This window comes from Pseudophryne corroboree, chromosome 10, assembly GCF_028390025.1.
Source record: "Pseudophryne corroboree isolate aPseCor3 chromosome 10, aPseCor3.hap2, whole genome shotgun sequence".
Taxonomy (NCBI): domain Eukaryota; kingdom Metazoa; phylum Chordata; class Amphibia; order Anura; family Myobatrachidae; genus Pseudophryne; species Pseudophryne corroboree.
In genome coordinates, this window is record NC_086453.1 from 207,893,548 (window position 1) to 207,965,636 (window position 72,089).

At 45.6% G+C, this 72,089-nt stretch overlaps 1 protein-coding gene across 1 annotated transcript; it reads right to left on the reverse strand.

The window, feature by feature from the left end:
* Positions 1 to 29,642: 29,642 nt before the first annotated feature.
* Positions 29,643 to 41,003, reverse strand: TMEM52 (transmembrane protein 52). The gene is made up of 5 exons (XM_063943051.1): positions 40,805 to 41,003; positions 40,080 to 40,123; positions 39,932 to 39,976; positions 33,605 to 33,774; positions 29,643 to 31,229 (listed from the first exon to the last, which is right to left on the reverse strand). The coding sequence occupies exons 1-5, from the start codon at positions 40,865 to 40,867 to the stop codon at positions 30,922 to 30,924; spliced, it is 630 nt and encodes a 209-aa protein (XP_063799121.1). The 5' UTR covers positions 40,868 to 41,003; the 3' UTR covers positions 29,643 to 30,921.
* Between the last annotated feature and the right edge of the window lie 31,086 nt (positions 41,004 to 72,089).

Sequence of the window (72,089 nt, forward strand, 5' to 3'; positions counted from 1 at the left end):
GATGACTGTTATAACAACTCTAATGAATATGCTATATTGTAGTTAAATAGATACTAGAGTGTCCTTTTTAGAGACAATGTGTATCAATAGTTGCAATACTTTGCACGATCCACACAGGTATAGCTATTGGCTTTAAATGCCGGCGTCCCGGCCACAATAATTAGTTCAAAGTGAACTGGAGGTTTTATAATTACCGCCTGTAACTTTCACAATTGTGAATGAAGTCATCCCTCCTTTCCCGGTGGTGAGGCTATCACCACCCCGGGCGTGATGTGCCGTGTGTCCGTAAATGGATAGGAGTCGAGGGACTCACCGATCGCTCCCGCTGAGGTGATAGAGCCGTCTTCCCTCTCTTGGTGGTGAGGCAGTCACCGCCCCGGGTGATGTACTTCGAGGGTTCGTGAATGCAGCCCGCAAGAATCCTGCTGTCAGTAAACTGTGGCGTGATGGTATTCAGCAGACAGGCTGATGAGCGGGTAAATCAGTAAGCACCTTCCTGTATTGCCGCTGGCCATTTACCCGCTCGTTTACCCATTTACCCAGGGGCGGTACTGCCGCTGATGGTCAGGACGCGCTGTGTGCTTCCTGCTATCTCCGGCTACTGCACGGTCCCCATAGCAACGTGATGTCACTTCCGCACAGTGCTACACTTCTGCGTTGCGCGTGCGTTCCACGGCTTTTGGAACGCACAAGCACTTCCTGGTGTTCTATTTAGTACATTTTTACCATTTCTATTATAGTGTGGGTGGCGTTTTTGGTCTTGTTGGGTTCATTGGCAGATGCTAATACCTATCCTGCCAATGATTTTCACTTTCAGACGTGCTGTATTACAGATTTCTATCTGGCTCTATACAAAGAGTGACAGTGCGTGTGTCTTAGGTGTGCTCAATGAACAGGGGTATAAATAGCTCTGTATGTGAACTGGTTGGACATGCTGCTTGTGGTGTCCTGTTGCCTTGAATACTGTTTGGTGTCTTGACAAAGATCACTTGGATGTGATCGAAACGTCGACTTGATGATTTGAGAATTAAAACTACAGCTACTCTTTTTACAAAAAATTGGTGAGTGCCCTCCTTTACAAATGACTGTCTATTGGAATTAATTTTTCCTTGGAGTGGAGCACCATCTCATGTGGACTCTGATGGGCAGTTCAGTGCGGATATCTTCTCCCATATATATTGTGACAAGAACACTGGGATAGTGTTTGAGGGCAGGTATGTTTGTCCCAGGTTCTTGTCTTACATGTTTTAGAAAATGAAAACTTCTAGGAAAAATGCTTTTGTTTTGTCAGAACCTTTTCAGTTTGCTGTAAAAGCTGGGTAAAGGCTCTGAGAGAGAGATAAGGCGAGTTCTAGACATTGGGCCCAGTTCGGGTCTTTGGCCTCACAGAGGGCTAATCAGGGTTTCAGCTGTGTAAGAGTGTTATAGGGCTGCAAGCCTGATTAGTATGGGCAGACTGCCTGGGAAGACTGGAGGGATCTGTGTGAGAGAAACACGCTTCCGGATACAAGTGAGCTATACAGTGTTTACTGGAGAACCCTGTGTTTTTGTTTAGTGATAGTTAGGAACATCTTGTGTTTAGTTAGTGCCGGACAGGCAAGGTATTTTCTTTTGGTGTTTGTTTTATTTTCTGTTTCAATAAAACTGGCCGGGGCCAGTTGTACCAGAAACTGGACTTGTGTTGTTCCTCAGCTGCTGCGTGCTGCCATATTCCCCAGGAAGAGGCGCCTTGCACCCCTACAGTGTTACAACTTGGTGGAGAATGCGAGCAATGCTGCTCCGCGCATAAGTGAAAGCAGCAGCTTTATGAGGCCTGCAGAAAACGGTGGTTTATGCAGATACAGCCCAGTGTGAAGTTGCTGAGACTCACCCCGAGGGTTTGATATATGTCCTGGGTGAAAGCAGCTACAAAGCCGCCTGAAAAATCTGTCGACATGGAGGAACTGCTTAAAGCCCTGCTGCAAGCTACAGCGGCTCAGCAAGAGGCCAACAGACAGCAGCAGGTGGCTATGGAGGAAAATTGGAGACTACAGCAGGAGGCCAACAGACAGCAGCAGGTGGCAATGGAGGAAAATTGGAGGCAACAGCGTCAGGATAGAGAGGCCTTAGCAGAAGTGGTGCAGAGACTTGCAGCTCGGGTTGGAGATGTGGCCGTCAGTGCTCCGACCAGCTCTAGTTCTATACGGGCCAGTCACTTCCTGCAGAAAATGACAGAGGCTGATGATGTGGAGGCCTACCTGATCACGTTTGAAAGGACTGCCGAGCGTGAGAACTGGCCGAAAGCGCAGTGGGCCAGTCTGCTGGCACCTTTTTTGTCAGGTGAGCCCCAAAAAGCGTACTTTGATTTAAGCCCTGCTGAGGCCCGGGACTATGATAAACTAAAGACTGAGATCCTGACCCGCCTGGGAGTCATGCTGTCAGTACGAGCACAACGGGTGCACCGTTGGGTGTACGCCCTGGAGAAGCCTCCGCGCTCCCAGATGCACGACCTTATTCAGCTAACAAAAAAATGGCTACAGCCAGAGACATTAACCGGTCCCAAGATGGTTGAAAGAGTCGTCATGGACCGCTACTTGAGATCTTTGCCCATGGTTCTGCGCAAGTGGGTGAGCCATGGAAACCCGGGTACTGCTGACCAATTAGTGGACATGGTAGAGCGGTATTTGGCAGCAGAGGAACTACTGATGACCACCCAGCAACCCATAGATCCTCGACAGCGCCCTTCAGTAAAGACTGGTAAGACTGTTCCATGGGAAAACGTTGCTGGGCGGTTAAGAGAACGCAAGGCTGGAGAGACTGTAAACACTGGCCCTGGAGACAGGCCAATGGGGCTAGAACGGTCTATGTTGCCCAAACGGGTTGATAATCGTGTGGTTAAATGTTTTAGATGTGGTATGCCAGGTCATGTTATTGCCAATTGCCCAGTCATGCAAGAACCCATGCAATGTGATGCTGCCTTTGAATGTCGCAGAATGTCTTTCTTTGCTAGGTTAGCCTGTACTGTGGTACCTTCACCTGAGCTGGAAAAACAAATGTGTGATGTGTTCTTAGAGGGTAACCGGGTAGAGGCCTTGCTAGATTCAGGAAGTTTAGTTACCCTCGTGAAAGCTGGGTTAGTGAACCCCTTAAAGGTCCAGCAAATACCTATTGGGGTAACTTGCATACATGGGGATACCCAATATTATGTCACTGCTGAAGTGAATATAGAAACTTGTTGTGGGTCAGCAATGGTTAAAGTAGGACTGGTCCCCACCTTGGTGCATAAGGCCATAATAGGGAGGGATTTTCCTCATTTTTGGAAACTGTGGGAATCACGTTTATCAACAGATGTGAGAAGTGAAGAGCCAGTTGGTAATACCGGTGATTGTATGGATGTACGTGTGTCTTCGGAACTTTCTGACCCTTTGCCTTTTGCCAGTTTGGCTGGGGAAGGGACAGACGGGGAGTCCAGTGAGGACCCTCTTGCTGGGAACAGAGACATAGTGGTTAGAAACGAAAGCGTGCCTGACCTGGTGGTAAAAAAGGATCTGTTTGCATCTGAACAGTTAAAGGATCCTACCTTGATAAAGGCTAGAGAGAATGTTAAGATTGTTATTGGGGAGCCTGTGGTACCAGGTGACAGGGTTACGTATCCCCACATGGCCATCTGTAATGAGCTCTTGTACCACATTGTCAAAAAGGGTGAGGATGTGGTGGAACAGCTGGTAGTTCCCCAGCCTTATCGGAGAACGGTACTAGATTTAGCTCATAGTCACGTTACCGCAGGACATTTAGGGGCAGAAAAAACCACTGAAAGAGTTTTACAAAGGTTCTTTTGGCCAGGGGTTTATAAAGAAGTGTCTGAATATTGTTCTTCCTGTCCTGAATGCCAGTATCATGCCCCTAGACCCCATTTTAGGAGCCCACTAGTTCCCATGCCTATTATAGAGGTCCCGTTTGACAGAATAGCCATGGATCTCGTGGGGCCCTTGTTAAAGTCTGCTCGGGGCCATCAGTATATCCTGGTAATTATGGACTATGCCACTCGAAATCCTGAGGCTGTCCCTTTACGCACTATCACAACCAAGGCGATAGCTAGGGAGCTGGTGCAGGTATTTAGTAGAGTGGGAATACCAAAAGAAATTTTGACTGACCAAGGTACTCCATTTATGTCAAGGATCATGAAAGAATTGTGCAAATTATTTAAGGTCACTCACCTCAGGACGTCCATCTACCATCCCCAAACTGACGGGTTGGTGGAAAGGTTTAATAAAACATTAAAAAGTATGTTAAAAAAGGTTGTTGAGAGAGATGGGAAAAACTGGGATTGTTTGTTGCCCTACTTGTTAATGGCCATCAGAGAAGTTCCTCAGTCCTCTACGGGGTTTTCTCCATTTGATTTGTTGTATGGTAGGGCTGTTGGACATTGCCAAAGAGACGTGGGAAGGACAGCCCACTCCTTATAGGAGCGTTATTGAACATGTAACACAAATGCAGGATAGGATTGCAGCCGTGGTACCTGTTGTCAGAGAGCACATGGAACAGGCCCAAAGTGCTCAACAGAGGGTCTATAACCGGAGTGCCAAGATACGGGAATTTGCTCCTGGAGATAGAGTTCTTGTTTTGGTACCCACTGTGGAAAGCAAATTCCTAGCTAAATGGCAGGGTCCATTTGAGATTAGGGAAAAAGTGAATGAGGTTAATTACAAAGTATACCAGCCGGGAAAGAGAAAACCCGAACAGATCTACCATGTTAACTTAATCAAACCCTGGAAAGATAGGTTGTCTCTGTCAGCGGAGCCTTGCCCTTCGGTGTCTTCACCCCGGTTACTTCCTGCAGTGAAGGTGTCAGAGACATTATCAGCTGATCAGAACAATCAGGTTAAAGAATTTCTCATCCAAAATAGGGAGATATTTTCAGAGCTGTCTGGGCGAACGACCATAATAAAACATGACATTGTCACAGAACCAGGGGTCAGGGTTCATTTAAAGCCATATAGGATTCCTGAAGCTCAGCGAGAAGCTATTTCTAAAGAAGTTAAAACCATGTTAGAACTTGGAGTCATAGAGGAGTCTAACAGTGAGTGGTCCAGTCCCATAGTGCTCATCCCGAAGCCCGACGGTAGCATACGCTTCTGTAATGACTTTCGTAAGTTAAATGAGGTGTCCAAGTTTGACGCATACCCCATGCCCCAAGTAGATGAGCTTGTAGAAAGGCTGGGAACAGCCAGGTTTCTCACCACATTGGACCTGACCAAAGGTTACTGGCAAATACCTTTATCTGATAGCGCCAAAGAAAAAACAGCCTTCTCGGTTCCGGAGGGGCTGTACCAGTATAAGATGTTACCCTTTGGGTTGCATGGGGCTTCAGCAACCTTTGAACGGGCGATGGATAAAATTTTGAGGCCCCATAGAAAATATGCAGCTGCCTATTTGGATGATGTGGTAATTCATAGTACAGACTGGGGGTCCCATTTGGTTAAAGTACAAGCAGTACTGGACTCAATCAGAGAGGCAGGGTTAACTGCTAACCCAAAGAAGTGCTGCCTCGCAATGGAGGAGGTCAAATACTTGGGCTTCACCATAGGCAGAGGTCTGATTAGGCCCCAATTGAATAAAATTGATGCTATTCAAAACTGGCCTCGTCCAGTGATTAAAAAACAGGTAAGGGCTTTTTTGGGAATTACTGGGTACTATAGACGGTTTATTCCCAATTTTGCGACCACAGCGGTGCCGTTGTCAGACCTTACCAAAGGGAAGCAGTCAAATATGGTGAAATGGAACCCTGATGCAGAAAAAGCGTTCCAAGCGTTAAAAGTGGCTTTGTGTTCACAACCGGTGTTGATAACACCAGATTTTTCAAAAGAATTTGTGGTACAGACAGATGCCTCAGAGGTAGGGATAGGTGCTGTGCTGTCCCAGAAACCAGAGATGGGGACGAACACCCTATCATTTATTTGAGTAGGAAACTCAATGAGCATGAAAAAAGGTATGCCATTGTGGAAAAGGAGGTTTTGGCCATTAAGTGGGCACTAGATACCTTGAGATATTACCTCTTGGGTAGACAATTCAGACTAGTGACAGACCATGCCCCTTTAAAATGGATGTATGTAAATAGAGGCAAGAATGCTTGTGTAACTAGATGGTTTCTAGCGTTGCAGGACTTTAAGTTTACGGTCGAACATAGACCGGGAACACAATTGGCCAACGCAGATGCATTGTCTCGCATCTTCTGTTTGGGGGCTACAAGTGTTCCGGCCCCTAGGTCGAAACAGGGGAGGGGGATATGTGACAAGAACACTGGGATAGTGTTTGAGGGCAGGTATGTTTGTCCCAGGTTCTTGTCTTACATGTTTTAGAAAATGAAAACTTCTAGGAAAAATGCTTTTGTTTTGTCAGAACCTTTTCAGTTTGCTGTAAAAGCTGGGTAAAGGCTCTGAGAGAGAGATAAGGCGAGTTCTAGACATTGGGCCCAGTTCGGGTCTTTGGCCTCACAGAGGGCTAATCAGGGTTTCAGCTGTGTAAGAGTGTTATAGGGCTGCAAGCCTGATTAGTATGGGCAGACTGCCTGGGAAGACTGGAGGGATCTGTGTGAGAGAAACACGCTTCCGGATACAAGTGAGCTATACAGTGTTTACTGGAGAACCCTGTGTTTTTGTTTAGTGATAGTTAGGAACATCTTGTGTTTAGTTAGTGCCGGACAGGCAAGGTATTTTCTTTTGGTGTTTGTTTTATTTTCTGTTTCAATAAAACTGGCCGGGGCCAGTTGTACCAGAAACTGGACTTGTGTTGTTCCTCAGCTGCTGCGTGCTGCCATATTCCCCAGGAAGAGGCGCCTTGCACCCCTACAGTGTTACAACTTATGTATATATATATATATTAACTACTGCTAGTACACGCATGATAATATACACTATAGTCTTCTGCAGTATAAGGTTACATATGTATAATGTATAACTCAAGTCCACAGTCTGGAACCTGATCTCTAGAGGAGCCGGTGGGGCCCCCAGGCAGTGGGGCCAACAGGTGGTTTCCCCTGTACCCCTGTGGGCCAGTCCAACCCTACCTATATATAGGGCACCACCTTCCTCCATATACTGCTCCCACCATACACTGCAGACTGGCCCGGAGCTGTTTGTGGACTGGTGAGCTTACACATGCCAGTACTGGTGTATATGGTACAGGATCAATATAGCCTACCTACTACAGATATACAGCACCTTTGTATAGAAAAGGCTAACACTACACACACACTCACACACTCAGCATGACAGAGCCCCGGCTCCCAGCAGCAGGACTTTCAGAAATCTGGCAGTTCCTGTGTGAGTAGTGACTGCCTCCCCCCCCCCCCCCATAATGCCCCGATGTCCGTCATTTTGACAGGCTTTCAACTGGTTGACCTAACCAATCCATGGCACCCCTGCAAGTGTTCTGCAGCACCCCAGGGTACCTAGGCCCACAGTTTGAGAACCACTAGCCTAACCAAAACCCTCGCGGCAGCACCTACCTCTAATCCTCAGACTGTTGACATTTCACATTACAAAATTATGAACCTGTCAACAGTTTGAGGATTTTGACCTGGTGCCTGACAACAGTTTGAACATTATCGACATTGTGATGCCGACATAATGAATGTCAACATGGTTACTGTCGACCTTGTGACCTGGATACTATATATAAATATACACCCCCCCCTCCCTTACAAATCCTGCATTTGCCCCTGCACCCAGTCAAAAAAGTCAATAAGATTTGTTTGACATGACCTTCTCCCCCAGTAGATCTATGCTGTTTATGATTCTGTAATTGCTGGATTTAAGATATTCCACAACTCTTTCTTTTAATAGTGGCTATACTTCTAGGAAATGTTTCTAAACTATGGAGACCAAAAAAAATAAAAAATCGGAATTTTTGTCTATCTGTTCGTTCCAGCATCACGCATAAAGTAAGGGATGAATATGAATCGCATTTTCAATATTGTATAGCTTAATGACTAAGAAAGAAACTGAGGTAGTTATGTACAATCTCAATGGGGGTCATTCCGACTCGATCGCTCGCTGCAGTTTCTCGCAGCGCAATGATCGGGTCGAAAACTGCGCATGCACCGGCGCCTCAGTGTGTCGGCGCATTCCAGCCATCGTTGCCTAGCGATCGCCTCTGAGGCAGAGGCGGTCGCTGGGCGGGAGGGGGCTGGACGGCGGCGTTAAACTGCCGTTTAGGGGGTGCGTTCCGGCCAACGCAGGCATGGCCGGACCATTGGGGCGGCGGACCGCGGCGGCTGCGTGACGTGCGGGGGGACGCCCGGTACAGGGCTAGTCCGCCCCGCTTGTCAGTGCGAATGATCGTAGCTGTGCTAAATTTAGCACAGCTACGATCAACTCGGGATGACCCTCAATGTGACATCAGGAAGAGGAGCAGGAGCAATGAAGGAAAAACCAGATGCTTGACACTTGGTGCACTGAAAGTTGGTGTTCCGATCATGCTTCTACGGAACTTGACTACGCCCAAATTATGCAACGAAACCCGACTTTAAGTGCTCTGCAGAGGAACCTAATTGAGGCAGAAATTCTAATGGAATGTGGTGCAGGTGAAACTGTGTTTATCCCATGTATACCCCTCATCCCCAACAATTTAAATTTTCAATTCAAGCGCCTGCAGTTTCCTGTAAGTGACTGCTTCGCTATGACGATTAACAAGTTGCAGGGGCAAATGCTCAGGGCTGCAGGAGTAGATCTCAGGAACAGCTGCTTCTCCCATAGGCACCTTTACGTGGCTTGCTCATGAGTTAGTAACTTATTTTTGTTAATCTCTGAAGGAAAAACTGCAAATAATGTTTACAGAGAAATTTTGTGATCAGTGCATACAATAGAAAATATACATCACAATATTAGATGGCACTACTGTCTTTTTAAAATTTGTTCCACTGAGCATATACAGATATCTATGCGAGCAAAGCCGCGGACAAACACTAGTAAATATATAAAAGCACATTATTTCTATGAAGGCAATATCTATGTTTTTCACAAGATGGCGCCAAGGAACGCATTTGTAAACTGCTTCTCAGAAAGGTTACTTACCCGTATCTAATTACTGTTTGACATAGGCTACTCTTTTGCAGTATAGCACCTGTAAAAAGAAAGATGGGGGATTATACTTTTCTTTAGGTGGACACCAGGTATTTGTTTATAATAAGGCAACCTGAGATCTATAAGAGAAATAATGGAAACTGATACTTAACTAGCGCTTCTTAACTTCAGCTGATGCTTCTTACTCCACATGGCTCCGTTACTCACAATTGAGTGTCATATAAATAGAAAAAGGTGCATATAGTGAAGTACTATTTTAATAGTAAAACATATATAACACACAATTGATAAAATACAAATGGATAATCAGATATTGCACAAATCCCTTCAAGCAATAAGAGGACAGGCTAATTCAGAACTGTAATTCAGAACTGTGATTAAACAGTTCTGAAAGCGCATGGAAGTTGTAATAAGGGATTTCCGCATAGTCCCACCATGCAGGCATAAGCTCTTACTGGATACTGGTCCTTACGTCCATCCCCAGGCTTGTCAGGAAACAACCAACGCGTTTCTACCCCTAGCTGGGGTCTTTATCAAGGTATTTAAATCTGAATGCTTCCCTTCCTCCTCATACTGATATTTAAATGTCCAAACCACCAATGAAAGTCCGGTGCGCCCAGCTGGATCCTATACATAATTCCACACTTCTAGTTCCATGATCCTCTGCTGCAAGCGTCCATAGTAACTCCAATCATGATCGTGAAACATCGGGTAGGCGGGCTTGTTACCGTAACAACCCGCTCATCCGTGCAGGTTCCCTTCCAGCGCTACACAGCGCGACGTCACTTCTGGTCCTGTTACTATGGGAACCGATGTCTCAAGCGATCTGGACCACGGCGCCGTGTAGCACATCGCTGTGAATTTCTCTGTCCAAATAGCACACCCGCTAAACGGCACCCAATGATGCTAATAACTAAACTTCCAAAGATCGTGGTCTTATTATATATCAATTATGCTCGAATGGGATCCCACCTCAATCGATTTGTAACGTCACTTCCTGTGACATCATGTAAACAATGAATACAATGTCCCAGTGTCCATATTTCATAAAATATAATTTAATAATACAGAAAAATAGCGGTGAGTAAACAACAATAAAAACATAATTTAAAGACCTTATTTACACAATGAATGAATAAATAGAAATGTAAGTGTATAAAAACACACATAGCTATATCTGGTTAAAAATTTCAAAGAGGTTCCAAAATAGGCTGAATTATCAAGGACAGAATAAAATAACCCTAAAGAAACCATTTGACCTCGAAGTTGGAGTTATCCCTCCAGGCTTCAGAGTGCCAAATCCATAAATCAGCTGCATTTCTTTTTTTGCTAGTTGATTTGAGACATCTTTGCACCTCCAATTTCCTTTCACATGCTTTATCCCACAGAAATGTCTAATAGCTGAAGTATTACTGTGGTGTACAGTTCTGAAGAGTTCAGATAGTGCATGTGTACTTAAACCTTTCCTTATGTTCCTCAGGTGCTCGCCAATGCGGGTTTTTAATGTTCTAGACGTGCTGCCAATATAACAGAGGCCGCACGTGCATTCTATCGCATACACGACATTAGAAGAATTGCACGTAATAAATTTGGTCATTTTCCAGTCCCGTTTATTAATAGTAACCTCCGTAATTTTACTAGTCTCTGACTGGATTCCTCTGCAGCCCAGAGATCTATGTCTCAGACAGGTTTTCGAGAACAGTAAAATACAGGGAACACATGAAACATTCTTTTCCTTTCTTGCTGCAAACATCTAAGCTGGTGATTTCTACAATGTTAGATCTATTAACTAGTAAAATAGCATTATTGTGTTACACAACGATAAATGTTTATGTTGCTTTGTGTAAAGGAAAGAGACCACCACCCATTATTGGCCCTCATTCTGAGTTGTTCGCTCGCTAGCTGCTTTTAGCTGCATTGCACACGCTAGGCCGCCGCCCTCTGGGAGTGTATCTTAGTTTAGCAGAATAGCAAACAAAAGATTAGCAGAACTGCTACTAAATAATTTGCTGCAGCTTCTGAGTAGCTCCAGACCTACTCCTAGATTGCGATCACCTCAGTCCGTTTAGTTCCTGGTTTGACGTCACAAACACGCCCTGCGTTCGGCCAGCCACTCCCCCGTTTCTCCAGCCACTCCTGCGTTTTTACCTGGCACACCTGCGTTTTTTAGCACACTCCCTGAAAACGGACAGTTTCCGCCCAGAAACACCCACTTCCTGTCAATCGCACTACAATCACTCAAGCGATGAAAATACGTAGCTCGAGCTTGTGTTAATCTATAAAGTTTTGTGTGAAAGTACTTAGCGCACGCGCGAAGTACTTAGCGCATGCGCGCTGCGTACCATGCGCATGCACATTTTTGTCATTTTTTCACTTAATCGCTGCACTGCGAAAATCGGCAGCGAGCGAACAACTCGGAATGACCCCCATTGTCTCATGCAGCAGGACAGGTGGACACGCTCTTCATAGAATCAATCAGATATTTAAGACTGAAGAGGATAGCTAACAATTAGTGCCATTTTTTTGAAACTGTTTATTGTGAAGTTTTAGCAAAATACAAAATATAAACCAGCGGGGAGAAGAGGGGTAAAAGAGAAGGGTATAAAGGGAAAAAGGGAACAAGGGGAATCGAGGGAAGTGCAGCAGTAAACAATATAACAGTGTGAAAACACAATCGAGATACAATGACATCAGAACATCATAGTATAAACAAACAAAGACAGGCAGATCCAGCGGTCTTAATAACTCTGAGTACAATTAGTGGAGACAATGAAAAGTGGGAGACACCTCAGAAACGAGACATCAATCCAGTTTAATAGCCAAATGTCAGAGGAGGAGGGGCGCTATGATAAGCTACCCAGGGGGCCCAGGATTCAGTAAACGATGATCCCTTACATTCGACTATACTGGACAGGTACTCCATGTGATACGTTTCCCATATACAGCAGCAGTGGAAATAGCCGCCATAGAGGGAACAGTTTGGGATTTCCAATGGCGAGCAATTTTACATTTTGTAGCATTCGTAATATGCCAAATTAATTTCTGATAGGGTTTCGCTATCCCAGGAATAATCCGGGGAAATAAAAAATAAGAAGGGGAGAAAGGCATGTCAGCCTCAATAACTTGCAATATCAGTCTATGGACGGCTTTCCAGATCGGAACCAATTTAGGACAGTCCCAAAATATATGGAGCAGAGTGCCTCTCAATCCACAACCTCTCCAGCAAAGGTCAAAAGAGGCGGGAAATATCCGATTCCAACGTCCGAAAATTTTGAATGAGTTTTCTCTATGCCTAATCGAGGTGGCCGAGGAAACCAAATTCTGCCTTATCTGATCCCAAATATCAAGCCCCATTGGATCCTGTAAGTCAGTTTTCCAAGATATTTTGTGGAAAGCCAATGAGGGCAGGTTATAACTAAGGAAGAGACGATAAATTGTCGATATAACATCCTTTAGAGGAAGAGCAAAGGTAGCATAGGGATTCTATGGTGGTTTTTACTGTGGGTCCGCGTGAGTGGAGTTAGGCTAAATGAAAACTACGAAGCTGCAGGTATTGGAAAAAGCACTGAGTGGGTAGATTATATCTCTCCTTTAGATCTACAAATGACAGGAATGTATGCAAAGGAGCAATATCAGTTATGAACAAAAAATCTGTACAAGGCCAGGCTTTGAACGTGTGCCTGTCTCTACCCTCAGGAAAGGCCGGGTTGTCCCACAGAGGCAAGAGAGCGGGGGGGGGGGGACTAATTTATAAATTCTAGATAATCTATTCCATAATGATACGGTGAAGGCAATAGACGGGAAGGTAGACCAACCCAGAGGTCTCTGGTGACGGGGAATCCAGGGAAGAGAGGAAATAGAAAGCATGTGAACCACTTCCGTCTCTAATTGAACCCACCGATGTGCGGATGTATTTGAGTGCCATAGAACAGCTTGAGAAAGATGGGCCGCATAGAAATATAATTTAATATTTGGGACCCCCAACCCCCTTTCCTTGGATCCACTATATAGAGTCTTGAGACACACCCCAGGACGTTTACCTGATCAAAGAAAGCGTGAGACTTTTCTCTGCAAATTTAGGAAAATATGTGAAGGTATTATTACAGGGAGAGCTTGGAAGAAGTATAGAAGACGTTGTAAAATATTCATCTTTAATGCATTAGCTCAACCCGTCCATGAAATAAATTGGTCCGACCATTTATGTATATCCGCAGAAACAGTATTAATTAAGCTAGGATAAAAAGCTGCGTATAGCTGTGAATATTTCCTTGTTAGATAAATGCCAAGATATTTCAAACGGGACTTTTTCCAGTCAAATTGAAAGCTGTTTGTTAGGGAGATCTTTAAAGAGGACTCGAGGTGAAGGTCTATGACCTCAGTTTTAGAGGAATTAATTTTAAAATTCGATACAGACCCAAAATATAATTAGTGGCATTTTTTACTAGATGATGTATATGCTATGTTTTACATATGATATTTTAACTAAGAAAGTATCATATTTTTAAATCTATATTTGATGAATTGTGAATAATTTTAACTTTGTTGAACAGCGCCTCATGTGGGAAAACTGCTTTTCCAAGTTCTTTTCTTTGTAGAAACATAGTTATACTTATTTATGCCTCTTATAAAGCTGAAAAAATAAAAATAGGAATTTGATACCGATCGATAATTCCTTTTCTCGTAGTCCGTAGTGGATACTGGGGTCTGTACTTTAGTACCATGGGGTATAGATCGGGTCCACTGGAGCCTGGCACTTTAAAACCTTTAGTGTGTGTATGTATGTGCTGACTCCTACCCTCTATGCCCCTCCTACGAGACTCAGTCTTGAAAAACTGTGCCCGGGGAGACGGACATACCATGAGAGAAGGAATAAATTCAACAGCGGTGAGGCAACAAGCCAACAAACAACTATAACCAAAAAGGAGGGTGGTAACCAGACCAGAGGATAGCAACACCAACCCAACCAGGATAGCACAGCTATCCCAACAGAATAGGACCTCAACGGTGGACCAACCAAATACTTACGCAAGTAAGCAGGAATCGAAGCACTGAGGCGGGCGCCCAGTATCCACTACGGACTACGAGAAAAGGTAGGTAAGAATTACTATAGGTATCAAATTCCTATTTTCGCTAACATCCTAGTGGATACTGGGGTCTGTACTTTAGTACCATGGGGAAGTCCCAAAGCTCCCAAACGGGTGGCAGAGTGCTGAGACCCCTGTAAAACCACCTGACCAAACTGAAGGTCATCCTTGGCCAAGGTGTCGAACCGACAGAATTTCACAAAAGTTTTCGAACCATATTAAGTAGCAGCTCAGTACACCTGTAAGGCCAAGACACCCCAGGCAGCCGCCCAGGAAGAGCCCACAGACCTCTCAAGTGGGTCTGAATAGATGTCGGCAAAGGCAGAGCCGCTGAAGTATAGGCCTGTTGAATGGTCAACCTGAGCCAATGAGCAATTGATTGCTTGGAAGCCGGACAACCAATCTTTGTGGCATTATAGAGGACAAACAGCAAATCAGATTTCCGATGACGAGCCATCCTCTTGACATAAACCTTCAGAGCCCTCACTACATCTAAGGACTCTGGTCCAATGGAAGCGTTAGACAACACCGGAACCACAATGCGTTGATTGACATGAAAAACTGAAACCACTTTTGGCAAAAACTGAGGACGGGTTCTGAGTTCCTCCCTGTCTTCATGAAAAATAAAATAAGGGCTCTTACAGGATAAGGCCCCCAAATCAGGGACACGTCTGGCAGACGCCAATGCTAACAACATCACCGTCTTCCAGGTAAGAAATTTTAACTCCACCCTATGTAAGTCCGATTGAAGAAAGGACAGAGCCACGTTGAGATCCCACAGAGCCATGGAAGGTACAAAGGGTGGTTGCATATGAAGCACTTCTTTTAGGAAAGTTTGTACTTCCAGCAACATGGCAAGTTGTTTCTGGAAGAAAATAGAGAGTGTCGAAGTCTGGACTTTGATATAGCCTAAGCGTAGACCCATATCCACTCCCGCTTGTAGGAAAAGTAGAAAATGACCAATTCGAAATTCCACAGGAGACACTTTTCTACTTTCACAACAGGAAAAGAGATTTAACTATGGTAAGTCTACCATAAATCTCCTTTTCTGCGGCGGGGTACACTGTGTTCCACAGGGAATACATCGGGGATGTCCTAAAGCAGTTCCTCAAGGGAGGGGATGCACCTTAGCGAGTATGAGAACCCGGCGTCCAAAGGAAGCATCCTGGGAGGCGGAAGTATCAAAGGCATAGAACCTAATGAACGTGTTCACTGAGGACCACGTAGCCGCCTTGCACAATTGTTCTGCGGAAGCGCCACAGTGGGCCACCCAAGATGGTCCAACAGATCGAGTAGAATTGGGCCTTAATAGCAGCAGAAGCCGGGAGCCCGGCCTGCGCATAAGCTTGTGCAATCACCATTCTAATTCATCTGGCCAAGGTTTGCATATTCGCAGGTCAGCCATGTTTGTGGAAACCAAAAAGTACAAAAAGAGTATCTGACCTCCTGATAAAGGCAGTCCTCTCTACATAAACACGGAGAGCCCTTACCACATCCAAAGACTGCTTTTTGGAGGACAAGTCAGAAGAGATGAAGGCCGGAACCACAATCTCTTTGTTAAGGTGAAAAGATGACACCACCTTAGGCAAATAACCGGGATGAGTTCAAAGAACTGCGCGGTCACGATAAAATATCAAAAAGGGTGGACGACAGGACAAAGCGCCTAAGTCCGATACCCTTCTGGCAGAGGCAATAGCCAATAAGAAAAGGACCTTAGCCATAAGCCATTTAAGGTCCACTGACTCAAGAGGTTCAAATGGAGACTCTTGCAAGCATTTAGGTCAACAGACAGATCCCATGAAGCCACAGGAGGGACATAGGGAAGCTGACTCCACAGTATGAACGTCCGGTATAGACGCTATTTTTCTCTGAAACTAAACCGACAAGGCAGATATGTGAACCTTGAGGGAGGCCAGTCGAAGTCCTAAATCCAGGCCTTGTTGTAAAAAAGCCAGAAGTCTGGAAGTACTAAACTTGTAAGCATCGTAATTCTTAGCAGCACACCAGGTGAAGTAAGAATTCCAGACCCTATAATAAATCTGTGCAGAAGCCAGTTTGCGGGCCTTTAGCATAGTTTGTATAACCGCCTCGGCGATTCCTTTGGCCCTCAGGAGTGAAGCTTCAAGAGCCACGCCGTCAAATCCAGTCTGGCCAGGTCCGGGTAGACACAAGGGCCCTGAACAAGGAGGTCTGGGCGTTGAGGAAACAGAAGAGGACGATATATCGATAGACCCTGCAGGTCTGAGAACCAATGCCCTCTGGGCCACGCTGGAGCGACTAGAAGTAGTAGTCCTCCTTCTTGCTTGAATTTCCGTAGTACCCTGGGCAGGAGTGACACTGGAGGGAACACATAGGGCAGCCGAAAGTTCCATGGAATTGTCAGTGCGTCCATGAATGCTGCTTGAGGATCCCTTGTTTTTGATCCGAGAACCGTAACTTTGTGATTGTGTCGATACGCCATCAGTTCTACATCTGGTAGGCCCCACTTGTTCACTAGGAGTTGAAAGACTTCTGGATGAAGACTCCACTCTCCTGCATGCACAATCTGACGACTAAGGAAGTCCGCTTCCCAGTTGAGGACCCCCTGAATGAACACTGCCAATATTGCTGGCAGATGGCGTTCCACCCAACAAAGGATTTTTGACACTTCCATCATTGCCATGCGGCTTCGAGTGCCGCCTTGATGATTTATGTAAGCCACTGTGGTGACGTTATCTGATTGTACTTGAACGTGCCTGTTCTGTATCAGAGGCAGCGCAAGAGTCAAAGCATTGAACACTGCCCGCAATTCCAGAATGTTTATTGGGAGGAGAGATTCCTCCCTGGTCCACCGACCCTGGAGAGAGTGCTGCTCTAGCACCGCACCCCAACCCCTCAGACTGGCATCCGTAGTCAGGAGGACCCAGTTGGGAATCCAGAAGAGACGGCCCCTGCTCAACTGCTGGTCCTGTAGCCACCAGCTCAGTGACAGACGAACCTCTGGAGTTAAGGAAATCATTTGAGACCTGATTCAATGAGGCAGGCCATCCCACTTGGAAAGGATTAACCTTTGTACAGGGCGGGAATGAAATTGAGCGTACTCTACCATGTCGAATGCCAACACCATGAGGCCTAGTACTTGCATCGCCAAGTGTATCGACACTCTTGGGCAAGAGATGAAGTATCTTATCCTGTCCTGGAGTTTCAGGACTTTCTCTGGAGACAGAAACAGTCTTTGGCTGTGTGCGTCCAGCAGTGCCATGGAAGGATTAGTATTTGGGAGAAACACAGTCTTAGCAGCCCCTAAGTCAGTTACAATCTTATTCAGATCCTCCCCAAACAGGATGTCTGCCTTAAAAGCGAGTACCTCCAAAGTCTTTTTGGAGTCCAGGTCCACCTTCCATGACCTTAATCACAGAATTCGGCGAGCCAGGATGGACGTAGTCGACGCTTTGGCCCCCATTACACCTTCCTCAGAGGACGCCTCCTGAAAGTAGTGGGAGGCGGTGGCAATATGAGACAGACATTGTCTGGCAGTGTCTTATATATCCTGAGGCAGCTCTTCCTCTATTGCCTGAACCCATGCTTCAATTCCTTTTTGCGGCCCAGGAAGCTGCTATAGTGGGTCTATATACAGCACCTGTAGGGAGTAAATAGACTTCAGGCATCCATCGACATGCTTATCTGTCAGTTCCTTTAGTGAGGTGACAATGGTGACAGGCAGAGTAGATGACACCACAAGATGGGTGACATGGGAATCCACCGGCGGTGGATTTTTCCACTTGTTACACAACTCAGCAGAGAGAGGATAACGAGCTAGCATCTTTTTAGACAGGGAGAATTTCTTTCCTGGAGAAGACCAGGGTTTCTGACGTATGTCTACCAAATGGTCAGAATGTGGTAATACTATTTTAGTTACCTTCTGGCATTTAAATTTATCAGGCTTCTTAGACTCAGTAGTGGGATCTACATCATCATCGATTTGTAGAATCCACTAGGTCAAGGACATCAACTTGCATTGTAGTTTCCTCGTCAGACGCAACTGTATCATTGTCTGTATAGACTCAACAAACAAGGAGCGCTTATAAAATAACATATAATGCAATTTATTAAGAATATATATAAAATAGCAATAATTACTGCATAAACATTTGTACCAAAAAAACAATAAGAACAATCTAAGAATGCAGTGAATGAAGCATAATTCAGATGTAATATAAATGAATCTTAAATGAAATTAGTAGAGTTGAGGTCCCTATATTGATGGTATAAAGCTGGAAAATCCAGAATCAGTGGGAACGATTTTTTCCTAAAGCATAAAGTCCACAGCTGTAAATAGAGTGGAGTGGGGATGTTATGCTCACCCCTAATCAAAGATTTAGTTCTCACCCGCTGCAGGTAGTGACCGTAATTTCCCGTTGATAGTAGTGCAGACGTTTGAACTCCAAACAGCTGATCATTTCCCCCTCTGTAGGTATGGCAGGGGGGGAAAAAGGTGAGTCCACAATACCTAGTCTGCTGACAGGGCTTGTTGCAAAGCGACAGTCAGTTGTTAAATATTCCTAACGCAGCAGGCGGCTGGGGAAAGACGTGTCCACTTCAAATGATAATTGCTGCAGCCCTCAATGCATTTCTCTGCCACAGCAAATGGCAGTTTCTTCAGGAGGTGTATCAGTGTCTGACGGATCAGTATATTCCCCATCCTCATCAGAAGTATAATCTGAGATATTAGTGGATTGTGAGGAGGAGGCAGCCCGCTTTGATGACCCCTTGACCGCAGAGTGATGTGGGGTAGGTTTTTGTCTAACCAAAGGTTGATTCAATTGTTGAATTTGGGTAGAGAGAGTATCCGCCCAGGGCGGAATTACCATAGGGACAATATGTGGCTGCAATGGCACAGGAGGTCCCATAGGAGGAGTAAGGCGTGTCACAAGCATATTAAGCATGTTTGAGAACACCGCCTGATTGGCTACAGGAGCAGCGGGCTGACTGGGAGATGTATGGCACATACCGTATAACACAGACCATCCTTCAAAACTTCCCCGTCAGGAAAATCCTTGATGCATGCACTGCATGATGCAGGAGCGTCCACGGATTTCCTACCCTTTGTGGTAGACATTATAGTGAATGTAACCATAGAGCGTAACAGTACGATATAGCCAGACAAATATAATACCTGCAAATAAATCCCCTATTTATGTGTCAGAAAATGCAAACCACAAGCAGAGAATAAATGTGTTATGAGGTGACTGAAATTCTCAGTAAAATACACTTAACTGTAAATACTGCGCAGCACTATATAATAGACACTGACACACCTAGTCCCCTAGGGTACAGAACACAGTGATAGCTATAGCTTGTGATACACTGAAAGTGAAATTCACACAGCAGATACAGGCATACACACACAGTCAAAGTGACAGACAATAAAACTGCACTGGACTAGTATATATGTGTGTATATATATATATATATATATATATATATATATATATATATATCAGAATACTCATACACTCTATTCTGGTAGAGGTACACTCACTTGTTCTTAACTAAACGCTGTCTTAAAATGACATGTAGAATACTTCAGTGTCTGTAGAATCACAGCACTGATAAATCGGGCGGATTTACAGAGGAGACCTTGCCCAGCAGTCCCGGAGACCAGTCACAGCTACTGTGATAAGATGGCGCCCAAAGTCTCAGTCAGGGAGTGACGGAGAGTGTGAGGCAGCTCCAGGGCGGGAACACCAGTAGTAGATGGCGCCCTTAGCTGGGGGAGGGCTACAGGTCAAGCGCCTTATCCCCTATGCTGGTCCTCACCACCGGGTACCATGGAGCCTTATTAAAAATGGATAATGTATTATCCGACCTGTGCTCCCCTGCCCTGGTGGATACAGTGGGGTCCCTGCACGGCCACAGTGTCCATGCCAGCGTCGCAGTACATCTCCTTAGACTGCGACCAGAACGTGATTTTAATGGTGGGTCCCGCCAGGGGGGACCTCCTCCCCTCTCTTACCTACTCCCTTAGAAGAAGCCACGCAACCCAGGAGTGCATTTGCAGTGGTGTGCCTAGCAACCGGAGCGCCTCCGCCGCAAGTACCCGGGAACAGAGCCAGCAAGAATATTTGACGCCGCTGGGGAGGTGATGGAGCAGCAGCAATTGGTGCGGCACTCGGCGTCAAAAGAACTCACAGTAACCCGCTAGGTTGGATCTAACCTAGCGGGTTACTGTGTGTTCTTTTGACGCCGAGTGCCGCTCCAATTGCTTCCTATATTTATACATTGTTATATGTGAGGGCACCGTCACAGTTTGATTTTATGCAGTGCAGGTCCAATGCTGATATATATATATATATATATATATATATATATATACACACACATATGTGTGTGTGCGTGTGTACTGTATATATATATATACACTGCTCAAAAAAATAAAGGGAACACCAAAATAACACATCCTAGATCTGAATGAATGAAATATTCTTATTTAATACTTTGTTCTTTACATAGTTGAATATGCTGACAACAAAATCACACAAAAATTATCAATGGAAATCAAATTTATTAACCCATGGAGATCTGGATCTGGAGTCACACTCAAAATTAAAGGGGAAAAACACACTACAGGCTGATCCAACTTTGATGTAATGTCCTTAAAACAAGTCAAAATGAGACTCAGTAGTATGTATGGCCTCCACGTGCCTGTATGACCTCCCTACAACGCCTGGGCATGCTCCTGATGAGGTGGCGGATGGTCTCCTGAGGGATCTCCTCCCAGACCTGGACTAAAGCATCCGCCAGCTCCTGGACAGTCTGTGGTGCAACGTGGCGTTGGTGGATGGAGCGAGACATGATGTCCCAGATGTGCTCAATTGGATTCAGGTCTGGGGAACGGGCGGGCCAGTCCATAGCATCAATGCCTTAATCTTGCAGGAACTGCTGACACACTCCAGCCACATGAGGTCTAGCATTGTCTTGCATTAGGAGGAACCAAGGGCCAACCGCACCAACATATGGTCTCAAAAGGGGTCTGAGGATCTCATCTCGGTACCTAATGGCAGTCAGGCTACCTCTGGCGAGCACATGGAGTGCTGTGCGGCTCCCCAAAGAAATACCACCCCACACCATTACTGACCCACTGCCAAACCGGTCATGCTGGAGGATGTTACAGGCAGCAGAACGTTCTCCTTGGCGTCTCCAGACTCTGTCACATCTGTCACATGTGCTCAGTGAGAACCTGCTTTCATCTGTGAAGAGCACAGTGCGCCAGTGGGGAATCTGCCAATCTTGGTGTTCTCTGGCAAATGCCAAACGTCCTGCACGGTGTTGGGCTGTAAGCACAACCCCCACCTGTGGACGTCAAGCCCTCATACCACCCTCATGGAGTCTGTTTCTGATCGTTTGAGTAGACACATGTATATTTGTGGCTTGCTGGAGGTCATTTTGCAGGGCTCTGGCAGTGCTCCTCATGTTCCTCCTTGCACAAAGGCGGAGGTAGCGGTCCTGCTGCTGGGTTGTTGCCCTCCTACGGCCTCCTCCACGTCTCCTGATGTACTGGCCTGTCTCCTGGTAGCGCTTCCATGCTCTGGACACTACACTGACAGACACAGCAAACCTTCTTGCCACAGCTTGCATTAATGTGCCATCCTGGATGAGCTGCACTACCTTAGCCACTTGTGTGGGTTGTAGACTCTGTCTCATGCTACCACTAGAGTGAAAGCACCGCCAGCTTTCAAAAGTGACCAAAACATCAGCCAGAAAGCATAGGAGCTGAGAAGTGGTCTGTGGTCACCACCTACAGAACAACTCCTTTATTGGGGGTGTCTTGCTAATTGCCTATAATTTCCACCTGTTGTCTATTCCATTTGCACAACAGCATGTGAAATTGATTGTCAATCAGTGTTGCTTCCTAAGTGGACAGTTTGATTTCACAGAAGTGTGATTGACTTGGAGTTACATTGTGTTGTTTAAGTGTTCCCTTTATTTTTTTGAGCAGTGTATGTATGTGTATATATATATATATATATATATATATATATACACACATTACTGTTGGAAGGCACCACGGCAGGATACAGAGAGGATAATACCTCAGTCTCCACCCCCCTATGCTTGGCTCCACCCCTTTGGAAACCCCCCTTCACAAATGCTTTCCCTTCTTATTCTTTTTAGAACCCTTGGGATTAGCGGAAGAGGAAGGAACAGATACACAAACTGGTACGTCCAAGGTGTCGTCAGCGCATCCACTGCTACAGCCTGTGGATCCCTTGTTCTGGAACAGTAACAGTATAGCTTCTTGTTGAGACGAGAAGCCATCAGATTTATCTGCGGACAGCCCCACCAGTGACTTAACTGTTGAAACACCTAGATGGAGGTCATGTACGCTGAGGAAGTTTGCTTCCCAGCTGTCCACTCCTGGAATAAATATGGCTGATATGGCCCTTGCGTTGGCCTCCGCCCAGAAGAGGATTTTTGACACTTCTCGCATCGCCGCTCTGCTTCTTGTTCCTCCTTGTCGGTTTATGTATGCCGCTGTGGCGTTGTCCGATTGTGCCTGGATTGCCTGGTCCCTTCGGAGATGGGAAGCTTGCAGAAGGGCATTGTAAACTGCCCTGAGTTCCAGGATGTTTATTGGCAGAGTAGATTCCCGACGTGACCAGCCCGCCAACCCCTGAGGCTGGCATCGGTTGTCAGAAGAATCCACGAGTGGATATTGAAAGTCCTGCCTTCTACCAGGTGAGGAACTTGAAGCCACCATAATAGAGAAATCCGGGCTTTTGGAGATAAGGTCACTTCCTGATGCATGTGAAGGTGAGACCCTGATCATTTGTCCAGCAGATCCAGCTGAAATGGCCGGGCATGAAATCTGCCGTACTGAATCGCATCGTAAGCAGCCACCATCTTTCCCAGCAATTGGATACAAAGATGTATGGATACTCTGCGAGGATGGAGCACTGAACGGAGCATAGCCTGGATGGCCAAGGCCTTGTCCATCAAAAGCAACACCTTTTGAGACACCATATCCAGTATCATTCCCAGGAACTGAAGCCGTTGGGTCGGTTCAGATGAGATTTTTGAAAATTTTGGATCCACCCATGATCCGTAAGCAGGCGAGTCGTCAGATCGATGCTGTGTAACAGCCGCACCGTGGATACAGCCTTTATCAGAAGATCGTCCAAGTAGGGCACTATGTCTACTCCCATCATACACAGCTGCAGCATCATCCCCACCATGACCTTGGTGAAGACCCTCTGAGCGGGGGACAGGCCAAAGGGCAAGGCCTGAAACTGTAAATGGTCGTCCAACATGGTGAACCTGAGGTAAACCTGATGAGGGGGCCATATGGGAATATGTAGGTAAGTATCCTTAACATATAGAGATACCAGGAACTCCCCCTCCTCCAGACCGAACACCACTGCCAGCAGGGATTCCATCTTGAATTTAAACACCCGTAGATACAGGTTTAGAGATTTCAGGTTCAAGATGGCAGTGAGCGTTTATGTGAAATCAACAAATGGGGCTAAGAACCCTTTTTGGTATCTGCTGCTTTAGCCATACAATCAATAGACTGTTTCAAGACCTGTCTCTCCTTTTTAGCTGCAGCTAACTCTGAATTTACATTCTGAATCATGCTTTTAAAATTATCTAACCAGTCAGGTGCCTGTGAACTGTGTCCCAGAGGAGACAAGGAGCACTGTTCACAGATGAGAGACCCCGCTGATGAAGGGGTAGAGTTACAAGCAGTACACATAACCATGTCCACAGACATCCTTAAATACTGTAAAACAGCGCAGCTCACTGTACAACACCCCAACACAGACCCCAGAGAACCCCTGGAGTGACACAAAGGAGTGGAGACGAGCACCCCCACGCAGCAGCACAGTGTGTGAAATAATATGAATGAACCTGATAAAACATGCAGCGGCGCTACCGCTGTATTGCTACCCCCCTTGCTATGACCCCCTGGTACCAGTGCACAGTCTAACAGCGTGGGTCCCTGGAGGAGCAGCTTGCATGCAGCCTTGATGATCCGCAGCAGCAGGAAATGGCACCTTCCTGCCTCTGGTCCTGCTCCAGGAAGCCCCGTCCCTTGCAATGGCGCACGGCCCCTCACAATCTTATACCGGCCATGAGGGAGATTCACAAATATATCAGTACAGACAAGCCCTTAGGGGCAGTAAGCACTGTGGGGAATGAGCCCTAAGCCAGTTATGTCAACGGCGGGCACCGCAGCTCATGGCCCATGACCACTGCGCAACCTGCCGCCAAACTGCACCGGGGACCCGCTAACTGGGACCCCGGTGTTAACACTCACCGCACCTGCAATCTTCAGCATCTGTTAGAGGGTGGCGGCTTGCTGCTGGCGTGAGCACACATACTAACGATGTGTGATCAGTACCTCAGGAGCTCAGTGTGCTGTCAGCTGGGATTACGAACCATTAACCATCAGGAGGTTTGTTCGGTCTCCCCTCTAAGTCCCACGAAGCAGGTAGCCAACCAACCAAGGAGGTTGCCACAAGAACTACCCGAAAAACAATAAACTAAAACAAAATTAAAGGAAACTCTCTGGAGCTCCAGAGAAATGCACCCAGCTCTTTGGGCACATTTTTCTAAATGGAGTTTGGTAGGAGGGGCATAGAGGGGAGGAGCCAGCACACACATACACACACTAAAGGTTTTAAAGTGCCAGGCTCCAGTGGACCCGATCTATAACCCATGGTACTAAAGTACAGACCCCAGTATCCACTAGGACATTAGAGAAAACAGACTTTAAAGAGCAGGTGGCTAAGAAGTATGGAGATCTACAACTGTATTAATGCACATTTCCAAAATAATATACACCAATTATGGTTGGCATTACTACCTCACAGACCTGAGGTCATGTTTCCCTATTCCTGGACAAGGCCCTGTCTGAATGGAGTTTGTATTTTCCACATGTTTGTTTTTTTCCCACACTGCAAAAACATTCTGGTAGGTTGTATTTTGTAACATGCTGGTAGGTTATTTCAGCTTCTGACAAAAATTTAACCCATGTGTCCTTGTTATAGGGAATATAGATTGTAAGCTCTATTGGGGCAGCCATGAAATATTCTCTGTAAAGTGCTGCAGAATAAGAATGCTCTATTTAAATAACAATAAATAATGAACATGGTAGTAATAATTTGTTGTGAATGATAACAATTGTTGCGTATGATGAAGGATGCTCCAGAAAATCAGCTCCCAACTGTCATTTTTCAAACATGACAATTAGGAGCTGATTTGCTGGAGCACCACTTATCATACGCAACGAGTTTTATCATTCGTTGATAAATGAGGCCCTATATGTGAAAATTAAACCAGGATGGTCAAAAACACATCTGAAATCACCAACTGCTAAACAGAACAAATAGGTTCCAGATATTGTACTGCAGGCAACCAAGAACATGTATATAGGATATGTGCAAACTGCATATGCACATAAAAAGAAATGCATCTTACCACATATACACAGGCAGATGGGAGACATGAGCGTTTCTGGACAGCTATCATGCACAGCCGATTCATCTTATGGGTGTAACTTTAGAGTGTCATGGCATGTGTGCACAGGTGGGATGCCTGTTTCAGGGAGAGCTTTTGCACATAGCATGGCATGGGTGCAAGTGCCAACACCAATTACAGCTGTTGACAGTAGGAAGCCCAATCATATGCATGAATCTGGACAGATGGATATAACAGACAGGCAGATACTCAGATGGCCGTAAGATAACAAGCAGACTACAGTGGCTGTAGACGCACATGACTCAGTATCGGGCCCATGGCATATAGGGGTAAATGCAGAATATTTAAGAGGGAAGGGTTCATATGGTTGATTTAATGTGCTCTACTGTATTTTAATCAAATGAAATAAAGGTAACTTTTTATAATCTTATATGATGCACTAAAGGGGGGGGGGGGGGGATTCATCCAGCAGCCCTGTAAAATGGAGATGTGGGTCGGGAACATGATGGAACACTGAGGCTGAAAAGTAGAAAATATGGTTAAATCTGCAGTCCGTTGGTTTCGTCCAATCACAACGCAAGCAGAAATGTCACGTGTGCAGAGCTTTTCTTCACTTTAACAACTGCTTATCTGCTTTGGTTCAAACAGTGTTCATACTGACACGTCAAGATCTGTCCAGTTTGACCATGCACGCAGGTTGAATACAAATGGGAAACAATGTGTTCCTGCACACAGTCATGGTGTACATTTTTTTCATGAATCCAAAATTGGCAAGGCAATACATTCCAAACAGACTGTATTAGGAATTGCTGCTTACTTAGGTTTATACAGGGACTTTTTTTTTTTTTTTACCAAATAAGACTAAAACTACTCAATTGTCTTATTAAATTGAATCGTACACTGGCACCTTAAATAGTACCAGACGTATGCACAGACTGTGGGTCAAACCAATATTTAGTGTACCAATTGAGTGCCATCACCAACATATGAGGTACACAGTACCTCAGTGACAGCACAATTTCCTAATGCATGACAGGCCACGTTACCAGATTAGTGTAGTAAGGGGGTAATTCAGAGTTGATTGCAGCAGGAACTTTGTTAGCAGTTGGGCAAAACCATGTGCACTGCAGGGGAGGCAGATGTAACATGTGCAGAGAGAGTTAGATTTGGGTGTGGTGTGTTCAATCTGCAATCTAAATTGCAGTGTAAAAATAAAGCAGCCAGTATTTACCCTGCACAGAAACAAAATAACCCACCCAATTTAATGGACATCACTGCACGATATGAACGATCTTGTTCATTAATGAACGAGATAACGTTCATATCGTGCAGTGTGGAGGCACCAGCGATGAACGATGCGCGGCCCCATGCTCGTTCATCGCTGGTGCCCAGTCGGCTGTGCATGCAGGCCAATATGGACGATCCGTCCATATTTGCCTGCAGTTCTATGGAGCCGGGTGACGGGGGGAGTGAAGTAACTTCACTCCCCCCCGTCACCGGGTCGCCCGTCAGCCACATCGGCGGTCTGGCAGCTCGGCAGCACATCACCGAGTCTGTAGGGCCCATTACTCTCTCTGCACATGTTATATCGGCCTCCCCTGCAGTGCACATGGTTTTGCCCAACTGCTAACAAAGTTCCTGCTGCGATCAACTCAGAATTACCCCCTAAAAGTCTACAACTGTGTGTAATCAAATACATTTCAACTCGGCTTTATTTATTTTAAATGGAGGTTCTGTACAGAATGGTCTTAATATTTAAAAAAACAAATAAAAATCCCAGCCACACAGCACTGCCCCTTAGGGTGAGAAAAAAAAAAAAAAAAAAGTGTACACCAGAAGAGACAATTTGTAGGTTTGCCTAAATGTTACTCCTTTAATCATAACTAAACAGGCAATAGCATCTAAAAGCTAGGTGCAAACTACAATATATTGGCCAATCTTACAATCTGTGACGGGTCACAATGACCATTGTATTCTGTGTACTACCAAATCTACAGAAATCATTGTTTGATGATTTGTGTGGTCGCATCGCCCCATCACACGTGCTGCACATCAGATGCGACAATGCCACAGAAGGTCGTGTTGTTACATTAAGCATGTAAAAGATATAACGAGTCATCGTAAACCAGACCGTGTAGTGTGTACTGTGATATATATCGATAAATCATAAAAGACACATTGCAGAGTCAGCACATTGTTCAGGTGTGTACCTAGATTTACACATAACCCACCCTACCATCAGATGACAAAAAGACTACAGCTGTGGGGAGGAGAGACACTATACATACACATTCAGGGCGGCTGTTTCTAGTGGTCACACATGTGGATTAGCTGGTAACCGGTGATCTAAATTATTATTTTTAGGCCATTCTATTGAGAAATATCAATTTCTATACAATACTCCAATAGTGGCAAATGTATGGCAAGCTAATGTTGCCCAAAAGAGGTTTAGGCAAGTCAGCTGCAATTACATACAGACTGCTTGCACATTACTGAACAATGGGCCCAATTCAGATCTGATCGGCCGCTATTTTTTGCAGCGCTGCGATCAGATAGTCGCCGCCTATAGGGGAGTGTATTTTAGCTGAGCAAGTATGCGATCGCATGTGCAGCCGCCCTGGACAGAAACAGTTTGTGCAGTTTCTGAGTAGGTCTGACCTTACTCAGCCGCTGCGATCACTTCAGCCTGTTTGAGGCCGGAACTGATGTCAGACACCCGCCCTGCAAACGCCTGGACACGCCTGCGTTTTTCCAAACACTCCCAGAAAACGGTCAGTTGCCACCCACAAATGCCTTCTTCCTGTCAATCTCCTTGCGATAGGCTGTGTGAATGGATTCTTCGTAAAACCCATCACACAGCAACGATCCGGCTTGTACCTGTGCGATGCGCCTGCGCATTGCGGTGCACACACATGCACAGTAGTGCCCAGATTGCTGCGCAGCGAAAAACGCTAGCTAGCAGATCAGATCTGAATTAGGCCCAATATTCACTATATGCATCAGACTGCATCATCCACTTTGTTTCAAAGCAGTCATCCCTAGCAGCACGTGTACTAGTCCTATCCTTGATGCAAGAAACCAGGCAGAATTCTGCCTACACTCAATTCATCATAGCCCACAGTTCTGTCTAATCACCCAGAAAAAAAAAAAAAAAAAAAAAAAACGTATGTATGCCCCATTACACCCACAAGAGAATTCAGAATGGTCCTTGAATACGGAGCATTCGCAGTATGGAAAAAAAAAAAATACAGGGATCAATCCACAAGACAGACGTATATGCAACTCTTCATTATCTCCGGAGTGCTCCTAATATATTGTATATACAGTATTTGCTGGCGTATAAGACTACTTTTTTGCCCTGAAAAACATGCCTCCAAGTGGGGGGGTCGTCTTATACTCCGGGTGCACTTCAGTTGGGATAGACATAGCTGCCATAGTGGCCTTCCGATACTCGCCCGATGCCCATAGTGGCCTCCCGATGCCCGCCCACCTCATTCTACATACCATCCAGTATCGCGCGGTATCCAGTGTGGCCGCGGCGGGTCACTAGTGCCATCAACAGGGAGATGCAGGGACTGGCCGGAGGCGCTGCAGTCGCGTTGTGGCCGTACAATGGTGACAATGACAGGTACTGTAATGGCACTGATACTAATACTAATGGCACTCATGTGAAACCGGTAACAATAAATGCACACAGGGGTATACTTTTATACATTTTACAACTTTCTCCTCGCCCCCTCCCCCCTTCTTATGCATACCTTGATAAATACTCCCTATCCAAATCTCTTATCAGGTCATAATATACAGTATGTCACAAATCTGATGTTCTTTTACGTTTTATTTGGTGTGCGGAAGGGGGTAGTCTTATATGGCGAGTATATAACAAACTCTATATTTTGAGTGGAAATGTTGGGGGTAGTCTTATACGCCCAGTCGTCTTATACGCCGGCAAATACGGTACTTTATATTGTACCCGAGCAGGAACTAGCTCTGAACAAGACACATTAAACTATTCATTTACAGGAAGAAACACCCGTTGAGCAGTTAGGAATTTTATTTGTTTCTGACTTCATGAACAGTTTGGTTTAAAAGTAAATAAAATAACATTTTTGACATAGTTATACATACATTTTGCGAGTTATACTTTAAATCTAAATTACTATACACAGAAAAAAAAAAAATATATATAAAATTTACAGTGACAGTTCTTGATAACAGAATGATTTGGATGTATTTACATAAGTAAATTCCGTTACGTAGCAACGCGTTTCCTCGCTCCAGCAATTTGCTAGAAAATAAGTCCTTCTGCGAGAAGGATGACAGAGATTGATATGGACCTCAATCTATGGTAAAGTGGAATGTACAGGAGTTGGCACATACTGATAGAAAGGTAATAAGGTCATGCTACAGAGATCGTGCAGTCATTATGAACAGGATTTACTTGTACAGAAGATCATATTTGCCAGCAAAACATATGGTCCTTGCTGAAATGCCAGAACTGGCAAGACTATTATTATTATTATAAAGGATCTTGTTAACATCTAAAAGTATTACACTATAAATAAAAATGAAAAAAAAAAAAGGGACAGATCGATCAAAGCTATATAGCTACAGAGAATATTGGGACTTTAAAACAGCCAGTTACACACCCTAAAAAACGCCAAACATTACATATGGGCGAGGCCTGGAACAGTCCTGTTCTACAAGAATAATTGCTTCTATTAAATACGCTTTACAGTGGCCATGGTGACTGGTTTAGAACAGCTGGGGGATTTGCAAGCTGATGGTTAAACAACGTTCAGTCTGTGTAAAACAAGCAAAATCGTTCTGAATCTGTACTCTGTTCGTGATGAAAGGTAGGGGTTTCTGCACAAGAAATTGGTGTATGTTAAGCAGATAAGGCATTGCTTTTAACCCAACTTACTGGAGAAACCTATGTAAGCAAGAAGCTGTGAATTACTGTATTCCTGCACAGCCAGCAAGAAATGAGTCTAAGGTATTCATACTAGCCCAGTTTCAGGATTAGAAACCACACTGTTTATGTAATAAACAGCCATTATCCAAGCTTCCACTTGCAGACAGGAGACAGCAGGTCTGTACTGAACAAACACGGGGTATTAATATTCTGTGCACATGATACTGGCTTGAAAAGAGACCAGAAAGCCACGTCACTGAGAAAGTTCAAGCCTTATATGTAGGTCACAGAACCACAGATAAGGTGGGATCTCATTCCTCTGGCAACTGTAGCAGAACATGAGCCTTCAATATTCCATGGCAAGCCAGGGACGAGCAAGCAACTGGTCTAAAGTTAGTCATTAGTGGACGGGGCTCTGGGTAACGTCAGTTTCTTCATACTGAGGTGGCGATTCAGCATCATTCGATGAGGCTTGCTGACTAAGCTGCTGATCAACCTCCTCTTCAGGGCCTTCATGTTCTGTGATATCCTCTAGTTTTGGGCCAGACACAGAGGCACCAACTTCAGTATTGGGTTTGGACATCTTTATGGCTTCTTCATATGCCGGCGGGAGCTCTAGAGCATAAAGGCTGTAAGCTGGGGGAGACATTGTGCTTCTGTCAACGTCACCAAAGGCAAACATATGAGGATACTGTACGGAGCTATATGCTGAAAATATCACACAAAAAAAAAAAAAGAAAAAGAAAAGTTAATATTTACTGCAATACATCAAAACTTGTAGAAGGCTTTCAAAAGGAAAGACCCATTTACACACTATATTCATTTAAAGAGCAAGTAAAGCTCCATTGCAAAAGTAATTCTAAAAGGCAGCGTAGTACCAAGCAGATTAATGTGCATTCAATTAGCTGCTAATAGTGTGTAGTTTATATGGCAAAGAAAATGGATGCCCCCCCCCCCCCCCCCCCATGATTACACACTGCAGTACCATGTGTCTAACTAATATCACCCCAATTAGTGGTTAAATTCGGTCAGCCAGGCAAATTAATAATTAATGAAAACAAATGTGAATGGAACAGAGAATAGCGCTTGGTGGAGACCGAAGCAGCCTGGGTGTATTCTGGTGACTCCCAATCACCTAAATGGCTAATGGACAACAGATATTTGCTGAGTACACCGTTGGCGCTCCCACCCTTTGAACAACAGTCCGTCGAAATCTTGATAAATAGTCCCAAAGTAAGTCCTATGTTTCACTTGTAGGATTCTTCTTTCTAAATGTTCTTCTCCAGAAATTCATTCAAGATTTTTCTTGTATGGAGATATTCGTCAGAGAGAAGAAATACCACATATAGTGTAGTAATTTGAATAAAAAGTGGGTTTATTAAAGTGCATTAAATTCTCGTATCCAATAAAAGTGGCAAATTCACATTATAATAAAATTGGAACCGTACCGTGTCGAGCTCCCAGCATGGAGCAATGAAAAGAGGCATTCTGCCCTGAGGAAGAGTTATACAACTCGAAACGCGTTGGCAGCACTGAATGATCCATCTACCTGCATTTTGAATAACAGGAGAACCCTACCAGGTCCTGCGGCCGGTGTTTTGCGTGAAGGGAGGAGGGAGGAATTTCGGAACCTTCCAATTTTACTCTTTTCATTGCTCCATGCTGGGAGCTCGACACGGTACGGTTCCAATTTTATTATAATGTGAATTTGCCACTTTTATTGGATACGAGAATTTAATGCACTTTAATAAACCCACTTTTTATTCAAATTACTACACTATGGAGGTCATTCCGAGTCGTTCGCTCTGAAAATTTCTTCGCATCGCAGCGTTTTTCCGCTTAGTGCGCATGCGCAATGTCCGCACTGCGACTGCGCCAAGTAAATTTGCTATGAAGTTCGGATTTTTACTCACGGCTTTTTCTTCGCTCAGGCGATCGTAGTGTGATTGACAGGAAATGGGTGTTACTGGGCGGAAACAGGCCGTTTTATGGGCGTGTGGGAAAAAACGCTACCGTTTCCAGGAAAAAACGCGGGAGTGGCTGGAGAAACGGAGGAGTGTCTGGGAGAACGCTGGGTGTGTTTGTGACGTCAAACCAGGAACGATAAGCACTGAACTGATCGCAGATGCCGAGTAAGTCTGAAGCTACTCTGAAACTGCTACGAGATGTGTAATCGCAATATTGCGAATCTTTCGTTCGCAATTTTAAGAAGCTAAGATTCACTCCCAGTAGGCGGCGGCTTAGCGTGTGCAATACTGCTAAAATCGCCTTGCGAGCGAACAACTCGGAATGAGGGCCTATATGTGGTATTTCTTCTCTCTATGACGAATATCTCCATACAAGAAAAATCTTGAATTAATTTCTGGAGAAGAACATTTAGAAAGAAGAATCCTACAAGTGAAACATAGGACTTACTTTGGGACTATTTATCAAGATTTCGACGTGACTTTTGTTCAAAGGGTGGGAGCGCCAACGGTGTACTCTGCAAATATCTGTTGTCCAAATTAATAATTAATGCCACAATGGTGTTCTAAAACACTTGCCACTTGAATGCACAGAGCTACTACAAGGCTGCAACCACCAGAAGCAATATTTGAGCTTTTAAACAGGCAAGAATGTTAAAGTGACGCAACGCTTTAGTTATTATTCCCAAACCTTATAATAGTTGTGGCCTTATTACCACAGTATGTTGCATCTCTACCTCTGTTTGACACTGAACGCCATTGGCATTATTGTGGAACTATCACAGAGGAGGAGTGAAACCAATACTAGTTAAAAACAGTGACCTCACACACAGACAGTCTGGATGCAACATGGACGACTCATGGCCCAATTTATCAAACATTATATCCATCACCAACAATGGACGCAACCATTTTTTGGGGGGACTGAACCCTGTCAAATCAGAAGGAACATCAGACCCATAAGGCACATACATGTCTCAACGATGTTACCTGCCCTAGCTTACGGAGAGACTGCATTCTCGTGAAGGTATGCAGTTTGTAGGAGACGGGTACATTTTAAACACCAAACTGTTAACAGCCTATTTTTAGCATTTCTATTGTCTTGATTCAATTACTCACAGGTAACTGTGCTGTGAATGGTGCTGTCATTGTCTATAGCGATCACAGTCACTTCATAGGGTTGGTTTGGCAGAGTCTGCACGGGCGGCTTCTTCTTTTTGCAACAAAACTTTATGCAGCTGGCTGTGGTGCCACAGAGCAAGAGCAGGAATATGGTGATCAAGATCAGCCTGGAGAGAAAGAGCGATAAAATCTATATAAACTCAGACAGAAAATGCATCACTGGCAGTGCTTTTAGCAAGGCATTGTAACAGGCATGCTATAGTAGTTACAAAAGCAGAAAATAAAGCCAGTGAACCAGCCTTAATTCATTCTTGGCACTGACGTACTATTTGGCTGAGCCAAAAAAACTCAGATTAGAGTGCCATCATGAAAAATACCCGATTGTGTAATAAGACACAAAAAAAAAAAAAACTAAAATAGCACTAAGATCACAGAAAAACACAGTACTGGTGAAGTCAGTGTTTCCCCAACTCCAGTTCTCAGGGACCCCTGTAACTGGCCACACATCTAAAGATGAACATTCCAACCAGTTAGCATGAAAATCTGGTAATGTGAGAGTAAAGTACAATCAGCAATTTGCTCCCAAATGCCAGAAAATGGACAAAAACTGTAGTGCAGACAAGTCCGTTAAATCGGTTTGATTTAATAACTTGTGTAAACAGGTTGGGTATGGGTGACCGGCGCTTGGGATCCCACCGGTCACCATACAGACGCCAGGATCCTAGGGAGCAGAATGCTGGCAGGAAGGGGGGTGTATGTGGGCTCGGTGGCTAGCTGCGCTCACCGCAGGTTCTATTCCCCCTCTATGGGGGATATTCAGTTGTTTGAGAAGTCGGTTAAGTGCGTTTCCCCCCCCCCCCCCTGTCTATTAGATAGGAAAAAAACAGACACCCAACTGAGTTCTTAAACAACTGAATACCCCCGTATGGGTGTCATGTTAGTCTGCATGTCGACTGGAATATTAATCGTCGAGATGAAGTCAGCTTTGCAGATCTCCTAGTTGGTGCAGAGGTGTATTCATTACTGGCTGCTACATTTGAATAGATCCACAGGATCTAGGATACTCCCGTGATCTGCAAAACATGCACAGTTAAGGTTCCCAGATGTTTGGAGTTGGAAAACACGGTTTTAGAAACGGACTACAGAAGTAGATATAATACTAAGGGGCCTATGTATTAATAATTGCGGCAATGTAACAATTAACAATCTGTTTCGAGGTTAATATCCAGTTGTAAAGCACAATGGAATTTGCTGCGCTATATAAGAAACATCATAATCATAATAATAATAATAATAATAATAATAATAATAATAATATTTAATGAAAATATCCCTGCTTTGTGCCAAGTGTAACACACAGGGACAGCGGTAGTGACATCTATTCCAGCAAGTTACTTCCCCAGCATTTTGGGGGTATCTAATTACATCCTCTGTAGAGTATTCATAACATCACATATCTTGTCTTTCTGTAGTCTCACACCCTCCTGACACTTGGATAACTTTGTGGGGTATCATACAACACATTAAGAACCTAGCAATCTGGTGGACCATTATGCAATAGTTAGCATCAATCCTTGTGTATCTATGCCTATTTCCCTATAGATTGTAAGCTTGCGAGCAGGGCCTTCCCACCTCTGTCTGTTTTTACCCAGTTTTGTTCTATTACTGTTGTTCTAATTGTAAAGCGCAACGGAATATGCTGCGCTATATAAGAAACTGTTAATAAATAAATTTGTGAAATACTGTCTGGGGAATCTGACACAGCGCATACACAGTTTCCGTAATCCGAGGCAGACACAGGCTGCAGAAGTGTGATATGAAGATCTCTCTCCAGTGTAAAAGCCTCCATAGTTTAAAAGCCGTTTAGCCCTGTTTTACAGTATCTGCAGATGGTCTAGACTCTGAAAAGCTTTGCGACTCAGAAGAGAATACATTTCTTGTTCCCCGTGGATGCCACTAGATGGCACTCAATGGAGCAACTCTATAGTCGCTCTGTTCAGGAACGAATAGCTGCAGGAGTACACATTTCAGCTTGCAGCCTCTGAGCAAATGAATTGCACAGATGGGTACCGACAGAACAACCAAATTCCCTTCCTTGGTGCATACAGAAGTCCCCAATGATATAGGCTATTAATACATAGGGGTATATGCAATTCCGGGCGAATTGCAGCACTTTTTTTCCCGTTTTTAAATTCGACACAATTCGACCGTCGAATTCCGGCAGGTGGGTGCCGGAATTCGACATTCAATAAAAATGAATTAGACAGTCCCGCTGTCGAAAAACAGGCGATTTGACGGATTTTGATTCGATTTTTTAAAAAGGTTTAAAAAAAACCCGAAATTTTTTTGCGTGGGGTCCCCCCTCCTAAGCATAACCAGCCTCGGGCTCTTTGAGCCGGTCCTGGTTGCAAAATACGGGGGGGGGGGGGGGGGGGGGGGGGAGGAGAATGACAGGGGATCCCCCGTATTTAAACAACCAGCATCGGGCTCTGCGCCTGGTCCAAAAAATACGGGGGACAAAAAGTAGGGGTCCCCCATATTTTTTGTACCAGCACCGGGCACCACTAGCTGGACTGATAATGCCACAGCCGGGGGTCACTTTTATACAGCGCCCTGCGGCCGTGGCATTAAATACCCAACTAGTCACCCCTGTCCGGGGTACCCTGGAGGAGTGGGGACCCCTTCAATCAAGGGGTCCCCCCCCCAGCCACCCAAGGGCCAGGGGTGAAGCCCGAGGCTGTCCCCCCCATCCAAGGGCTGCGGATGGGGGGCCGATAGCCTTGTTGAAAATGTAAGAATATTGTTTTTTTGCAGAAGAACTACAAGTCCCAGCAAGCCTCCCCCGCATGCCGGTACTTGGAGAACCACAAGTACCAGCATGCGGGGGGGGGGGGGGGGGGGGACGGGCCCACTGGTACCTGTAGTTCTACTGCAAAAAAATACCCAAATAAAAACAGGACACAGACACCGTGAAAGTATAACTTTATTACATACATGCCGACACACATACTTACCTATGTTGACACGCCGACTCTGACCACGTCTCCAATGTCGACGTCCGGGGTACCTGAAAATAAAATTATACTCACCTGATCCAGTGTCCGGTTCTTTTATTGTAATCCACGTACCTGGCAAAACAAAAAAACGCATTTACCCGAACCAGACGGACTGAAAGGGGTCCCATGTTTACACATGGGACCCCTTTCCCCGAATGCAGAGACCCCCCGTGACTCCTGTCACAGAAGGTCCCTTCTGCCAATCAGGAAGCGCCACTTCGTGGCACTCTCCTGATTGGATTTGCGCGTCTGAGCTGGCAGACAGCGCATCGCACAGCTCCCTCCATTAGTTTCAATGGTGGGAACTTTGCGGTCAGCGGTGGGGTTACCCGCGGTCATGCTATGTTTGTTGCTTGAAAAAAGGAGTAAAATCCGAAACGTTGCATTTGCCATCCGTGGTGTCTGCCTATTCTTTTACACAAGACCGCTGGAGTGCCTCTCATCTTGTCCATCTACATTCTTCCTGGAGCAGAGCACCGCGGCAGTTGATCCCAGGAATGGGAGTGCCAGTCATTTGCACATACGAGATAGAGATAGATACACACACACACACACACACTTTAAAAAAAAATATATATATATAAATAATACTTGTGCCTCCTAAATAGACAAACCAAGTACCTAATCCCTTCTAATATAAATAGATATGCTATTACCAATAATATAAAAAAAAACAAAAAAAAAAAAAAAAAAAAACACGTTTTTACATTTTTTTTTTATTAGATTCCGCCAGCAAAGTGTGGCGGATTGAAAATGACGAATTTACTGTCTAAAAGCACTGTTGTCGAATTTACAATCTTCAATTGAATATACTTTTGTCTAAATGCCGCATTTGTACCATTGCAGAAATGTCGAATTTCAAAAAGTCGAATTTGGAATGGCCGTTTTTTTTACGAAACGTACTGTATTGCATTGTCGAATTTTTTTTTGGGCGAAAATGTCCCGTTTTTCGACATTTTCGGGAATTCGACCGCAATTGCATATACCCCATAGCATCTATTCATAAAACTAAGCAGAAACCGCAGTTTCCGCCTAATTTTATAGGGTTCAAAAAAAAAAAAAAAAAAAAAAAAAAACCAAACCACCCCACACCTCTAAAGGCCAGTACTCACGGCCCGATGACGAGGAGATGTGTGCTGAGCGAACCGCTCAGCACACCTCTCCCGCCGCTCAGCACAGCGCGATGTGTGCTGAGCATGCGGGGGGGGCCGCTCATTTCACCTAGCGGGTGAAATGAGCGACCTGCTAGATTGGCCTGCATGGCACGCTAGTCTAGCACCAGCGATAGCGATGCGCGGGGATGTTCATCGCTATCGCTGTGGGGGGTACACACGGAGCGATCAAGCTTAAAATCTAAGCAATCTAGTCAGTTTGCTTAGATTTTAAGCAGTGATCGCTCCGTGAGTACCCCCCTTAAGACACAAATCTAACCAGCGTTCCTTTAGAGGTTTGGCACAGTTTAAAAATCAAACAGATCCACTGTCAAGTGAGACTCAATCTGTTTGCAATGTTTTAGGAGTATCACAAGTACAGGGTAAGCATGCGTAAGTCTGGATGTAAGCCTTTAGGGATAGTTAACATTTGCAAACATTTTACTAAAAAGTCCTTTAAAAGCAACTTCTGCCTTGAACGTTTAAAAAGTCCTTATATTCAGTAAGAAAAATAAAGACACATCTTATGTCTTAATATATCAAGCAACTTTAAACAGTTCAAGTCATTAAATAATGATATTTCGCCTGCAGATCTTCCAGTTCCATCAGTCAATACAGCAATATTTTTCAGTAGGCCATTTCCCCGTCAGTTAATCTCTTTGTAATCCCCTTTTTCAGTCATCTGATCACGGATTTCCTATTGCACATTTCTGGAGAACCCAGAACAAAAGGATTTGACTCAGCCTTAGAGTTTTACTTCTACACATCACATCCTCAGTAATGCCTGTACAGGAACTTCAACTTCAGTTTAACCCTTCCAACTTCCTAATCTGAACCCCACATTCCACACGTCATTTTCCCCTGTGTTGATTAGAATTGAGCACTTTAACAGGATGCCCAGGGAGAAGCCCAGGGGAAAGGATTCAATCAAAAAGTCTCTGTATTATATGCAGTAAGAACATTCTTAGAATAATAGGAGTGTCTCACAGAACGAAGGAGTGAAGGATTCAACTTCACCCTAATTCTTAGAGACCTTGAGATTGCACTGGGTTAATAAGAGTCCTACAGCTTGCCATAAAGTATGCACACAGATCAGCAAGTCTGGGCACCCCCTCCCCTCATTTTTACAGTTTATGTAAAGATTGAATTATCATTATTATTATGTTACAAGCACTGAGTAATATGTGCATGCTACATAAATGACTGTTACAGTGTAAGGCATCATACCAGTGCTTCTTGTCTATAGAAGGGCTATTTTGTGACATGAAACATAAACCAGGGCATCAGGTTTTGTTTTTGTATTCTAACAATTTCAAAAAGAGCTTACTATGTAAGGCCTACACACAGGGGAAGGGGAGGGGAGTGTTGGAGTCTGTTACATAGCTAAATAATAGTGGACAAGTTTCAAACTGTATGCTACACGGTTAACCAGTTCTATGGTAATCAGCCACGCAAGACTTCAACAACACCCTTTCACCAGAGTCACCAACTTATTAATAAAAATAGCACAAGATCTGTACCACTTTCAGCATATTTATTAAAAAGTAGAATGTTTATACATTTCAACTACACCTTGAGGTACGAGAAGGATATATCCATAGTCACAAAAATTACTGCCAACAAGACATAAATCAGAGTCACTGTACAAGAGCAAAGCAAAACACCAAGTATGGGTCCTGCAGACATGCTGGCATGGGTTCCACCACGTGATTAAATGCAAGAGTCATTTTTCACATGATAGCTGGCCACAGATTTCAGGACACATGGTCGGGTCTATTTCTGTAAGAGCTTTTAACACTGCTCAGGTCAAAACACACACACACACACACACACACACACACACACACACACACACACACACCTCAATTTCATAGCTGTGCAGTGGGGAAGCTGCTTTCAGCAAACAGATGGCAGAAGTGTGCAAATACCATGAATAGACTACTTAGCAGCCACCCAGCAAAGAATGTTGCTTTTATCAAAATGGGAAAGGCAAAAAAATAAAATAAATAAACAGATAAATAAAGTGTCAGCACAGCAGGGTAGATTGCAGATGGTATAAGCCACCAAGGCACTACTGTAAACTAAATTTTAAGTATGCAGCAAATGAAAATACTCACCAGACATACCACAGGTTGACCCAGTTAGTGCTTTGGGGACAACGTCTAGAAAATAAATAAAAATATAGGTTAAGCATAAAAAGAAACTACATATACATTCCATTTATAGAGTAGTTTAAGCAATCTAGGAATGATAAAACGTACATACCCTGGCATGTCACATTCAGAATCATCAGCCAGACAGAATGAAATCTATTAAATAGGAAAAACAAAAATGTATATTATGTAGAGAGAATAGCAAACTGATCACGGTTCTCCTAATCCTAGAAAAATTAAGTATAACTAATACCAATAATACACTGCAAATTATACTATTATGTAGTATTGTAAAGCGCAACAGAATATGCCAACGCTATGTAAATAAATGTATTAAAAGGCCCACCAATAGGATTGCTCTTCTAGACACCCAAGAAACTAACAACCCACTGTAGATACTGGATTGCAGATTACATACACAAGAAAAACAAATACATTGGAAGCCCAAATACTATTTTATTTAAAATAGTCGTTGGTAAAGTGGAAGGAGGCCACATAAGTAAATGCGATCCATCTAAACACGGCGACCAGGTATATTCGGAATTGGCTAATGTATGGATTACTATTTCTAGAATGCTGAAATAGGAATAGGAGGGTGCGCAGACCATGGCAGGGAGCCGGCCTGGTAACGTCCCTGCAGCAACATGGCTATAATAACCATATAACTACACACACCAGAGGAGTAGGCGGCTGCTGCAGAACCTCCTGGGCGCAGGAGCTGACAATCACTCAGCCGCTCAGCGTGGCAGGAAGAGACAGGCGTGGACGTGGCAAACTTCACGTGGCGTGAGAAAGAAACCCGCAGAGGAGAACAAAGGAGCCAAAAAGAGAGCTTACCATGAGCTGTAAGCAGCACAGGAGCACGAGAGCCCCACGCGTGTTTAATCCACAGACCCTCATGGTTCTTCTTTATCCCTCTCAGGGAACGCGGTTTCCCTGATGGTGACTGCAGCACACACTAGTCCCAGATCCACACACAAACAAAGGCGATATCCACAGACACAAGTACTGCAGCAGCCAGCCTGACATCACGGGGTTTATAGCTCCCTCCACGCCCATGTACTGAGCCCTGCCCCCGGCCGTCACTGGACCTGCCTTCCCCTGCTACAGTATACTGCACTGATTATATTACATTACTGCCCCAGTCACTGGGCCTACCTTCCCTTGTTACAGTATTACAGTATATACTGCACTGATTATATTATATTACTGCCCCGTCACTGAGCCTGCTTTCCCCTGCTACAGTATACTGCACTGATTATATTACCTTACTGCCCCAGTCACTGGACCTGCCTTCCCCTGCTACAGTATTATATACTACACTGATTATATTATATTACTGCCCCCGTCACTGGACCTGCCTTCCCCTGCTACAGTATTATATACTACACTGATTATATTATATTACTGCCCCCGGCCGTCACTGGACCTGCCTTCCCCTGCTACAGTATACTCATACTTGCCTACCTGACCCTCTCCATGAGGGAGAAAATGCTCTGTTCCTGGACTTTCCTGGTAATGTATGTGTAATGTCCACCCACAAACAAACACATGACATTTACGGTGCCGAAAACTTGAACTAAATTGTGTGGTGCTAGTGTGAGTCAGGTTCGGGTGATCAGAGCGGCAGACCTGCTTTACCTCTCAGACACAATGACAACACAAACATAATATAGTATCCAACTCCATTTTATTATCCTAACAAAATTTACAAGTGGCAGGTAAACAGGAAACTGGCGCACAATTGAAGCAGGCTGGTTATGGCTTCTAAATAACAGTCTCAAGTAACCAGCGTTAGCAATACAGGTAGCAGGTAAGCAAGTAACTGGTGCACAATTGAAGCAGGCTGGTTATGGCTTCTAAATAATAGTCTCAGGTAACCAGCGTCAGCAATACAGGTAGCAGGTAAGCAGGAACTTGTGCACGATTAAAGCAGGCTGGTTATGGCTATTAAACGACAGTCTCAGGTAACCAGCGTTAGCAATACAAGTAGCAGGTAAGCAGGTAACTTGTGCACAATTAAAGCAGGCTGGTTATGGCTACTAAACAACAGTCTCAGGTAACCAGCGTCAGCAATACAGGTAGCAGGTAAGCAGGAACTTGTGCACGATTAAAGCAGGCTGGTTATGGCTATTAAACGACAGTCTCAGGTAACCAGCGTTAGCAATACAAGTAGCAGGTCAGCAGGTAACTTGTGCACAATTAAAGCAGGCTGGTTATGGCTACTAAACAACAGTCTCAGGTAACCAGCGTCAGCAATACAGGTAGCAGGTAAGCAGGAACTTGTGCACGATTAAAGCAGGCTGGTTATGGCTATTAAACGACAGTCTCAGGTAACCAGCGTTAGCAATACAAGTAGCAGGTAAGCAGGTAACTTGTGCACAATTAAAGCAGGCTGGTTATGGCTACTAAACAACAGTCTCAGGTAACCAGCGTCAGCAATACAGGTAGCAGGTAAGCAGGAACTTGTGCACGATTAAAGCAGGCTGGTTATGGCTATTAAACGACAGTCTCAGGTAACCAGCGTTAGCAATACAAGTAGCAGGTAAGCAGGAACTTGTGCACGATTAAAGCAGGCTGGTTATGGCTATTAAACGACAGTCTCAGGTAACCAGCGTTAGCAATACAGGTAGCAGGTAAGCAGGAACTTGTGCACAATTAAAGCAGGCTGGTTATGGCTACTAAACAACAGTCTCAGGTAACCAGCGTCAGCAATACAGGTAGCAGGTAAGCAGGAACTTGTGCACGATTAAAGCCGGCTGGTTATGGCTATTAAACGACAGTCTCAGGTAACCAGCGTTAGCAATACAAGTAGCAGGTCAGCAGGTAACTTGTGCACAATTAAAGCAGGCTGGTTATGGCTACTAAACAACAGTCTCAGGTAACCAGCGTCAGCAATACAGGTAGCAGGTAAGCAGGAACTTGTGCACGATTAAAGCAGGCTGGTTATGGCTATTAAACGACAGTCTCAGGTAACCAGCGTCAGCAATACAAGTAGCAGGTAAGCAGGAACTTGTGCACGATTAAAGCAGGCTGGTTATGGCTATTAAACGACAATCTCAGGTAACCAGCGTTAGCAATACAAGTAGCAGGTAAGCAGGAACTTGTGCACGATTAAAGCAGGCTGGTTATGGCTATTAAACGACAGTCTCAGGTAACCAGCGTCAGCAATACAGGTAGCAGGTAAGCAGGAACTTGTGCACGATTAAAGCAGGCTGGTTATGGCTATTAAACGACAGTCTCAGGTAACCAGCGTTATCAATACAAGTAGCAGGTAAGCAGGTAACTTGTGCACAATTAAAGCAGGCTGGTTATGGCTTGTAAACAACAGTCTCAGGTAACCAGCGTTCCTTAGTAGCGGATAAATGCATTAACATTAGCTTTCACACTGCTGGGCGGAGCTTGCATAAAAAGAACTATCAGTACCAGCATTCCTTAATAGCAGATAAATGCATTAACATTAGCTTTCACACTGCTGGGCGGAACTTGCAATAAAAGAACTATCAGTACCAGCATTCCTTAATAGCAGATAAATGCATTAACATTAGCTTTCACACTGCTGGGCGGAGCTTGCATAAAAAAGAACTATCAGTACCAGCATTCCTTAATAGCAGACAAATGCATTAACATTAGCTTTCACACTGCTGGGCGGAGCTTGCATAAAAAGAACTATCAGTACCAGCATTCCTTAATAGCAGATAAATGCATTAACATTAGCTTTCACACTGCTGGGCGGAGCTTGCAATAAAAGAACTATTAGTACCAGCATTCCTTAATAGCAGATAAATGCATTAACATTAGCTTTCACACTGCTGGGCGGAGCTTGCATAAAAAAAAAGAACTATCAGTACCAGCATTCCTTAATAGCAGATAAATGCATTAACATTAGCTTTCATACTGCTGGGCGGAGCTTGCATAAAAAGAACTATCAGTACCAGCATTCCTTAATAGCAGATAAATGCATTAACATTAGCTTTCACACTGCTGGGCGGAGCTTGCACAAAAATAACTATCAGTACCAGCATTCCTTAATAGCAGATAAATGCATTAACATTAGCTTTCACACTGCTGGGCGGAGCTTGCATAAAAAGAACTATCAGTACCAGCATTCCTTAATAGCAGACAAATGCATTAACATTAGCTTTCACACTGCTGGGCGGAGCTTGCATAAAAAGAACTATCAGTACCAGCATTCCTTAATAGCAGATAAATGCATTAACATTAGTTTTCATACTGCTGGGCGGAGCTTGCATAAAAAGAACTATCAGTACCAGCATTCCTTAATAGCAGATAAATGCATTAACATTAGCTTTCACACTGCTGGGCGGAGCTTGCATAAAAAAGAACTATCAGTACCAGCATTCCTTAATAGCAGATAAATGCATTAACATTAGCTTTCACACTGCTGGGCGGAGCTTGCATAAAAAGAACTATCAGTACCAGCATTCCTTAATAGCAGACAAATGCATTAACATTAGCTTTCACACTGCTGGGCGGAGCTTGCATAAAAAGAACTATCAGTACCAGCATTCCTTAATAGCAGATAAATGCATTAACATTAGCTTTCACACTGCTTGGCGGAACTTGCAATAAAAGAACTATCAGTACCAGCATTCCTTAATAGCAGATAAATGCATTAACATTAGCTTTCACACTGCTGGGCGGAGCTTGCATAAAAAGAACTATCAGTACCAGCATTCCTTAATAGCAGATAAATGCATTAACATTAGCTTTCACACTGCTGGGCGGAGCTTGCATAAAAAGAACTATCAGTACCAGCATTCCTTAATAGCAGATAAATGCATTAACATTAGCTTTCACACTGCTGGGCGGAACTTGCATAAAAAGAACTATCAGTACCAGCATTCCTTAATAGCGGACAAATGCATTAACATTACAAAACAAATATGCGGGGCACAGCACTAGTGGGGAGCCTCTTCCCCTGGAATACAATATATTGCCCCCAGATTACAGAGTCTTTGCAGCAGAGGGGGTTAAGCCGGACACATACAAATGAGGGGAGCGCAACCCCTAATTATCTAAACTTTGCGGGGGTACTATCATGAGGGGAGCACACCCCTTTTATTACATAAGATGTTCCCAATTGCAGAGTTTATGCAGCGGAAGGGGTTAAATATCGGACACAGGGGATCTTGGGGGTGTCTACACCCTTTTTTAAATACTATGTCCCCTATTAGCAGAGTTTTTGCAGCGGAGGGCACAACAGGGGCAGAGTATGGCAGCGGAAGGGCGATCAGGGTCTCACCACCTGCTGCGGCGCTTCTGCCACCTCCGATGCTCCGCTTCTTCATTCCTTCTGCCGGCGATGTCCTCTTCTGCTCCGGTCCCCGCCGTCCTCTCGCTGGTCTCCAGCCGCGGGTCCGCGCCGTCCTCTCACTGGTCTCCAGCCGCAGGTCGCTTTTCTCCGTGCAGCAGGCTCCGGTCCGCGCCGTCATCTCTACGCTGGGGTCTTCTCGGGTCCTCGCCGTACTCCAGCCGCCAGGGGTCCTCGCTGGGGTCTTCTTCCCGGGGTCGTCCTTCGCGGTGCCTGCGCGCTTCTCATCTGCCGCTCCTTGGAATCCAGGGGACGGATGTCATCACTGCTCTGCTGGACGGGCTGCGGTTCCTCCGGCCCAGCGCTCCAGTCTCTCAGCAGCGGCGGCTCTTCTCCGCACTCCATCCCCGCTGGCACTGACGCGGCCAGCTCTTCTCCTCAGGCAGGGTCTCCGGCATTCTTCTGGCACTGGTGCTCCGGTCGCTGGTTCTCCCCTCGGATTCTTCTCTGCGCAGACGGTCCTCACACACTGGCAGGCGGCTCCTGGGGCTACATGGCGACACCTTCCCCAGGTAATCTTCCCATTCCTCCAGGGCTCCTCTGGCAGCGATCCTCCCAGCGCTGCATACTCCAGTCTTCAGGCTCTGGACACTACATGGCTCCACTTCCCCAGGTACATATTCCCATTCCTCCAGGGGCTCTCTCTCCTGTGCTGTGAGGCTTCTTTTAAGGGTACTGGTGCTCCTCCACCTCCCCTCTCCTCTATGATGACTGGCTCCCGGGGCCCCAGCAACAGACTACCTCCTGGTCACTCTGCCCTACAACCCAGGGGACCCAATCAGCTGGGGACATGTTTCCCAGACTTTTTATGTTGCTGGGTAAGAAGTGACAGGACCAGAGAATTGGCGGCAAAATCCCTGTCCCAAGCTGACAGGGTCACATAAAGTTCAGCCCACAATCTACTCTGGGACTTGTAGTTCCACAATGTAAACAACAACAAAAAATCACAAGGGGATCTCCATGGTGCAATAGCTTCAGGGTATTACATTCTTCCCCCCTAAAATTATACGTGTCCTCACGTATACACCTTAACACTATACATCGGTTAACATAAGCCTTGAACTGGGTACAGCTCTGTTGGCAAACAAGTCATTGTGTCTGGAGCACAGGCCCGCCTGCGATTCTCTGATCCTGTTCGTGACGCCAAAAATTTATGTAATGTCCACCCACAAACAAACACATGACATTTACGGTGCCGAAAACTTGAACTAAATTGTGGGGTGCTAGTGTGAGTCAGGTTCGGGTGATCAGAGCGGCAGACCTGCTTTACCTCTCAGACACAATGACAACACAAACATAATATAGTATCCAACTCCATTTTATTATCCTAACAAAATTTACAAGTGGCAGGTAAACAGGAAACTGGCGCACAATTGAAGCAGGCTGGTTATGGCTTCTAAATAACAGTCTCAAGTAACCAGCGTTAGCAATACAGGTAGCAGGTAAGCAAGTAACTGGTGCACAATTGAAGCAGGCTGGTTATGGCTTCTAAATAATAGTCTCAGGTAACCAGCGTCAGCAATACAGGTAGCAGGTAAGCAGGAACTTGTGCACGATTAAAGCAGGCTGGTTATGGCTATTAAACGACAGTCTCAGGTAACCAGCGTTAGCAATACAAGTAGCAGGTAAGCAGGTAACTTGTGCACAATTAAAGCAGGCTGGTTATGGCTACTAAACAACAGTCTCAGGTAACCAGCGTCAGCAATACAGGTAGCAGGTAAGCAGGAACTTGTGCACGATTAAAGCAGGCTGGTTATGGCTATTAAACGACAGTCTCAGGTAACCAGCGTTAGCAATACAAGTAGCAGGTCAGCAGGTAACTTGTGCACAATTAAAGCAGGCTGGTTATGGCTACTAAACAACAGTCTCAGGTAACCAGCGTCAGCAATACAGGTAGCAGGTAAGCAGGAACTTGTGCACGATTAAAGCAGGCTGGTTATGGCTATTAAACGACAGTCTCAGGTAACCAGCGTTAGCAATACAAGTAGCAGGTAAGCAGGTAACTTGTGCACAATTAAAGCAGGCTGGTTATGGCTACTAAACAACAGTCTCAGGTAACCAGCGTCAGCAATACAGGTAGCAGGTAAGCAGGAACTTGTGCACGATTAAAGCAGGCTGGTTATGGCTATTAAACGACAGTCTCAGGTAACCAGCGTTAGCAATACAAGTAGCAGGTAAGCAGGAACTTGTGCACGATTAAAGCAGGCTGGTTATGGCTATTAAACGACAGTCTCAGGTAACCAGCGTTAGCAATACAGGTAGCAGGTAAGCAGGAACTTGTGCACAATTAAAGCAGGCTGGTTATGGCTACTAAACAACAGTCTCAGGTAACCAGCGTCAGCAATACAGGTAGCAGGTAAGCAGGAACTTGTGCACGATTAAAGCCGGCTGGTTATGGCTATTAAACGACAGTCTCAGGTAACCAGCGTTAGCAATACAAGTAGCAGGTCAGCAGGTAACTTGTGCACAATTAAAGCAGGCTGGTTATGGCTACTAAACAACAGTCTCAGGTAACCAGCGTCAGCAATACAGGTAGCAGGTAAGCAGGAACTTGTGCACGATTATAGCAGGCTGGTTATGGCTATTAAACGACAGTCTCAGGTAACCAGCGTCAGCAATACAAGTAGCAGGTAAGCAGGAACTTGTGCACGATTAAAGCAGGCTGGTTATGGCTATTAAACGACAATCTCAGGTAACCAGCGTTAGCAATACAAGTAGCAGGTAAGCAGGAACTTGTGCACGATTAAAGCAGGCTGGTTATGGCTATTAAACGACAGTCTCAGGTAACCAGCGTCAGCAATACAGGTAGCAGGTAAGCAGGAACTTGTGCACGATTAAAGCAGGCTGGTTATGGCTATTAAACGACAGTCTCAGGTAACCAGCGTTCCTTAGTAGCGGATAAATGCATTAACATTAGCTTTCACACTGCTGGGCGGAGCTTGCATAAAAAAAGAACTATCAGTACCAGCATTCCTTAATAGCAGATAAATGCATTAACATTAGCTTTCACACTGCTGGGCGGAGCTTGCATAAAAAGAACTATCAGTACCAGCATTCCTTAATAGCAGATAAATGCATTAACATTAGCTTTCACACTGCTGGGCGGAACTTGCAATAAAAGAACTATCAGTACCAGCATTCCTTAATAGCAGATAAATGCATTAACATTAGCTTTCACACTGCTGGGCGGAGCTTGCATAAAAAAGAACTATCAGTACCAGCATTCCTTAATAGCAGACAAATGCATTAACATTAGCTTTCACACTGCTGGGCGGAGCTTGCATAAAAAGAACTATCAGTACCAGCATTCCTTAATAGCAGATAAATGCATTAACATTAGCTTTCACACTGCTGGGCGGAGCTTGCAATAAAAGAACTATTAGTACCAGCATTCCTTAATAGCAGATAAATGCATTAACATTAGCTTTCACACTGCTGGGCGGAGCTTGCATAAAAAAAAAGAACTATCAGTACCAGCATTCCTTAATAGCAGATAAATGCATTAACATTAGCTTTCATACTGCTGGGCGGAGCTTGCATAAAAATAACTATCAGTACCAGCATTCCTTAATAGCAGATAAATGCATTAACATTAGCTTTCACACTGCTGGGCGGAGCTTGCATAAAAATAACTATCAGTACCAGCATTCCTTAATAGCAGATAAATGCATTAACATTAGCTTTCACACTGCTGGGCGGAGCTTGCATAAAAAGAACTATCAGTACCAGCATTCCTTAATAGCAGACAAATGCATTAACATTAGCTTTCACACTGCTGGGCGGAGCTTGCATAAAAAGAACTATCAGTACCAGCATTCCTTAATAGCAGATAAATGCATTAACATTAGCTTTCATACTGCTGGGCGGAGCTTGCATAAAAAGAACTATCAGTACCAGCATTCCTTAATAGCAGATAAATGCATTAACATTAGCTTTCACACTGCTGGGCGGAGCTTGCATAAAAAAGAACTATCAGTACCAGCATTCCTTAATAGCAGATAAATGCATTAACATTAGCTTTCACACTGCTGGGCGGAGCTTGCATAAAAAGAACTATCAGTACCAGCATTCCTTAATAGCAGACAAATGCATTAACATTAGCTTTCACACTGCTGGGCGGAGCTTGCATAAAAAGAACTATCAGTACCAGCATTCCTTAATAGCAGATAAATGCATTAACATTAGCTTTCACACTGCTTGGCGGAACTTGCAATAAAAGAACTATCAGTACCAGCATTCCTTAATAGCAGATAAATGCATTAACATTAGCTTTCACACTGCTGGGCGGAGCTTGCATAAAAAGAACTATCAGTACCAGCATTCCTTAATAGCAGATAAATGCATTAACATTAGCTTTCACACTGCTGGGCGGAGCTTGCATAAAAAGAACTATCAGTACCAGCATTCCTTAATAGCAGATAAATGCATTAACATTAGCTTTCACACTGCTGGGCGGAACTTGCATAAAAAGAACTATCAGTACCAGCATTCCTTAATAGCGGACAAATGCATTAACATTACAAAACAAATATGCGGGGCACAGCACTAGTGGGGAGCCTCTTCCCCTGGAATACAATATATTGCCCCCAGATTACAGAGTCTTTGCAGCAGAGGGGGTTAAGCCGGACACATACAAATGAGGGGAGCGCAACCCCTAATTATCTAAACTTTGCGGGGGTACTATCATGAGGGGAGCACACCCCTTTTATTACATAAGATGTTCCCAATTGCAGAGTTTATGCAGCGGAAGGGGTTAAATATCGGACACAGGGGATCTTGGGGGTGTCTACACCCTTTTTTAAATACTATGTCCCCTATTAGCAGAGTTTTTGCAGCGGAGGGCACAACAGGGGCAGAGTATGGCAGCGGAAGGGCGATCAGGGTCTCACCACCTGCTGCGGCGCTTCTGCCACCTCCGATGCTCCGCTTCTTCATTCCTTCTGCCGGCGATGTCCTCTTCTGCTCCGGTCCCCGCCGTCCTCTCGCTGGTCTCCAGCCGCGGGTCCGCGCCGTCCTCTCACTGGTCTCCAGCCGCAGGTCGCTTTTCTCCGTGCAGCAGGCTCCGGTCCGCGCCGTCATCTCTACGCTGGGGTCTTCTCGGGTCCTCGCCGTACTCCAGCCGCCAGGGGTCCTCGCTGGGGTCTTCTTCCCGGGGTCGTCCTTCGCGGTGCCTGCGCGCTTCTCATCTGCCGCTCCTTGGAATCCAGGGGACGGATGTCATCACTGCTCTGCTGGACGGGCTGCGGTTCCTCCGGCCCAGCGCTCCAGTCTCTCAGCAGCGGCGGCTCTTCTCCGCACTCCATCCCCGCTGGCACTGACGCGGCCAGCTCTTCTCCTCAGGCAGGGTCTCCGGTATTCTTCTGGCACTGGTGCTCCGGTCGCTGGTTCTCCCCTCGGATTCTTCTCTGCGCAGACGGTCCTCACACACTGGCAGGCGGCTCCTGGGGCTACATGGCGACACCTTCCCCAGGTAATCTTCCCATTCCTCCAGGGCTCCTCTGGCAGCGATCCTCCCAGCGCTGCATACTCCAGTCTTCAGGCTCTGGACACTACATGGCTCCACTTCCCCAGGTACATATTCCCATTCCTCCAGGGGCTCTCTCTCCTGTGCTGTGAGGCTTCTTTTAAGGGTACTGGTGCTCCTCCACCTCCCCTCTCCTCTATGATGACTGGCTCCCGGGGCCCCAGCAACAGACTACCTCCTGGTCACTCTGCCCTACAACCCAGGGGACCCAATCAGCTGGGGACATGTTTCCCAGACTTTTTATGTTGCTGGGTAAGAAGTGACAGGACCAGAGAATTGGCGGCAAAATCCCTGTCCCAAGCTGACAGGGTCACATAAAGTTCAGCCCACAATCTACTCTGGGACTTGTAGTTCCACAATGTAAACAACAACAAAAAATCACAAGGGGATCTCCATGGTGCAATAGCTTCAGGGTATTACATATGATTGCCATCACCTGTGGTGAGCTAGTTAATTGATAAGAAAGGTGTTTTACCACAGGTGATGGCAATCATACATTACCAGGAAAGTCCAGGAACAGAGCATTTTCTCCCTCATGGAGAGGGTCAGGTAGGCAAGTATGAGTATACTGTAGAGATGAGCGGGTTCGGTTTCTCTGAAACCGAACCCGCACGAACTTCATGTTTTTTTCACGGGTCCGAGCAGACTCGGATCCTCCCGCCTTGCTCGGTTAACCCGAGCGCGCCCGAACGTCATCATGACGCTGTCGGATTCTCGCGAGACTCGGATTCTATATAAGGAGCCGCGCGTCGCCGCCATTTTCACACGTGCATTGAGATTGATAGGGAGAGGACGTGGCTGGCGTCCTCTCCATTAGAAATTAGATTAGAAGAGAGAGAGAGATTGTGCAGAGTCAGACAGAGTTTACCACAGTGACCAGTGCAGTTGTTGTTAGTTAACTTTTATTTATTTTAATATAATATATCCGTTCTCTGCTATATCCGTTCTCTGCCTGAAAAAAAACGATACACAGCAGCAGCCAGTCACACAGTGTGACTCAGTCTGTGTGCACTCAGCTCAGCCCAGTGTGCTGCACATCAATGTATAAAAGGCAAAGCTTATAATAATTGTGGGGGAGACTGGGGAGCACTGCAGGTTGTTATAGCAGGAGCCCCCAGGAGTACATAATATTATATTAATTTAAAATTAAACAGTGCACACTTTTGCTGCAGGAGTGCCACTGCCAGTGTGACTAGTGGTGACCAGTGCCTGACCACCAGTATAGTAGTATATTGTTGTATGTATTGTATACTATCTCTTTATCAACCAGTCTATATTAGCAGCAGACACAGTACAGTGCGGTAGTTCACGGCTGTGGCTACCTCTGTGTCGGCAGTCGGAACTCGGCAGGCAGTCCGTCCATCCATAATTGTATTACAATATATACCACCTAACCGTGGTATTTTTTTTTCTTTCTTTATACCGTCGTCATAGTGTCATACTAGTTGTTACGAGTATACTACTATCTCTTTATCAACCAGTGTACAGTGCGGTAGTTCACGGCTGTGGCTACCTCTGTGTCGGCAGTCGGCAGGCAGTCCGTCCATCCATAATTGTATTATTATTATAATATATACCACCTAACCGTGGTTTTTTTTTCATTCTTTATACCGTCATAGTGTCATACTAGTTGTTACGAGTATACTACTATCTCTTTATCAACCAGTGTACAATGCGGTAGTTCACGGCTGTGGCTACCTCTGTGTTGGCAGTCGGCAGGCAGTCCGTCCATCCATAATTGTATTATTATTATAATATATACCACCTAACCGTGGTTTTTTTTTCATTCTTTATACCGTCGTCATAGTGTCATACTAGTTGTTACGAGTATACTACTATCTCTTTATCAACCAGTGTACAGTGCGGTAGTTCACGGCTGTGGCTACCTCTGTGTCGGCAGTCGGCAGGCAGTCCGTCCATCCATAATTGTATTATTATTATAATATATACCACCTAACCGTGGTTTTTTTTTCATTCTTTATACCGTCGTCATAGTGTCATACTAGTTGTTACGAGTATACTACTATCTCTTTATCAACCAGTGTACAGTGCGGTAGTTCACGGCTGTGGCTACCTCTGTGTCGGCAGTCGGCAGGCAGTCCGTCCATCCATAATTGTATTATTATTATAATATATACCACCTAACTGTGGTATTTTTTTTTCTTTCTTTATACCGTCGTCATAGTGTCATACTAGTTGTTACGAGTATACTACTATCTCTTTATCAACCAGTGTACAGTGCGGTAGTTCACGGCTGTGGCTACCTCTGTGTCGGCAGTCGGCAGGCAGTCCGTCCATCCATAATTGTATTATAATTATAATATATACCACCTAACCGTGGTTTTTTTTTCATTCTTTATACCGTCGTCATAGTGTCATACTAGTTGTTACGAGTATACTACTATCTCTTTATCAACCAGTGTACAGTGCGGTAGTTCACGGCTGTGGCTACCTCTGTGTCGGCAGTCGGCAGGCAGTCCGTCCATCCATAATTGTATTATAATATATACCACCTAACCGTGGTTTTTTTTTCATTCTTTATACCGTCATAGTCAGTCATACTAGTTGTTACGAGTATACTACTATCTCTTTATCAACCAGTGTACAGTGCGGTAGTTCACGGCTGTGGCTACCTCTGTGTCGGCACTCGGCAGGCAGTCCGTCCATCCATAATTGTATTATAATATATACCACCTAACCGTGGTTTTTTTTTCATTCTTTATACCGTCATAGTGTCATACTAGTTGTTACGAGTATACTACTATCTCTTTATCAACCAGTGTACAGTGCGGTAGTTCACGGCTGTGGCTACCTCTGTGTCGGCAGTCGGCAGGCAGTCCGTCCATCCATAATTGTATTATAATATATACCACCTAACCGTGGTTTTTTTTTCATTCTTTATACCGTCATAGTCAGTCATACTAGTTGTTACGAGTATACTACTATCTCTTTATCAACCAGTGTACAGTGCGGTAGTTCACGGCTGTGGCTACCTCTGTGTCGGCAGTCGGCAGGCAGTCCGTCCATCCATAATTGTATTACAATATATACCACCTAACCGTGGTTTTTTTTTCATTCTTTATACCGTCATAGTCAGTCATACTAGTTGTTACGAGTATACTACTATCTCTTTATCAACCAGTGTACAGTGCGGTAGTTCACGGCTGTGGCTACCTCTGTGTCGGAACTCGGCAGGCAGTCCGTCCATCCATAATTGTATTATTATAATATATACCACCTAACCGTGGTTTTTTTTTCATTCTTTATACCGTCATAGTGTCATACTGGTTGTTACGAGTATACTACTATCTCTTTATCAACCAGTGTACAGTGCGGTAGTTCACGGCTGTGGCTACCTCTGTGTCGGCAGTCGGCAGGCAGTCCGTCCATCCATAATTGTATTATATACCACCTAACCGTGGTTTTTTTATACCACCTAACCGTGGCAGTCCGTCCATAATTGTATACTAGTATCCAATCCATCCATCTCCATTGTTTACCTGAGGTGCCTTTTAGTTCTGCCTATAAAATATGGAGAACAAAAAAGTTGAGGTTCCAAAATTAGGGAAAGATCAAGATCCACTTCCACCTCGTGCTGAAGCTGCTGCCACTAGTCATGGCCGAGACGATGAAATGCCAGCAACGTCGTCTGCCAAGGCCGATGCCCAATGTCATAGTACAGAGCATGTCAAATCCAAAACACCAAATATCAGAAAAAAAAGGACTCCAAAACCTAAAATAAAATTGTCGGAGGAGAAGCGTAAACTTGCCAATATGCCATTTACCACACGGAGTGGCAAGGAACGGCTGAGGCCCTGGCCTATGTTCATGGCTAGTGGTTCAGCTTCACATGAGGATGGAAGCACTCAGCCTCTCGCTAGAAAACTGAAAAGACTCAAGCTGGCAAAAGCACCGCAAAGAACTGTGCGTTCTTTGAAATCCCAAATCCACAAGGAGAGTCCAATTGTGTCGTTTGCGATGCCTGACCTTCCCAACACTGGACGTGAAGAGCATGCGCCTTCCACTATTTGCATGCCCCCTGCAAGTGCTGGAAGGAGCACCCGCAGTCCAGTTCCTGATAGTCAGATTGAAGATGTCAGTGTTGAAGTACACCAGGATGAGGAGGATATGGGTGTTGCTGGCGCTGGGGAGGAAATTGACCAGAAGGATTCTGATGGTGAGGTGGTTTGTTTAAGTCAGGCACCCGGGGAGACACCTGTTGTCCGTGGGAGGAATATGGCCGTTGACATGCCAGGTGAAAATACCAAAAAAATCAGCTCTTCGGTGTGGAGGTATTTCACCAGAAATGCGGACAACAGGTGTCAAGCCGTGTGTTCCCTTTGTCAAGCTGTAATAAGTAGGGGTAAGGACGTTAACCACCTCGGAACATCCTCCCTTATACGTCACCTGCAGCGCATTCATAATAAGTCAGTGACAAGTTCAAAAACTTTGGGTGACAGCGGAAGCAGTCCACTGACCAGTAAATCCCTTCCTCTTGTAACCAAGCTCACGCAAACCACCCCACCAACTCCCTCAGTGTCAATTTCCTCCTTCCCCAGGAATGCCAATAGTCCTGCAGGCCATGTCACTGGCAAGTCTGACGAGTCCTCTCCTGCCTGGGATTCCTCCGATGCATCCTTGCGTGTAACGCCTACTGCTGCTGGCGCTGCTGTTGTTGCCGCTGGGAGTCGATGGTCATCCCAGAGGGGAAGTCGTAAGCCCACTTGTACTACTTCCAGTAAGCAATTGACTGTTCAACAGTCCTTTGCGAGGAAGATGAAATATCACAGCAGTCATCCTACTGCAAAGCGGATAACTGAGTCCTTGACAACTATGTTGGTGTTAGACGTGCGTCCGGTATCCGCCGTTAGTTCACAGGGAACTAGACAATTTATTGAGGCAGTGTGCCCCCGTTACCAAATACCATCTAGGTTCCACTTCTCTAGGCAGGCGATACCGAGAATGTACACGGACGTCAGAAAAAGACTCACCAGTGTCCTAAAAAATGCAGTTGTACCCAATGTCCACTTAACCACGGACATGTGGACAAGTGGAGCAGGGCAGGGTCAGGACTATATGACTGTGACAGCCCACTGGGTAGATGTATGGACTCCCGCCGCAAGAACAGCAGCGGCGGCACCAGTAGCAGCATCTCGCAAACGCCAACTCTTTCCTAGGCAGGCTACGCTTTGTATCACCGCTTTCCAGAATACGCACACAGCTGAAAACCTCTTACGGCAACTGAGGAAGATCATCGCGGAATGGCTTACCCCAATTGGACTCTCCTGTGGATTTGTGGCATCGGACAACGCCAGCAATATTGTGTGTGCATTAAATATGGGCAAATTCCAGCACGTCCCATGTTTTGCACATACCTTGAATTTGGTGGTGCAGAATTTTTTAAAAAACGACAGGGGCGTGCAAGAGATGCTGTCGGTGGCCAGAAAAATTGCGGGACACTTTCGGCGTACAGGCACCACGTACAGAAGACTGGAGCACCACCAAAAACTACTGAACCTGCCCTGCCATCATCTGAAGCAAGAAGTGGTAACGAGGTGGAATTCAACCCTCTATATGCTTCAGAGGTTGGAGGAGCAGCAAAAGGCCATTCAAGCCTATACAATTGAGCACGATATAGGAGATGGAATGCACCTGTCTCAAGTGCAGTGGAGAATGATTTCAACGTTGTGCAAGGTTCTGATGCCCTTTGAACTTGCCACACGTGAAGTCAGTTCAGACACTGCCAGCCTGAGTCAGGTCATTCCCCTCATCAGGCTTTTGCAGAAGAAGCTGGAGGCATTGAAGAAGGAGCTAACACGGAGCGATTCCGCTAGGCATGTGGGACTTGTGGATGCAGCCCTTAATTCGCTTAACAAGGATTCACGGGTGGTCAATCTGTTGAAATCAGAGCACTACATTTTGGCCACCGTGCTCGATCCTAGATTTAAAGCCTACCTTGGATCTCTCTTTCCGGCAGACACAGGTCTGCTGGGGTTGAAAGACCTGCTGGTGACAAAATTGTCAAGTCAAGCGGAACGCGACCTGTCAACATCTCCTCCTTCACATTCTCCCGCAACTGGGGGTGCGAGGAAAAGGCTCAGAATTCCGAGCCCACCCGCTGGCGGTGATGCAGGGCAGTCTGGAGCGACTGCTGATGCTGACATCTGGTCCGGACTGAAGGACCTGACAACGATTACGGACATGTCGTCTACTGTCACTGCATATGATTCTCTCAACATTGATAGAATGGTGGAGGATTATATGAGTGACCGCATCCAAGTAGGCACGTCACACAGTCCGTACTTATACTGGCAGGAAAAAGAGGCAATTTGGAGGCCCTTGCACAAACTGGCTTTATTCTACCTAAGTTGCCCTCCCACAAGTGTGTACTCCGAAAGAGTGTTTAGTGCCGCCGCTCACCTTGTCAGCAATCGGCGTACGAGGTTACATCCAGAAAATGTGGAGAAGATGATGTTCATTAAAATGAATTATAATCAATTCCTCCGCGGAGACATTGACCAGCAGCAATTGCCTCCACAAAGTACACAGGGAGCTGAGATGGTGGATTCCAGTGGGGACGAATTGATAATCTGTGAGGAGGGGGATGTACACGGTGATATATCGGAGGGTGAAGATGAGGTGGACATCTTGCCTCTGTAGAGCCAGTTTGTGCAAGGAGAGATTAATTGCTTCTTTTTTGGGGGGGGTCCAAACCAACCCGTCATATCAGTCACAGTCGTGTGGCAGACCCTGTCACTGAAATGATGGGTTGGTTAAAGTGTGCATGTCCTGTTTTGTTTATACAACATAAGGGTGGGTGGGAGGGCCCAAGGATAATTCCATCTTGCACCTCTTTTTTCTTTTCTTTTTCTTTGCATCATGTGCTGATTGGGGAGGGTTTTTTGGAAGGGACATCCTGCGTGACACTGCAGTGCCACTCCTAGATGGGCCCGGTGTTTGTGTCGGCCACTAGGGTCGCTAATCTTACTCACACAGCTACCTCATTGCGCCTCTTTTTTTCTTTGCGTCATGTGCTGTTTGGGGAGGGTTTTTTGGAAGGGACATCCTGCGTGACACTGCAGTGCCACTCCTAGATGTGCCCGGTGTTTGTGTCGGCCACTAGGGTCGCTAATCTTACTCACACAGTCAGCTACCTCATTGCGCCTCTTTTTTTCTTTGCGTCATGTGCTGTTTGGGGAGGGTTTTTTGGAAGGGCCATCCTGCGTGACACTGCAGTGCCACTCCTAGATGGGCCCGGTGTTTGTGTCGGCCACTAGGGTCGCTAATCTTACTCACACAGCTACCTCATTGCGCCTCTTTTTTTCTTTGCGTCATGTGCTGTTTGGGGAGGGTTTTTTGGAAGGGACATCCTGCGTGACACTGCAGTGCCACTCCTAGATGGGCCCGGTGTTTGTGTCGGCAACTAGGGTCGCTTATCTTACTCACACAGCGACCTCGGTGCAAATTTTAGGACTAAAAATAATATTGTGAGGTGTGAGGTATTCAGAATAGACTGAAAATGAGTGTAAATTATGGTTTTTGAGGTTAATAATACTTTGGGATCAAAATGACCCCCAAATTCTATGATTTAAGCTGTTTTTTAGTGTTTTTGGAAAAAAACACCCGAATCCAAAACACACCCGAATCCGACAAAAATAATTCGGTGAGGTTTTGCCAAAACGCGTTCGAACCCAAAACACGGCCGCGGAACCGAACCCAAAACCAAAACACAAAACCCGAAAAATTTCAGGCGCTCATCTCTAGTATACTGCACTGATTATATTACATTACTGCCCCAGTCACCGGGCCTACCTTCCCCTGCTACAGTATTACAGTATATACTGCACTGATTATATTATATTACTGCCCCGTCACTGAGCCTGCTTTCCCCTGCTACAGTATACTGCACTGATTATATTACCTTACTGCCCCAGTCACTGGACCTGCCTTCCCCTGCTACAGTATTATATACTGCACTGATTATATTATATTACTGCCCCGGTCACTGAGCCTGCTTTCCCCTGCTACAGTATACTGCACTGATTATATTACCTTACTGCCCCAGTCACTGGACCTGCTTTCCCCTGCTACAGTATTATATACTGCACTGATTATATTATATTACTGCCCCGTCACTGAGCCTGCCCTGCTACAGTATACTGCACTGATTATATTACCTTACTGCCCCAGTCACTGGACCTGCCTTCCCCTGCTACAGTATTATATACTGCACTGATTATATTATATTACTGCCCCGGTCACTGAGCCTGCTTTCCCCTGCTACAGTATACTGCACTGATTATATTACCTTACTGCCCCAGTCACTGGACCTGCTTTCCCCTGCTACAGTATTATATACTGCACTGATTATATTATATTACTGCCCCGTCACTGAGCCTGCTTTCCCCTGCTACAGTATACTGCACTGATTATATTATATTACTGCCCCAGTCACTGGTCCTGCCTTCCCCTGCTACAGTATTATATACTGCACTGATTATATTACATTACTGCCCCAGTCACTGGGCCTACCTTCCCCTGTTACAGTATTACAGTAAATACTGCACTGATTATATTATATTACTGCCCCGTCACTGAGCCTGCTTTCCCCTGCTACAGTATACTGCACTGATTATATTACCTTACTGCCCCAGTCACTGGGCCTACCTTCCCCTGTTACAGTATTACAGTATATACTGCACTGATTATATTATATTACTGCCCCAGTCACTGAGCCTGCCTTCCCCTGCTACAGTATTATATACTGCACTGATTAATATATTACCTTACTGCCCCAGTCACTGGGCCTACCTTCCCCTGTTACAGTATTACAGTATATACTGCACTGATTATATTATATTACTGCCCCGTCACTGAGCCTGCTTTCCCCTGCTACAGTACACTGCACTGATTATATTACCTTACTGCCCCAGTCACTGGACCTGCCTTCCCCTGCTACAGTATTATATACTGCACTGATTATATTACATTACTGCCCCAGTCACTGGGCCTACCTTCCCTTGTTACAGTATTACAGTATTTGTTCGTCGGGAGGCTTGCCACCTAGCAACAGCAGGTGGGTTAGGCAGCAAGCCTCCCGAATCCGCTGAGGGAGAGGAGAGTGAAAGAATTTTCACTCCCTCTCCCCACTCGCAGCGGCCGCCGGCGCGCGCGCGCCGCGGTCACGTGCACGTTGCGTCACGTGCACGCGCGCGGTCACGTGGGCGCGCGCCTCGGCCGCTGATCAGATTTTTTCTGTCAGCGCAGCATGGAGGACTGTGTCTCTGTCTCAGCGACAGATTCTCTTACACTGTCCTCCATGGCTGATAGTAGAATAAGTAAAAGAGCCCATAAAAGGGCAATACAGTCTTCTCCTTCATCCTCTGCATCTTCAGAGGATATTCCAGCTAAAAGAAAGAAAAAGTTTTCAGTCAGTAATTTTCTAGATTCTGATTCCTCTGAGTCTGAGGTAAGAAAATCTCCTCAGCAGAACACAAAGCTAGCCCCTACCTCAGGGAGCCCATTTCACAAGAAAAAACTGAGTAAGACTGATAAAAATAAGTCTTTTCAAAAGGGGACCTGTTCAGGTGAAATTTCCCTTTTTCCCGGTACTGTCCGTAGCAGACAGCCTTATAGTGCTCGTAGCAAGCACAATTCTCCCGCCCGTAGCCGGCAAGATATATCTGCCCGTAGCAGGCAGCATGAGGAGACCCGGGCACAGCATATGGGGTCACCTATAAAACAGCCACTTTTCACCTATGATGAGCACAGTCACTCCTCCTCAGTGGATTGGGAATCCGAGGAGGTGACAAGATCATCCGCGTCTTCCCAGCGCGGAGAATTTAGCGACATACAAATGGCCAGGGTGGCTTTGGCTGGTAAAATTCCTCCTCCTAAACTATACGCCACACATTGGGCACTAAAACATAACTCAGAGGTACAGAAATTTGCCCAGCTGGCGTTTAGAGCTACACTGATTAAAGAAGACGAGTTAGTGTTACGCTCTTATACAGGGCTACCAGACGTCCCAGCACTATTTGCGCCTGGTATAGACCCAGCCTTAACTTCCATAGTGGGTGAAAAAAGATATAATGATACCACTGACCGTACCCTTAGGAAAATTCAATATAAAATAGCTGATGCAGCGGGTCCCCTCTTATATGTACTGGACAAAGCCGAAAGAGAAGGGGAGTCCAGCGTTTCCCTAGATTCGCTAGTGGCATCTAAGTTGGCTCTCCTTAAGGCTATTAGTAGAGCAACACTAATCATTGGCCAGACATTCAACCACATTACCAATACCCGCAGATCCAGATGGCTAACTACAGCGGGATTAGCCGACCTGGCTCCAAAATCCTTAGAGTTTCCAAATTTAGACAATGCCGACTTATTTGGTCCCCAGTTCATTGAGGAAGTTAAAATTAGACATAAGGCCCGCAAATTCTTTTCCGACCTCAAAAAAGGCAATGATCAGTTCAGAAAGCCCTTTCTCCAGAGGGGCCGGACTTCAAGAGCCGCAGGTCCGTCCCGAAACTTTCAAGGCAACAAAAGAGCCCAGACAGGAGGCTTCGGTAACAGGTCCAATGACACCGCCAGAGCGTCAACCTCCAACGCTTGGAACAACTCCAGGAGAGGTCGCAACTACGGTAAGTGTTCTTACACAACACAGAACACTAATGGACTTTTTTGCAGAATGGCAAAAGATTACCACAGACAAATGGTTATTAAGGATAATTCGGACTGGGCTAAATCTTCCCCTAATTCGTTTTCCACACCTAACGAATCACATTTCTTGTTCAAGAAACTGCAGTCCTCAGCTAGACGAGGTACTTACACTAGCACTATCACAGGGAAAGATAGAACCGGCAGACCCAGCAAAAAGAGGCTGGGTAAGCCATCTATTTCCAGTATTAAAACAGGATGGCTCAATAAGGCCAGTGTTAAATGTCAAGGGCCTGAACGGATACTTGAAAGCAAAGAAGTTTCGCATGGAGGGTATCTCAGACATTCCCTATATTCTCACAAGGGACTGCTTCTGTATAAAAATAGATTTAAAAGAAGCTTTCCATTCAATATCTGTCCACCCCAACCACAGACGATTCCTCAGGTTCTCATGGAAACACAGTTTATTCCAGTGGACTGTCATGGTATTTGGCCTCTCATGTGCACCCTATACATTTACACGGGTCATGAAAGCTGTTATTTCTCACCTGCGCCAACAAAGCGTTTTGTGCATAGTATACCTAGACGACATTCTGATAGTGCACCCAGACCTCGATACCATTCTGAGACACAGAGAAATAGTTCTCTCCTTACTAGCCAACTTGGGCTTCACTATAAACTACCAAAAATCCATTCTTACACCAACCAAGACACTAACTTTTCTAGGGTTCAATTTAGACACCCACTTTCTCACCCTAGCAGTTCCTCCAGAGAAATGGTCAGATACAAAAAGTTACATAAGGAAAGTTTCCAGGAAACGCAAATTAGTCCTTCGCGATCTAGCGACAATAATTGGGAAAATGATAGCGATGTCTCCAGGCTTTCGACATGTACCCTTACTATGCAGGGAACTGCAGGGCCTTCTAAGGACCTTAATCCACGCTCATTATACCTGGAAAGAGACAATATTCCTTTCCAGAAGGGCAAAGACAGAACTGTCACACTGGAACAGTCTCCCTATTCCTCCTCCTCGTTTTCTCCTAGATCCTGCACTCTCTATGACGATAACAACAGACGCATCTCTAACGGGATGGGGAGGATTCTCTCAAGACAAAGCAGTCAGGGGCACTTGGTCAGCCACAGAATCCCAACTGCATATCAATGTTCTAGAACTTCGCGCAGCGAGACTAGCTCTGGAAGAGTTAGTTGCCACTCACGTGAGACACACCTCCATTCAGCTGTGCTTAGACAATATGACCGCAGTATCATACATAAACAGGATGGGAGGCACAAAGTCTATATCCCTATGCAGAGAAGCATTAGAAATTTGGAATTGGGCTACTCAGAGGGACATAATCCTGCTAGCGTCCTACGTCCCGGGACAACTAAACGAACTCGCAGACTCATTGTCCCGCAAAAGACTATCCCTAGGCTCAGTGGCCCTCAAAGCACAAGTTTTTCGGACAATAATTCAGACCTTTGGGAACTTGGAGATAGACCTATTTGCCAGTCCCACGAACGCTCAGACTCCGAGATTTGCTTCCAGAATATGGACCAAAGGAGTATGGCGGATGGATGCGATGTCCTTTCCATGGACAGATCTCCCTCATCTTTATGCCTTCCCCCCCCCAGCAATGCTTCTAAAAGTTCTCCAGAAGATCAGGGAAGACAAGGTTCCCAGCATAGTGTTAGTATACCCAGTGTGGCCTTCCAGGGTGTGGTTTCCTCTTATCAGCCAACTACGCAAAGGCCCCAAGATTCCCCTAGGCCTATCAAGGGAATGCTTCCAGGGAACACCAGACATACTGGAGACTATTCCCCAGTGCATGTGGATGGCAATATCACTAGGTTGTTAACGGACCTGTCTTTAGCTTCCCCCACGAAAGCCTTGATTAATGCATCCTTAAGACCTCGTACAAGAGCCAGATATTGCGCAATCATTAAGGAATTTAATGTATGGCAATCTCAACAAATAACTTCTAACCAGAACTCATTAACCCACCTAGCTCTAGATTTCCTAGCCTCTAAATACCAATCAGGACTAGCTTCCGCTACCATAAGGTCATATGGATCGGCCTTAGCCATCATTATCCCTAATTTAACTGCCAACAAATTATACTTGCGCCTGCTCAGAGGCATTCACCTCTCTAGGCCAATAATGCCAAAGTATTCAAACACATGGGACATAGAGCCTTTTCTCACGTTCCTAGCTTCGTGGAACACAGACACCGATATAAGCCTATTATCTCGCAAGCTGGCATCGTTGTTAGCTTTGGCTATAGCTGCAAGAGGGGCTGAACTCACCCTTATACACATCTCAGACCCATGGCTTTCACTCACGCCTAGGGGATATCACATTATACTCAAAGGTCACACAAAAACCTCCTCCTTCAATAGCCCAATCGTGGAATTCGATATTATTCAAGATCCTCAAGACCCAAACCTATGCATAGCATCCTGCTTAACAGCTTACCTCTGTAGGACAGAGCAACTAAGGGACAACATAACACAGCTCTTTATCACATGTAGAAAACCATATCGACCGGCTAGACCCTCAACTATCAGAGGATGGATTGTGTCCTCTATGAAAGAAGCAGGGATCGATACTAGTCACTTCAAAAGCCATTCCCTACGGGGAGCGGCTGCAACAAGAGCAGCTGCCAAAGGCATACCTCTGCAGTCAATCATGCTGGCTGCAAGATGGTCCTCCGCTCGCACATTTGCAAAACACTACTGGAGGCCAACGGACTCGCAAAAAATCGAGTTTCTCAGAGCAACCACCAGGTATGTGGTAGTCTACCCACCTGCTGTTGCTAGGTGGCAAGCCTCCCGACGAACAAAACACTAGTTTGCAGGAATCTATGACCTGCAAACTGGATTTGTTCTAGGGAACAGGATTGCCACCTAGCAACAGCTCCCACCCAACCCACCCACGTTTACACTTAGGTTGCTACTGCTGTCGTCTTCTCTAGAGAACTCTAGGAAATGCTAAATATTTCCCTCTCTCTGTCTATTTAGGCGCACCGAGGGACCCAAAGAAACCGCAAGCACCTGCCATCAAGGATCAGAAGTAGACTAGTTCCCGCCTTGGATGTTTATACCTAAAGTTTTATGATGTTATTACCTGTTTTTCAATTTATTGTGTTCCGCTACTACCTTTAGCAAGCAGTTAAGCCTTTTATCATTCTCCGGTTTTTCCTCATTACGGAAATGTATTCCATGGCAGCATAATAAACCAGCTTTGGTTTCAAGACACTTCTAGTGACTCTTTCTTTCAGAGAATAATACATTGCTGCTCAAACATTGCGGACATTATTCCGTTATATATTTAAGGGACAGGTTTGTCACCAGTGAGCTTCCGAAAAAATCTGATCAGCGGCCGAGGCGCGCGCCCACGTGACCGCGCGCGTGCACGTGACGCAACGTGCACGTGACCGCGGCGCGCGCGCGCCGGCGGCCGCTGCGAGTGGGGAGAGGGAGTGAAAATTCTTTCACTCTCCTCTCCCTCAGCGGATTCGGGAGGCTTGCTGCCTAACCCACCTGCTGTTGCTAGGTGGCAATCCTGTTCCCTAGAACAAATCCAGTTTGCAGGTCATAGATTCCTGCAAACTAGTGTTATACTGCACTGATTATATTATATTACTGCCCCGTCACTGAGCCTGCTTTCCCCTGCTACAGTATTAAATACTGCATTGATTATATTATATTACTGCCCTGCCCCAGTCACTAAGCCTGCCTTCCCCTGCTACAGTATACTGTACTCACTGGCGTGCGCAGCACATTTTATTAGGGGGTGCACCGTCGGAGGGGTGTGTCTAGCACAGCCTTTTGGGTGTGTATAGCACCATCTATTGATGGTCAACGCATATAAAATATCCACCTTTGTACCAATCCTAATAAGGCAGATACATTGTCAGATGTTGTGGTGTGCACCAAACACCCCTGATGGCACTCATGCAATTACACTGCTCCTCCTTAGCCCATACTTACTGACTTTTTTGCTGCTCTCTCCGGGAGAGAGCAGCCAGGTCGGTTCGGCAGGGGGGCGGGCTGCGATGTGTGTGCAGAGGGGGGCGGGCCGCAGGCAGACCAGGGGCGTGTTGGAGGCGGGCCGGGGGTGTGACTATGGGGATCGTGTCGTGTAAGCCCCGCCCCTCGCTGTGTAATGCCGCTATTATGGCATTATACAGCAGGGGGCGTGGCTACGATGACGCGATTCAACAAGAATCGCGTCATCGCCTGCCCGGACCGCCCACTTTACTCGCTAAGTGGGCGGCCGGGCTTGGGGGGACCCCTGTAATCGGGAGACATGCCTGCTCTACCGGGGGGCCGGGAGGGTCACCCGATTTTCGGGAGCCTCCCGGCCATTCCGGGAGAGTAGGCAAGTCTGCCTTAGCCTGGTCTGGCTCCCCCTCTCTTTCCCCTGCAAGCTGCAGCAGCTTACTTACAAGTCAGTCACTCACTGACACTGACAGTCACAGACTAGTTACTGCTGTTGCTGGAAAAACAAGTGACCTGTCAATGCTGCTGCCGGCCGTCTGCCAGTATTGAATTTGTCTTCCTAAGAGGAACGCTGGCTGCATGCTGCTCCTCATCAGTGGCTGGCGTTGGCATAGCATAGAAGGAGAGAGGTGGGCGTGTGACGGGTGGGCGTGCGAGCAGCATGACGTCATCACGTCACATCACGCAGTTTTTGTACATGGAGATGGAGGCGGGAGTTTGAAAGCTGGTGGCAGTGGCACCCTTGATTAACCCAGGCGTCCGGTCAGTAATGCAGTCCTGCAGGGTGCAGCGCAGAGGTGACAGTAATCAGCCTGCTCGGCAATCGCTGCATCAGGCATGTGAGATCGGGGTGCCAGACATTAGGGCAGGGGTGGGGAACCTTTGGCCCTCCATCTGTTGTTGAACTACACATACCAGCATGCCTTGCTACAGTTTTGCTATTTGGCCATGCTAAAAACTGTTGCAGGGCATGCTGGGATGTGTAGTTCAGCAACATCTGGAGGGCAGCAGGTTCCCCACCCCTGCATTAGGGGGTGCCTGTGCGCACCAGGCACCCCCCCCCCCCCCCCCCCTGCGCACACCTATGTCTGTACTGATTATACAGTATTACCTTACTACCCCAGTCACTGGACCTGCCTTCCCCTGCTACAGTATTATATGCTGCACTGATTATATTATATTACTGCCCCAGTCACTGGACCTGCCTTCCCCTGCTACAGTATTATATGCTGCACTGATTATATTATATTACTGCCCCAGTCACTGGACCTGCCTTCCCCTGCTACAGTATTATATGCTGCACTGATTATATTATATTACTGCCCCAGTCACTGGACCTGCCTTCCCCTGCTACAGTATTATATGCTGCACTGATTATATTATATTACTGCCCCAGTCACTGGACCTGCCTTCCCTTGTTACAGTATTACAGTATATACTGCACTGATTATATTATATTACTGCCCCGTCACTGAGCCTGCTTTCCCCTGCTACAGTATACTGCACTGATTATATTACATAACTGCCCCAGTCACTGGGCCTACCTTCCCCTGTTACAGTATTATATACTGCACTGATTATATTATATTACTGCCCCGTCACTGAGCCTGCTTTCCCCTGCTACAGTATACTGCACTGATTATATTACCTTACTGCCCCAGTCACTGGGCCTACCTTCCCCTGTTACAGTATTATATGCTGCACTGATTATATTATATTACTGCCCCAGTCACTGGACCTGCCTTCCCCTGCTACAGTATTATATGCTGCACTGATTATATTATATTACTGCCCCAGTCACTGGACCTGCCTTCCCCTGCTACAGTATTATATGCTGCACTGATTATATTATATTACTGCCCCAGTCACTGGACCTGCCTTCCCCTGCTACAGTATACTGCACTGATTATATGGGATCTGGTCTCTAGGTCGACAGTAACTAGGTCGACCACTATTGGTCGACAGTAATTAGGTCGACAGGGTCTCTAGGTCAACAGGTCAAAAGGGCGACATGATTTTTTTACGATTTTTTTATTTTTTTGAACCTTTTCATACTTAGCGATCCACGTGGACTACAATTGGGAACGGTAACCTGTGCCGAGCGCAGCGGTAGTGGAGCGAGGCACCTTGGCCGAAGCATGGCGGATGAAGCGAGCCATGCGAGGGGACACGGTACACTAATTGGAGTTCCCGTCACTGTACGAAGAAAACGACACAAAAAACAAAAAAAACTCATGTCGACCTTTTGACCTGTCGACCTAGAACATGTCGACCTAGAAAGTAGAAACCCTGTTGAACTAGTTACTGTCGACCAATAGGGTCGACCTAGTTACTATCTACCTTCCATACCACACCCGATTATGTTACATTACTGCCCCAGTCACTGGACCTGCCTTCCCCTGCTACAGTATACTGTACTGATTATTTTATATTACTGCCCCAGTCACTGGACCTGCCTTCCCCTGTTACAGTATACTGCACTGATTATATTACATTACTGCCCCAGTTACTGGACCTGCCTTCCCCTGTTACAGTATACTGCACTGATTATATTACATTACTGCCCCAGTTACTGGACCTGCCTTCCCCTGCTACAGTATACTACACTGATTATATTATATTACTGCCCCAGTACCTGGACCTGCCTTCCCCTGCTACAGTATTATATACTACACTGATTATATTATATTACTGCCCCAGTACCTGGACCTGCCTTCCCCTGCTACAGTATTATATACTACACTGATTATATTATATTACTGCCCCAGTCACTGTACCTGCCTTCCCCCGCTACAGCATTATATACTGCACTGATTATATTACCTACTGCTCCAGTTACTGGGCCTGCCTTTCCCTGCTACAGTATACTGCACTGATTATATTACATTACTGCCCCATTACTGCTACAGTATACTATGCTGATTTATATCATCACATCACTGCCCTTGCCACTGGGCTTGCTTCCCCTTGTTACACTATATTACACTGAATAATTATATCATATTACTGCCCCCATCACTGGGCTTGCCTCCCCCTACTACACTATGTCACACTATGGGAGTATCCCATTAGCCACAAAAATGTGGTTTCGCAATAAAAACAGGTCTTTTATCGCATTTGCGAAAACTTGGTATCCAATTAGCTGCAAAAAGTTATTGGCGAAAAGGTCTCCATAGGTTTTATCGCAAATTTGCTTTCACCATTTCTGAGCAGATGCAAAATCCCTATTTTGAGATAAAAAATATGGCAGTTCAAAACCTCTGGGATACCCACTGAATGACTAATTAGGCAAGTAGAAGTTTTTAATTGTTAATTTTTAATTAGCCAATAATGAAGTCCTTTTTGGGGTCAAAAAATGCAAAATGATGAGACTTGGGGTACAATATTGGGATGCTTTTTGAGTGGGACAAGTATTTTTAAGCTTTTAGGTGGGGGTAGTCAGATTTTAAATAATTTTTTTTAAAAGTGCCTATAATAACCCAAATATATACATTAACCCATTTTTATGTACTCCTAATTCAATGAGAGCACTTCTTTTCCTGAAAAAAAAAAAAAATAGCTTTCTATCATTTTTTCACATTTTTAAAAAAATGCATATAAACAAGCTCGCGGAGATGCCTCATGTTATGGAACTATCACGGGCGTGTACCTGAGGTGTTTGCATACACAGACACTCCCAGTGTGAGCATAAAAAAAATGTGCCGCCGCCCCATAGACATTAAAAAATGCGCCCACCCCCCCACATAGACAAAAAAAACAACCTATTATGCGCGCATGGCCATGCTAAATGGGCGTGGGCTCACTAAAATAGAAGTGGCCTCGCAAGAAAAGACTGCCTTACACCCCAGTTTCCACCACAGGAAAAAAGAGAACATTCCACCATATTAAGCCCCACACAGTAATGCCCCTTGAACTATATTATGCCCCCTGCACCATATTATGCTATACACTGTAATGCCCATGATTCATTTATGCCCTACAGTAAAGCTTCTAATTACTTTTAAATTACCTGCTCGTTGCCAGTGGTTTCATGTGCTGGGTGTCGTGCACATTGCCAGGGGTTTTACGTGCTAGGTGTCATGCTCGTTGCCAGGGGTTTCATGCGCTGGGTGTCATGCTCGTTGCCAGGGGTTTCATGCTCTGGTATCCATGCTCGTTGCCAAGGATAATGCTTGTTGCCAAGGATTATGCTTGTTTCCAAGGGTAATGGTCGTTGCCAAGGGGGTATATATATTCACTGGCGGGCGCCAGTCCGCCAGCACTGATATCCTGCTCTCCCTCCTCCCTCTTCCCTAGTATTCTGCTGGGGGGGTGGGGGTGGAGTTTCATGGAATGATGCGTCATTCCATGGACCTCCACCCCCGAGCGTAGTACTAGGGAAGAGGGAGGAGGGGGAGCAGAATGGATCCACAAAGTACCAAGGCAGGCACCCCATGCAATTGCTCAGCATGCCTGTCACTAGAAACAGTACCGTTCATATTCATGCATGTACACTAGGGAAGGGCTTTGTAGCGGCATTTGCATAAAGTTGCAAATGGGCAACCACCCAAAGGAGGCAGCTCAGAGCTGGACTAAGGCTTTAGGGGGCCCGGGGTATTTAAGACAGGTGGGCCCTAAGGTATAAAATTAAAATAGATTGCTGCTATTATATGTTTTAATAATTGTGTTTTAACATTGCTTTTGAGTGTGGATTTTAATGCTGCTTTCAAATATCCACTTTGTATATATGTGGGACCTGAAGCACAACCATGGTTATTGATTACTGTTTATTCCCTCTAAAAATAAGGGTTATATACTATTGTTTAGCTGTTTTTGATCCCCGTAGTGCGATCCTTACCCAAACTGGTCAAGGAGACAGCACTGTGACCGTTATCCACCTTGTACAGGCACGGGCGGAACGGACCAGGCATGTGATCGATATTAAGTACCTTCCCTGTGCAGGGTGCGGGGAACTGGAGGCTTATAACCCACGTTGTGTACATGTTGCTAAGGCAACACTCCATATGCTACAGATCAGCTGTCACCGTGATTCTCGCGAGAGAACACGGGAGGGGTGAGCAACACCACGAGATTAGGTGCTATGGCAACAGGCTGGGTATAGTTCCTGGAGGACGCAGTGGACGTGATGACGTCGCTGGCACCCCCGGGATCACCTAGCAACGGGCAGCAGTTTGTTGTTGTTAGCATGTTCCCGGAGCACGCAGTGGGCGTAATGGCGTCACTGGCACATTTGGGATCATCTAGCAATGGGCGGAAGGATCTTTACATTTATTAGTGCATTCTCGGGAGACGCTGTGGGCGTAATGACGTCACGGCGATCCCGTGATTATGTTATAGCAGGAAATAGTGTGTGTTTATTATTATTGTATTCCCGGAAGTGATGTCAAAATAAACCGAAAGGCGGTGAAACACTCCCCCTAATTACCTCATTATTGTAGCTATAAGTAGAGAGAGCAGACAGTGGGGTATTATACTCCTGATGAAGTCCAGGCTGGTGATGCCATAAGGACGAAACGCGTTGAGGAACATAGACTGAACTTTATCTACTACACATCAGATAAGCTACTTTTACATTATTTTGATGTACGGGCATTTGCTTTCTTTTTTAACAATTAAATTGGTGTTAAAACTTTATTACACTATTTTGGCTACCTTCTTTCATTTCATTGGTGATCATTGAGCATTAGAAGTATCATGAGGTTCTGCAGCTGAGGGGAGAGATCTATCCAGTTCGGGAATTCCCATTTGGAGAGTGCGCGATTTAATGAAGTGTTTAATTCCACTCACGATGGTACTTGCGTTTTTCTAAGGGTATGAATGAACTGGTGGAGGTTTTCATTCGAAGGATCCTAATATACTACACTAGTAGGCGCTGTTTTCACCTTCCTTCTAGATCCAATAAAGCAGACCAACTGAACACCGAACACCTGGATTAAGGCTGCCACCCTGTCGTAGGGAGTATGGATTTAAGACATAGAAATTGGACATTACCGCTGTCTCTGGACTAAGACTCTCTGTATTTTTACTCATTTGGTGTAACGCTAAGTACCACCTTTTCAACGATAGATATATATATATATATATATATATATATAAAATATATTTATGGGTGAAGGCCGTGATGCTGCGGGGGAGATACAGGGAGGCTGAGGGCAGGCAGGGAAGTTACAGGGAGGTTGTAGGTAAGGGCACTGAGGGGAAGTTACAGGGAGGATGAGGGCAGGGATGCTGAAGGGGAGTTACAGGGAGGGTGAGGGTAAGGGCGCTGAGGGGGAGTAACAGGGAGGTTGAGGGCAGGGATGCTGAGGGGGAAATGGAGGGTGACGGTAAGGGTGCTGAGGGGGAGTTACAGGGAGGGTGAGGGCAGAAATGCTGAGGGGAGTAACAGGGAGGGTGAGGGCAGAAATGCTGAGTGGAGTAACAGGGAGGGTGAGGGCAGGGATGCTGAGGGGAGTAACAGGGATGGTGAGGGCAGGGATGCTGAGGGGGGAATACAGGGAGGGTGAGGGTAAGGGTGCTGAGGGGAAGATACAGGGAGGGTGAGGGCAGGTATGCTGAGGGGGAGTTACAGGGAGGGGGAGGTTAAGGGCGCTGAAATGAAG

What these genes read in the sequence shown, in the direction of transcription:
- TMEM52 (XM_063943051.1), bottom strand. Translation starts at nt 40,867, where the DNA reads ATGAGGGTCTGTGGATTAAACACGCGTGGGGCTCTCGTGCTCCTGTGC. An exon ending in TCTGAATGTGACATGCCAGG is followed by an intron (nt 39,977 to 40,079) that starts GTATGTACGTTT and finishes TTTATTTTCTAG; the next exon opens with ACGTTGTCCCCAAAGCACTA. An exon ending in CATTCACAGCACAGTTACCT is followed by an intron (nt 31,230 to 33,604) that starts GTGAGTAATTGA and finishes TGATATTTTCAG; the next exon opens with CATATAGCTCCGTACAGTAT.